This window comes from Solanum stenotomum, chromosome 5 (assembly GCF_019186545.1).
Source record: "Solanum stenotomum isolate F172 chromosome 5, ASM1918654v1, whole genome shotgun sequence".
NCBI lineage: Eukaryota > Viridiplantae > Streptophyta > Magnoliopsida > Solanales > Solanaceae > Solanum > Solanum stenotomum.
In genome coordinates, this window is record NC_064286.1 from 52,375,467 (window position 1) to 52,426,000 (window position 50,534).

At 29.7% G+C, this 50,534-nt stretch overlaps 3 protein-coding genes across 3 annotated transcripts; all 3 read right to left on the bottom strand.

Annotated features, from left to right (window-relative positions):
- Positions 1-345: 345 nt before the first annotated feature.
- LOC125865210 (transcription factor MYB1-like) lies at positions 346-1,887 on the bottom strand. The gene is made up of 3 exons (XM_049545416.1): positions 1,668-1,887; positions 1,342-1,471; positions 346-1,177 (listed from the first exon to the last, which is right to left on the bottom strand). The coding sequence occupies exons 1-3, from the start codon at positions 1,795-1,797 to the stop codon at positions 613-615; spliced, it is 825 nt and encodes a 274-aa protein (XP_049401373.1). The 5' UTR covers positions 1,798-1,887; the 3' UTR covers positions 346-612.
- An 8,109-nt stretch (positions 1,888-9,996) lies between these two features.
- Positions 9,997-11,287, bottom strand: LOC125865211 (transcription factor MYB1-like). The gene is made up of 3 exons (XM_049545417.1): positions 11,173-11,287; positions 10,951-11,080; positions 9,997-10,863 (listed from the first exon to the last, which is right to left on the bottom strand). The coding sequence occupies exons 1-3, from the start codon at positions 11,285-11,287 to the stop codon at positions 10,317-10,319; spliced, it is 792 nt and encodes a 263-aa protein (XP_049401374.1). The 3' UTR covers positions 9,997-10,316.
- Positions 11,288-36,325: 25,038 nt separating this feature from the next.
- LOC125865214 (transcription factor MYB1-like) lies at positions 36,326-37,434 on the bottom strand. The gene is made up of 3 exons (XM_049545421.1): positions 37,305-37,434; positions 37,084-37,213; positions 36,326-36,997 (listed from the first exon to the last, which is right to left on the bottom strand). The coding sequence occupies exons 1-3, from the start codon at positions 37,432-37,434 to the stop codon at positions 36,484-36,486; spliced, it is 774 nt and encodes a 257-aa protein (XP_049401378.1). The 3' UTR covers positions 36,326-36,483.
- Between the last annotated feature and the right edge of the window lie 13,100 nt (positions 37,435-50,534).

The window sequence follows — 50,534 nt, forward strand, 5'->3', positions numbered from 1 at the left end:
TTATAAAAATCACAAAATCAAATCTCTCACTACTAATAAAAGCATATGCACTTAGATAACATAATTAAAGACGATACACCTAAAAGATTGATGTTTTGATTTTATTTAATTTTTTTTTTTATTGATGTTTTGATTCGATTCTCGGTTATAGAGTTTTGATTAACTAAAATTTTGATTAAATACACAAAAAATTAAAAAACAAATTTCAGGCTTACCAAGATATTGCAATATAAAATTTGAACCGAATCAACTCGATTTATTTAATATTTTAATTTTTCAATATTTATGCTCATCCTAAAATTCACATAAAATATAAAAATAAAGTGCATGCACTTACAATAATTCTTAAAATTACATTCCTAACAACTTGTAATTAGGATATAAAGTATAAAGGACGATTGTATCCCTATTACAAGTTTACAATAATATTAATTGCCATTACATATTTCTTTAATACCAACCAGGGATATGTCGGAGTAATAAGCACTCTTTCATTCTTAATCAGAGATATTGGGTTTGAGTCCCCATAGATACTGAGTTGCGCGAATCTGAATTCAGTCAGACTCTAATATAAGTACCGGACATCACGAAAAATAAAAAAGAAATAACTATTTAATTAAGTAGATTCCATAAGTCAATATCCGTTGAAAAGTCATCCCAATCATGACTTTGTCCTTGTTGCATGGAATTGCCTTCACCATTAATTAACGGTGGTGATATTTCCTCATGTAACAACATGGTTGGTGTTTTTTCAAAATTTGTAACAGCTACTTCTTCTTCAATTTCATTGCAATTTTCCAGTAAATTTGTCCACCATTGAACTCCATCGTCTATCGACGATGTATTTTCTCCTGTTGGCTTCTCAGAAATATTTACTACGATTTCCTTGCAACGTTTGTCGTCTTTGTCTAATGTGTTTGTGATCATACTTTTGTTGTTGCACCAATGAGAATTATTCTTCTTAACGTTTGAGAAGTTCCGAGGTTGAGGTCTTGTTATTTCATTCTTATTAACCGTGATGCTCTTATGCTTAATCTGTAGATGATGATTAGGACGAGGGCGAGGAGGAGGAGGAGGAGGAGCAATAATATTTAACTTCTTTTGAAAGTGAGTGTTCCAATAGTTCTTCACATCATTTGCTGTCCTTCCTGGAAGTCTACCAGCAATAAGTGACCACCTACACAAAATAACGTAACTTTTAAATGAAATAATTACACATATTAAGACATGGTGATATTTATAAATATATATAATACATTAAAAAGAAAATTATATCATAAATCCCTAACATCATAAACTTTTGAATAAAATGATCGCAGTCTAATAAACACATAGACTTGCCTATTGCCTAAGAGTTTATGAAGTCTCAAGATGAGATCCACTTCATCTGGAGCAAAGTCACCTCTCTTGATATGTGGCCTTAGATAATTTAGCCACCTTAGTCTGCAACTCTTTCGACATCGATTTAAACCTACACATATTCACATGAAATTTAAGAAAAAAATAAAAAAAATTAAAATATTGCAAAATTTATAGTTTAAAACAAATCATAACTATAAATCATGTTATTAGAAGTAAAATCAAAATTTAAAATTTAGTAAATCATTTATAAATGTAAAAATATATTATTTTTTTAAATGAACTAAAAAAGAAAAAAAAAGTAATACCAGCCCTAGCAGGAACAAGATGCCACTTTCCTTCACCATATATTTGAATGCATTTTCTTAAAAGAAAATCTTCTTGTTCAGTCCATGAACCTTTCCTGACTCCCAACGATGCACACATAGGAGTATTCATTTTTTTTAATAATATATAGTTCTAAGACATATATTTTAATTATAATACTACCATTTCTGTCTGCCTATATATACAAAAAAAAAAAGAGAAGTTAAAACCCTTTGACATACGTGGAAGAACTTTTTACCACTAAGGGAGCTCTCCACAAAATGACACTATTTATAAATTGCACTCTCATTTTCATCAAAAAAATCCAAATTAGCCCATGTCCCCCCTACTAGCTATTCTGCTAGCCTTGGGACACTCTTTTTATTTCCTACTGGAACATTAATTAAATTCGGATCCCACGTAGGTTCATTTAAAGATATCGCTTTTAACAAGATTTTTCTTTTATATTCAATGTTTTTTAATTTGATACCGCTAATTAAGGGTGAAGCAGTCCTTTCACTGCATCACAATACATATTTGGTCTCTCTTTCATTTCCATCATTTTTAGTAAGTTTTAATTATTTTTAAAAAAAAAAATATTTTCTTATCATTTCTTTTATTTGACGTGACTATATTTAATTGGGGTTTCATTTCATCAATTGAGAATCATGTTTATTAATTATCAGCCACAGAAACATATATCTTAAGATAAGATAAACTAGGTGATTTTGTGAGACAACTACTATTTAGTGTCTCATTCTTAATATTATTATTAGACTGAAAATTGGTAGATTCATGATTACAAGACGATGGGGCCATTATTGAAAACAAATACACGTTAGTAGAAGCGATGTCACGTCACATTTATTTATTCAATTTTTTTATAAAAACACATGTAAAATATTCGGCATACTAACCATTAGACACATAGGTTTGTCTTACAGTGAAATAATTTCTAAATTCCTCACTAATGAATGTATAAACATAAATTAAATGACCCTACTTAATAATTATTTTTTGGTTTTTCATTTGGTGTCTGATACTCACAGTGAAATCTGACTAAATTCGGATCTACACCCGAAAGTCTCACATTGAAGGGTAAAATGCTCTCTAACAAAGACGACTCCGTATCGTGTGGACTGATGGTTGTGGGAACCACTTTACACTCACGAGGTCTCCTGTTTGAAACTTGTCCCCACCGTGTTTTATGCAGTTTTAACATTGTCATATCAAAACCAAAAATATCAAAGAAATGGGAACTCTAGAAGAGGTGCTAAGTAGTAATTTCAATCATTTTTCCAAACTAGATTTTGGGTTTTGAAATGCTTAATAAAATATATGATCAGTTTTCAAGATATACGTATAAAATTTTATTTTTTTTTGAAATTAATAGGATTTTATGACCCCTTTCTCACTGTATGAGTCTGCCTCTGGACAAATATAATGGAGGAAATTAAGTGAATTAACGAAGTCAAAAAAAGGTTTGACATAATATGGCTCAACCAAAGAAACATTAATTTAAAAGTGGTCAAATCGTAACAATAGATCAAGAAGAAAGTGTCACGACTTGGATATTATTTTCTTTAAACCTTACTTATTAATACGACATATATACGAATTTTATCTTTTATGATTTTTGTGAAATCTATTTTCATAATAGGATAATCGATCCACTAATGATGATCCTGAGTTGCATTCTAGCTAATTAAGGGCCCGTTTGGCCATGCGATATGGTATCATGATATGGTATTATGATATGGAATCATGAGATGAAATTGAAGGTTTGTTTGGACATGCGATATGAAATTTTTGTGTTGTATATTTTCTCATAAACATAAAAATTCCATAAGTTGTAAAACTATTAAAATAGCCCCAATTGTTTATTCAATCTTATCAAATACACAAAAAAATATAAAATCTCATAATAAATTATTACAAAGTTATTTGTTCTCCACTTAAGTAATTGTTTCATCTAACTTTAATTTAATAAAAATACTTGAACATAAATTGTAGTGTTGCACCGCTTTAGGAACCTCCTTTGCGATTATGATATGCTTGTTGCACCGCTTTAGGAACCTCCCCTTCTATATATGTTCCATCAATCGCACCAGCACAGTCCTACCAAATAAAAAAATACATCAATATTAGTTTAGTGAACATAAAATAAATTGGAAGCATTATAGAATGCACTTCATAAAAATAATGTTTGTAAGAGTAATAAAAGTAATGCTTCCAAGACAATGCAAAGTCATAAAATAAATATTATCTCTTTAAACAAAGTTGATAGGAAATATGTAACTAAATACTAATAACTTACACATAAAATATAAATGTGCACTTATTAAGACCATAAAATAGATTTATTAATGTGATTGAAATTTTACCTTAAACCAAGGCCAAAATCGAGTATTATGTCGATTTTTGGAATGTACACCAGTCATATTTTTTGGTTGTATAAATGTTGGTGCCATCTTGCTAATTACCTCGGCAACTATTTTAACATGCCGGTTAATTGTTTCAAGTGAATGTTGAAAAATTTCACAATCGTGAGGTGTGAGTTAAAGTGACTATATGTTGGTGAGAATAATAAATTTTATGTCGGTGAGAATAATAAATTTTAAAAAGTAATGATGTGTTTATAAATTTTATTTACATATGAAACAAATGGTTAATAGATATAAATGTGGGGTTGTTTTAACAAAATATAAACTCATGGATCAATTATTGTATTAAAAGATCCCAAATCATGATATGGAATCACCATATAATTCCATATCATGGTTTTTGGAGAATATGGTATCACCTCTCATGATATGGAATCATGAGATGGAATCAGCGTAAAATCTCATGTCCAAATGCTGATTCCATCTCACGATACCATATCGTGACATGGTATCACATGGCCAAACGCCTACTAAGTCTAGAAATTACTTCTTTTTTTACTATGGTTTGTTCTTTTTATAAAAAGAGAAAAACCGCCTCTGGTGATAATTGATATGAAAGAGTTACATTTAGTTTGATACCAAACTTAAAACAAGATCGATCTTGGGATAGAAATAAAGTTAAATAAACTCTAGAAAGTAAACCAAACAAAGGAGGAAGTCTAACCTAGCTATTATTCTTAAGCAAAGAATGATAAAAAATCAATGAGCTTATCCAATCTCTGTTTTCCATTTTCTTTTTATGTATTTAACCAAGACTAAGGAGTTTCTGTTGGTTTTGAAAGTGATTAGAGCGTCGCGCGAAAGCTTATAATTACAAATTATAAGGCGATAAATTAGACGACACATAAAATTATACTAAAAGACATAATATTATTATATGATAAGACCAATTAACCTACATAGTTAAAAATTAATTAAAAGCATAGAAAATGTAGAGAGAAAGTCTCCCCATAAACAAAAGTCTCTAAACGACTACATTGTAGATGCTAATATATTATGGTATGAAAATATGAATCTTCAATTTATAGATCTCCAAATTTTTTCTCTAAGGAAAGAATAAAGTAAATATGAAAGAGAATTATATTTTCCTTTCATTAAAAGTAAAAGCAATTATGATAATGCTTTAATTTTTCTTCAAAGGAAAATTAAAACTCAAATATGATAAGAAAATCATGGCAAAATTAACCCTAACAATCCCACTCCACCCCCACCCCACCCCACACACCCAACTGCAGTTTTCCATTTTCTGTTTATGTATTTAACCAAGAGTAAGGAGTCATCCCCTTCCCCCCGCCACCACTCCAAACCTTCTAGTAACCTTTACTAACACACCAGTTGAGTTCATTAACGTTGCTAGTGCCCTGGCCTTGCAATAAAATAAGTGATGTTAATTTTGATTCTGAAAAAAGAAGGCTTTACAGCCTCATTGCTACATCTAGCTAGGTACAAGTCCCAACAAATGTGGCCCAAACAGGAAACAGTAAGCATTTAAAAGTGAGTGTTCAAACTTTTTGATAAGACACAATAAGTATTTGTTCACACTATTCTTTGTTGTTTATAAATAGAGGGATTTTCTCTCATTTTAAAATAACAAATTTTTTAAAGTTCTTCTTATTCTTCTGCACAATTAAATATTCGTGTATTTTGCTCTTGTTAAGTGGCTCACTGACACTATTATTTTTGTATCAATACATTTGTAATAAAATCGTTCCATCTTGAGAAGATTCATTTCTTTAAACCTTGGATACTAGAGGGGAATAATTTCCTTAAGGGGATACTGTGTATTCGGTGGACTCAATTTTTCCTTTTAGCTTCATTCTATTGTTACAAATTCTAGTAATTTTTTTACAATCATCAATTTATGCTTATGATATTAATTATTGTTTTTGAGTGCATGTTTTAAACTTTGTTGTTTATGTTTCAAGAACAAACTTTTGACATGGGTTCAAGGATGTGCCGGATGACTTGTAGAGGAATATGACTAAGAACAATGCCTCTTTTAATCCCAAAGACTTAGATAACTATACAATAAATTAAGGGGTCGTTTGGTTACTGTATAAGAGACATCTTATTCATGTATAAAAAGTTGCATTAGCTTTACTGTGTTTGGTAGAAGTTTTGTATTAGGTATAAAAGTCAGCATAACTTATACCACGTTTGGTTGGTAAGAATTTAAATGTTGTATAATAGTTATTCACGTATTAATTTATACGGTGTTTGGTTGCATTTTTGTAGTCCTACATAATTAATACCAACATAACTTATGAGGGAATCTATGTATAAAGTTATGCAGGGTAGAAGGTGGAATAAGTTATGTGGGTATTAGTTATACATGTATTAAAATGATAGATTACATATTTACCCTATTAATTTATTTTTTATTTTTTAATTGGAAACTTTACTGTTTCCTATATACGTTTGTTGTTTTTATTTCTTTTTATATATAGATCATTTTCATTTCTTTTAATTTATTTTATTTTATTTAATTGGAAACTTTACTGTTTTCCTATCTACGTTTGTTATTTTTATTTCTTTTTATATATAGACTATTTTCATTTTTTTTTATATTTACCGTTTTTATTTATTTATGCAAATATAAATATTTTTTTAATATTAGAGATTTGATTGTATATTTTTTGACGGTACATATGCTAATCAAATATTAGCATTATGCTGGAGTTGTTCTATCAGTTTAGGATTTTTTTGTTTCCAAATTAGATTATTTCTAGTTGTTTTTGTTTTGTCTATTTTGTTGACCGACTTGGTCACTCTTGGACCTTGTTTGGACACATTTTTATTTGATGAATAAATAGACATGGTCCAATGTTGATTAAAAAAAATAAAAATATTAGTATTGTATATTATTCAATATATTCCACATTTTATTAACATGTATTATTATTTTGTAAATAATATATATTAATAATTTACTACAAGTTTAATATAATAGTTAATAATTCATGTATTGTAATCTCTACATAACTAAATAATACCTACATAACTAATATCCACATAGCTAATACCCGCATAATTAAACCCTGCATAACTAATACCTGCATAACTAAACCCTGCATAACTAAACCCTGCATAATTAATACCTGCATAACTAAACCCTGCATAACTAATACCTGCATAACTAAACCATGTATAACTAATACCTGCATAACTCTAACCAGTAACCAAACGGCCCCTAATTGTTCATATTCAAAATGAAGTATGGATAGATTCTCAAGTTTATTGCAAGTTGTAAATACGATTGGAATAGAAGTGTAGTTTCAAATTGAACTTCATCACTCTGGTGTGCTGATTTTAAGAAAACACCCAAACAATCTGAATAGTTTTGTGTAATATTTTTCCTTTTTAAGTATATATAATAAATTGAATTGTTGTCCAATATGATACATTATTCCTTTAATTTTCCATTTTAATAATTATTTATGATACATTTAAATGGGAAACTTTAAAATGTTGTAGGTAAAGCAAAAGGTAGGGCTGAACTTTCTACAGGTTAGAATTAGAATAATTGTTCACTTTTTTCAGCCTTTTAAATTTATTTATCCCTTCACCAACGACTATTTATTAATTAGAAAATTTTATATCTCATGTTGATGTTCATTTGATTTTCCAAAAATATCAAATAGTAACACTTTCGGAAAGCAAAAGGATAAATCATAAAATCAAATTAAAGATGATTGATTGAATGACAAATGATAAGACATTTTCCTTTACATTATTAAGAGAAAATAGCCAAAATCCTCCCGAACATATAGCCGTATTTTCAACTACACACTCATACTTCATAGGGGTCCTATTACCCCCCTGAATTATTTTAAAATGAAATAAGTAGCCCCTTAAAACGTCATACCCAGATATGTGTCTTGTGGTGAAACACACGCGCTTGACACGTGTTTTCACATGTAGATCTTTTTTTAAAAGACATTTTTTTTCTCTTTCTTCTTCATTCATTTTTTAGTCCTAATTATTTTTTGAGAACTTTGATTTGGAGAAAATATTGGGGGTTAAATTGGGGGGTCACTTTTGTCTTCTCCGGAGGGATATGTCGCCGCTGTCGGCATAGTCTAAGAATTTCGTTGCCACCACTATCTCCATCTATATATGCCTTTGTTATTTATCCGCCTTCACCATTAGCTCCTCCACCTACTTAAAGAGCTCCCGTCATTTCTTTCAAAGAATAAAGCTCGAAAAAGAGAACATTCACACCACCACCAAGACCACTATGAGTCTAATTAATGTTTGTGGGTATTTTCATAATTTTATAAGTCTATGTGATGGAGTTTTTATAATCAAGAGAAGGTAATTGCTTGTCGAGAATCTAGAAAACAAACTAAAAAACACATGATGGATTTAGATCTACATGTAAAAAATAATTTTTCTTTTTAGGGTACAATTACATTTGAACCCAGATTGATTTTTCAAATTTGATTCAAATTATTTTTTGGTGATTGGAGATGGTGGATTTGATTGTTTTTTTCAAATTTTTTACATGAGAGTTGTTAGAAATTTACAATAATGAATCCGGTGAAGATGACGGTAATGGCGCGGCGATTTTGGGATGATAAGGGTGGAGAGATTTGACATATGCTACCATGGAGAAGAAAGAAATTAAATTAAAAATAAAATTAAATTAAAAATACAAATATTTATGAAATAACATATTTAAAACAAAATTTTAATATTGTTTTGGTTGCTCATTCTCTCAAAGAGAGTGAAATACACTCACTTTGCCATGTAAGCATTTAGGGAGGTAATAATTTCAATTTTATAAAATTCAGGGAGGTAATAGGACCTCCGTATAGTATGAGTGTGTAGTTGGGAATCCGACAATAGATTGAGGGGGCTTTTGATCATTTTCTCCATTATTAATGTTACTACATTATTAATGTTCGTTATTAATTAATATATTTTCAAAAGACAATATATATATATATATATATATATATATATATAATATTCAATTTAATATTATTATAAAGACCCTTATTTTTATAATATAATTTTTTTATTTTAGATAATTAATTTTACTTTTAAAACTCAATATAACATTATGATCACATTTGTGAAACCAAACAATGCACTTGTAATTACTCTATGACAAATATATATGTCATCGTAAATTCGTAATTACTAAATTGTGTAATTAGTAAGATAATAAGTACCACCTTAATAATTACACCAATTACAATTACCTGGCCTTTCCAAACAGACCCTCGTTATCATTTCATCATTGGTGGGAAAGGTCGTAAGGGAGTATACTTAGGGCCCGTTTGGCCATGGATTTCCCAAATAAAATTTGGGAAAAAATTTGGCAAATAGTGTTTGTCCATACTATTTGCCCTTATTTGGTAAATATTTTTGGCAAATAACCCAAATTCTCAAATACTAGAAAAAACTAGTATTTGGGCCAAGTCTCATTATTTGAGAGCTTTTAATAATTCAAATTCTACACCAAACTGTTATCTTTTACAAGAACACCCTCTATAGTAGTTGTTTGCATTGTTTTACATATATAATTTTTACGTGAACATCAAAGCAGTGATGAAATATTCAGTGAATATGAAAGTGATGATATGGTTGTTGATGAAAATGATAACAATCGGCTTAGGATAACAAAGTTATGTGCTATATAATACAAACCTATGGTTAGTTTTGATAGTTTTTAAAACTTATGTGTATAAATCATATTTCTTAAAAAGGTGAAATATATTTCCCAAATATTATGGCCAAACACATGGTGAAATTTCATTGTTATTCTTTTGATTATTTTCAAAATATTTTCCTAGAAAATATAAAATAATGAAGAATTTCACTAAATAATGATGTAAATATGATGAAAAAAATTCTTACATTTCATTTAATATATATAAGACTAAAGGAAGTAGCATAAATACGTTGCACATATATAATCACATAAATAACCTAAAAATCACATGAATAATATCATAGTGCATATGCACTTATTAATTCCAGATATATGAAACTTGGGTCTAACTCAACTCCATAAGTTAGCTCGTGAAGAAAAAGTTTGTCCAAATCCATACAAATAAATTACCACCAGTCCATTCCCTTATGAATGTATGTGGATGGTAACCCACTCTAACAACATTACTTCCCTAACAACTTGTAGTTGGGATACAAAGTATAAAGAAAAAATGTATCCCTATTACAAGCTTACAATAACAACTTCTTTTAATCAAGTAGATTCCATAAGTCAATTTCAGCAGAAAAATCATTATTTTCTCCTAGTTGCATGGGTGGTAAATTAAGAGAAATGTCACCCCAACTTTCATGACTTATTTGTCCTTGTTGCATGGAGTTACCTTCACCATTTAACAAACTTGTTAGTGTTTTTTCATAATTAGTTACAGCTTCTTCTTCTTCTTCTTCTTCTTCAACATCGTCATTGCAATAATTTTCCAGTAAATTTGTCCACCATTGATCTACGTTTTCCATCAATCCATATGAAGTTTGCTTCTCACTTATTATTTCCTTGCAATGTTCCTCCTTGTCCACAATTACAATATTGTTTGTAATATTCTTCTTTGTGCTTGAGAAATACTTTCGCGGTTGAGGTTTTATTATTTCATTCTTAGTAATTTCTCCACACTTATTGTTAATCTTTTCATGAGGAACAAATTTAGTAGTAATATTTACCTTCCTTAGAAGGTTTGTGTTCCAATAGTTTTTCACATCGTTTGCAGTCCTTCCTGGAAGTCTACCAGCAATAAGTGACCATCTACATACAATAACGTAACGTTTAGATGAAATAGTCACACATATATATTATATTAATCAAATTTATTAAAAACATAAACTAGCATGCCTGTTGCCTAGAAGCTTATGAAGCCTCAAAATGAGATCCACTTCATCCGGAGCAAAGTCACCTCTCTTGATATGTGGCCTTAGATAATTCAGCCACCTCAGTCTACAACTTTTTCGACATCTATTCAGACCTGGACGTACATACATTTTCACATGATTTTACAAAGAATGTCACATAAAATGAGACAGACAGATAAAATAGCACGGTAGTTAGTTTAATTACCAGCTCTAGCAGGAACAAGATGCCATTTTCCTTCACCATACTTATGAATACATTTTCTTAAAAGAAAATCTTCTTCATCAGTCCATGTACCTTTTCTCACTTCCAATGAAGACATGTGTACTATTCATGATATATTATACAACCTTTTTATTGTCTATATATACTTATATACACATGTCTAAACAAAAGGCGTATTCAGAATTTCGGCTAGATGGGTGCACGATTACGAAAAAATGTATCGTAAATAAAAATTTGATCGATTTGACTTTTAGTTCGTAATATGAATCATTAAAGTTTAAAAATTATAGGTCCAAAATATATAATACTACTAGTTTTAAATTTTAATATTCACATTTGATTTAATTATATAAAAAATTTACAATGCTAAATTTTTTAGGAATTCTCAATTTAACACACTTGAAAATTTTGAAAGAATAAAGGAAAAAAACAAAAGAAAAACTAGTTGAAACGACAAAAGTGTAACTGATAACCACTTGGAAAAGTGTTACTCAAAGAGACAAGATAGATATAAGTTTTAAATTTCTATCTCTCACTTAGAGAAGTGCACCCAATCATCATCGCATTATTAAATGATAATTTGAACATAGATTCACACATCTATATTTAAATATTTTTTTAAAAATATAATACTATTATATATGATCTAGAGAGGGGAGCATGGGTTCACTTGAACCCACGGCACCCCCTCTAGATAAGCCTGTGTGTCTAAAAGGTGCATTAAATTGTAACTACCAAGTTGTAGGGAGCCTTTTACAAATTATAAACGACAACTGTTATAAAAGCCAAATTGAACACTCATTTTCAACACACAAATCCAAATTTCCCAATGTAGCTATCCTGCCAGCCTCGATTGGGAAGCCCATCTTTCATGTCAACTATTTTTTCGATTTTTTCAGTACTTTTAATATTTTTTCCATATTATTATTTTCTTCTGTTTGATGTGGCGATATTTAACTGAGCATGTATTTACAGGCCAAGTATTTTCAAAGAACCAAAAATATCATTTAGCTGCTAAATGGCCATAATCATGTGACCTAAATATGGCTACAATATATATAAAAAATCATATGAACCTTTTTGCTTTGAAAAAAAAAAAGTTAACTTGTACTATTTTCTAAATTTTAGATGTTAAGTACAACTAAAATTTGGATGTTAGTTATAACTATCATTAATTGTGAGAGGGGACCAATATTTAAAAGGATTTTTTCGAATATTCCCATAGTTTCGGCTTAATAAGAGATTTAGAGATATATTATGCTTAATTACGATTCATAGATACATGTTAGAAAAAGGAAAGAGGCAACTGAAATTGAAATAGAGAGGAGAGAGGCGAATTGAATTGGTTTGTATCAAGGAATACAGTGTATATGTTCCTTGTGGATTCACTTTGTATTAAGTGTATGAGTGAATTATACAATTGTATCAACGATTACAATTGTTCAAGTATATATGTTCCTTATATATTTACCCCGTATCAACTGACTATAGATCAATTCAATTTTCCTAAAAAAGTTTAACAATATTTCTCTTTCATTGCAGTGATTTTGAACCACGAATTCAACATAATATCATAACTGAATTTGCAAAACTAAAATTATTTTTCATTCCAGTGATTTTTAACAATTTATACATGTGTAAAGTAAGGATTAAAATATTTCCTAACTAAAAAAAAAAAAGACTAATCATTTACACTTATGCCACTACTCAACACTAACGTAACCAACTAACTAACTAATTTATCTAATCTAATCAACATTAACTTTATAATCTCATCAAATCAGAATTGTGGTTGAGTGATAATTAAGTACTTCTTCATTCTTAATTAGAGGACTAGGATTTGAGTCTCCTTGGTACGGAATCGACTTTGTTACCGTTGATCATGGCAATAGAGTGTAATATTTTTTTTCTTTGGTTGAAAGATACTAGTCTTCAAACAACACATGGCAATTATGAATCATGCTTGATATATAGTTGTCAAGGACGAAACATCTATTCAAGGAAATATACAAGTTGAATCTTGTCGTGTTTTATCCTCAATACTTACTCTTGTTTTAAAATAAGTGATGTTTTTAATTTAAACAAATTTATTAAGAAACTACTTAATTCCTAAAAAATAGGAAGTGTTTTACGAACTTAACCTAATTAAAAGTTTTAAAAAAGAAGTGAGTCCTTTAATGGTGTAATATTTCATGTATTAAAATAAGGATAATTTTAAAAGAATAAGATTAATTCCTTTTTAAACATCACTTATTTCGAAATAAATAAAAAGGCAAAAGCATAATTATTATTTTAAAAAAAAAAAACGAAGAGAGCATTGTTAAAAAAAAAAAAAGGTCAGAAGGTTTGAAGTGGCTCAATCAGATCAAATCAAAGCAATTGATCGCGAATATATACTTGTGAGTTTTACCCTTTGTGAGTTTTGTGTAACTTATTTTTATATTAAGGTAAATGATCCATTTTGATGACAATATTTTGACACTATTAAAAACAGTGCGAAAAAATCGAAGAAAAGAAAATCGACCACAGACATGATCAATTCAAAAAATTGAGGGAAAATCAATTTATTTAGTCGGTTATTATTTTTCTAAAATAATAATAATAATAATAGAAAACCAACGAACTTTAGGAAAATCAATGGACGTCCATCGACAATTTTATGTCAAAATACACGAAAATTATATTAAAAAAAGACTAAAAATTAAAAAGAAAATCAATGCAATCCCTCGATTTATTTTTTCTACAAAAATCGATAGATTCGTTTTTGAAGTAAAAAAATTGCGATTGAATAGTATAAATAAAAACAATAAAAATATCATCGTTGAGCATGTATGATTGAGTGGTAAAATTGTTCAAAAAGTCATAAAAAAAAAAAAAATACCAATGGACAGGATAGGCTGAAACAAATAAATGCAAAATCGACGAGGTACAGTCCATCCATTTGTCACGACCCAAAAATGGATGTGATGACACTCGTCGTATCCCACTAAGACAAGTCAGCCTAAAACCCAATCATTTCTATAAAGTGCGGAAATAAAGCAAAGTTCAATAACAATTACTATTACGAAAACAAGTCAACTTAATTCAATCCCCAAAACCTGGTTGTCACGTGCATAAGCCTCTAATGTAAATACTAGAATTGAAATGAAATACGCAAGTCTCAAATGACGTTGTCTTTCAAGTAAAAACAAAATCATAAACAGGAGTAAGAAGGTTTGCTGAGATGACAAACAGCTACCTCTCAGATCTCCACAGAAAACCTCGAAAACGAAGAGAATGGAAGGTATCACGAAGATCCGGGCTCGTAACCTACAAAAGATTGTAGAAGCAAGGGGTGAGTACCAAACCACACGGTACTCAACAAGCAAACCTCTAAACTCAAGCTAAGGGTACAGAATGCGGGTACTCCTTACACCCCATCCTAACCTCCATAGCTACAACCTGCATAAAACCAACCCAACCTAACAATTCACAGTTTACAAATCATACAGCTCAACAACAACACTCTAACAGATTATATATTCTCAATAACAACTCAATATTCATTGATAACAAGTTTCACAAAAAGGCACTCACAAGATCAGCAACACACAAGATCAAGTTCATCAATAATAAAAATAATGCAATGCAATGAAATGCAATGTCAAGTATAGTGATGCATGTCTGACCTAATGATACACACCCGCTGTCTCTCAGTCCGGGACCCATGGGGGACATATCTGTCCATGCATCCATCGCGGCGCGCGATACGTCCCTCGAAATATAATATCCGTCGCGGCGCGCGACACGTCCCTCGAAATATAGTATCCATCGCGGCGCGCGATACGTCCCTCGAAATGGTACATCCTCTTTAATTTCTTATTCTTTCTCAATGCACATAACACTTGTCACAACCATGTCTCAGAACAATGCAAATGACATGTTCACACAAATAATGAGGAGATGACCATTTTCATAACATTGCACAAATCACAACAACACAATCATGATACAACTTCAACAATGATTCAACAAGTCTTTCAATCAATTCTCAACACATCACACAAACAATTGATCACATTACTCCCAAACATATACCACAAGGAAATACACGAATTCCATACGCTTAACAAGGGTTTAGAAATCCACTTGCCTCAAATAACCGAACAATCACTCCTAGACTTGAGCCTTCCCTTTTCGTTGAGCTTCCAAATCAATACAATCTATTCAAATAAATAACCACAATAATATTTCGAAATTAACAATATTCATATTACTCTATGTCCAACTAGACCCAAGAGCTCACCCAAACCTAAAATCAAGTTCTTATATCTTGGTGCCAATTAACATGTCAACTCTCATATTTCCAAATTTCAAGTCTACGGTTAAGTCATAATTTCTCCAAACACTACAACCCTAATAGCTTTCATATAATATACTACACCCAATATTTAATAACATATCTCAATATATCAAACTTGAGTCTTATTATGATAACCTCAAAAATAATTCTTAAACCAAAATTTAATATATAACCAGTGTCCTTTAACAACGAACTAGTATTATTCAAGTCTACGAAGAAATATGCAGCCATTAACTAACTTCGTAAAAAAAAAACATACTCCTTTCCAATGATCACGTCATCATCAACCCTTTATATATATATATATATATATCACTAACTTGTCCCAACTTAATTTGACAGAAAACTAAAACTATCATGTGAGATGGATTATTTAATGTCTAATGCAATAAACATTATAATATTAAAAGGATCATGAACACAGTAACTCATTAATGAGTCAATACGCAGTAACTTGCTTATATTAACCAAAAACTTATAAAAAAAAGTTTAAATTGGATCATTAAATACTTATTAAATATAATATAATTGCCATTATCTTTGGCCACAATCTTTCCAAACAACAATCACTAAACGACATTCCAACCAGGAGGATATTATTATACTAATGTATACCCCTATCTTAGAAAACTACTTACAATAAGAATTAGACTTGAGGTTTACCTGAAGCACGAACTATTTTTCTTGTGACGCCAACTGCGCCTCTGCGCCTCTCTCGTACAATTCTTTTCTTTTCCTCTCTCAAATTGTGGACTAAAATGTTAAACCCTACTAACATATTTTAATATTTCATATTTGACCCATTATTATTAAAAATAATTAAATTACCTGTAAATTAATTAACTATAGTTAAATGACTATTCAAAATTATCAAAAAAAATGATTTTCCAGGTCCGGGTCATTACACCATTGGCGTCAGTTTTTCTTTCTAAAAATAACTCTGATAGTTGATTTTAACCCAATTCTTAGTAGAGTGAATTAATATTTACTCGAACGTTTTAATTTATGCAATACTTTTCGAATTTCGAGATTCAAACAAGTCTATCTTTGATTGTAAATTTTTCATACATTCTTTTAAATATTTTGAATTGTCAATTATTGTGACTTATAGTACTTTTTACGTAGTTTATAGATATATAAATTTCATTTCAAAATATTTGAAGATTTCATGTGTAAATCGTTGGTCAAACTTAAAATATTTGACTCACAAAAAATGTCACATAAATTGAAACAAAGGAAGTACTATTTTAGCCCTCACTATGACCCAATTTGTAGTAGAGTGAATTGTGCTCCACTTTAGTCTAGATATACTTAACATATTTGATATGCTTATTATAATTTTTTATTTCATGCTAAAAAATACTCATGGCATAACTATATTACATAAAGATGGTGCATTTTACTTTCGACTTATAAGATCATATATATAAATTACTTTATATAAATAGATAACATTTAGATAAAATAAAATTGTTCAGATGGTAAATATTTTTCACTAGGGGTGTACATGACCGGGTTGGTTCGGGTTTTTCAAATATCAAACCAAACCATTTGTGTAAAATTTTTAAATTTATAAACAAAACCAAACTAATAAAATTTGGATTTTTTTGGATTTTTTCAACCTCGGGTTGGTTCGAATTTTTCAAATACCAAACCAAACCATTGTGTCGAATTTTTAAATTATAAATCAAACCAAACTAATAAACCTCGGATTTTTCCAGATTTTTGGATTTTTTCGGTAAAGTTTGAATACAAACATATAATTAACTTGTGCTCCAAATATTTCTTTAGTCCAACCAAAATATAATTATCTACGGTGTTTCTTAAAAAAATAACACAAAATATGAGATGAGTACTGATGACACAAAAATATTCAATAAAAAATAATAATGAAATCATCATATAAAATAAATAGGGAAAATGCATAAGTACCCCCCCAGCCTATGCCCAAAATCCCTGAGACACACCTAACTTTTACTAAGGTCCTATTACCCCCCTGAACTTATTTTTTAGTTAATTGTTTACCACTTTTCGGCCTACGTGGCTGAGTCCGTGATTTCACCTCTGTTAAGCGCGTGGGTGCAGCTTTTAGACGGCACTGACCAATAAAAATTGGTCATGTGTTAAAATAAACTTGGAAAAAATAAATATTAACTCAATTGTCTTCTTCTTTATTATACGGTATTAAATAGTCTAGGGAGGTAATAGGTCCTCATGAAAGTTTAGTATCGCAACAACAAATCCGACCAAAGTTGAGATATTTTTCAGACTCTTATCTCTTTTTTTTAATAAACATGAAAATTCATAAATTGTGAATCAAAATTTCCCCAATTATTATACAATGAATAAGCAGCAGCACAAATTACATTTCACCATGTTTCTTTTATAAATAAATCTTTGTGATTATAAACTTTCAAATACACATAAATTTTATAAATATTAACTAGTCAATAATAGTAGTAACCAGTTATTCTTTAGTACAATTTTTTTACATAGTACACATACAATATCTTCACCTCGAACATTATTTATCTTTTTTTTTTTACAAAATTTAACATGATAAATCCTCTTTTCTTTTTTGACAACATATAAATTTATAAGTCATGTTTTCTTAATCCATATACAATTTTATCGAATCATATTTTTTTTAAAAAAAATTAAAATTTAAAATCATGATCACAGATTACATGCATGTATTGATTTGAAATCATGATTTTATATCGAACTACACAAGCTAAATGAATGAAAACTGATAAAAGTTATTGTACATCTGAATTCGATAATAACTTACAAAATTATTGGCGACAATAAGTAGTTTTTTTCGTAGAAAAGGATATATATTATATATATAGTTAAACATTCATCATTATATTTTTCCGATTACTATCAATGATTACAGATAAATTATCACAACAGATTAATTTATTATATAGACTAGAATGTTTGCTTGCAAGTGTTACGAATGGACAATAATTTATTTCCATTTTGGTTAGCCCACAAATGATAGGATAGGGACTTCACATTCAGAATAGTCAAATGTCAATATTCAATAATAGTAATTATTTCGTCCTTTTGGGAACACTCGATAAAATAATATTAATTGTTACCAAGTTTGGTTAGGCCATAAATTATTTTTATGTATAACTTACATAAATCTCATAGTGTAAGACCTCAATTACATCTTATTCCTATTCTTTTTTATTTTATAAAAATCCCTTAAAATATCAGTCATCTCGATACATAAGTTTCATCCGAATACATTAACTGTGATACATTATAAAACTTGATTGTTGCGCTTAATATGGAATATTAGCGTAAAATTGATTTTCTCCCCCAAATCACGCATAAGTCATAATTGATTTTCTTTCCCACAAATCACATAAAACTGATTGATTTCAATCCATTCCAATCTGTAACAGCTTCACAAAGTTCGAAAAATCAAATTTTCATCTTCTCTGTCAATTCGAAATCTTGAATCTCAAATCAACCATTGTAGATGATTGGACAAACGATTCAGGATTTCGAATCATCAATTCGAAATCTGTTGTGGACATTGTGATCTTTATTGTGTTTTGATGTGAATACATAGAAGGTAACTAATCTACATATGTTTGTTTGTTTGGCACTGAGTTCCAAAAGAATATTTGCTGGGAATTTCTTGTGGCTGGCCCTAAGGCATTGCAGCAAGACAAGTTGGGCTTAGATTAATTACTAAAATTGACATGCAAATTACTGTAAATGAATGGAGTATAAGCGCCACTAGTATAGCAGATGGAAGGTTCGCAAGCTTTGGGTTGTCATGTGAATTAATGTGTAAAGATGGTTGTTGATTACTTAGGAGTTAGGACTTCTGACTTCTGTCTTGTATTTTGTTATGATAAAAAAGGTAAGAGATTAGTTGTTCTGTATTGTAAATTATTATTTCTCAAATTTTGATAAATAAAGTCGTCATACATTGCTATTTCTAGAGGTATTTCGTGAGTTGGTTATTGATAAATTGGTATATATATCACGATCCAAAAATGGACATGATGGCACTCGTCTTATCCCACCGAGACAAGTCAGCCTAAAACTCAACCATTATAATAAAATGCAGAAATTTTTATAATCAACTCAAAAATACCTCTAAAATCTGGTTGTCACGTGTACAAGCCTCTAATGTGTTATAACAAAATTGAAAGAAAATACAAGTTTCAAATGACATTGTTTCTAGAATAGAACAAGATCATAATTAAGGAGAAAGAAGGTCCGCTGAAATGATAAAGCAGCTACCTCACAAACCTCCACAAGAAGCCTCAGATAAGGAGAAGAGAAAATATCACAAAGGTCCGGGATCGTAACCTACAAAAAAAATGTAGTAGCAAGGGGTGAGTATCAAACCACACAGTACTCAGCAAGTAAACCTCTAAACACAAGCTAAGGGGATAGAATACGGGTACTCCTTACACCCCAACCGAACCTCCACAACTACAACCTGCATAAAACCAACCCAACCTAACAGTTCACAATTTACTAACACATATCTCAACAACAACATTCTAACAATCACCTGTTCTCAACAACAAGCTAAATGTTCATCAATTACAACCTCCACAACTACCAGCTCAACCTAACCGTTCATAATTCACATAGCACACAACTCAACAACAACACTCTAACAATCACATATCCTCAACAACAAGCTCAATATTCATCAATCAAAGTTCCACAGAAAGACACTCACAAGATCAGCAAAACACAATATCAAGTTCACTAATGATAAGTATGTGCAATGCAATGTCAAGAATAGTGATGCATGTCTGACCTAGTGATACACACCCATTGTCTCTTTGTCCGGGACCCATGAGGGACATATCTGTCCATGCATCCATCGAGGCGCGCGATACGACCCTCGATAATAGTAACCATTATGGCGCGCGATACGTCCCTCGAAATATAATATCCATCGCGGCGCACGATACGTCCTTCGAAATGGTACATCCTCTTTAATTTCTTATTCCTTCTCAATTGCCATAACACTTGTCACAACCATGTCTCAGAACAATGCAAATGACATATTCACACAAATAATGAGGAGATGACCATTTCATAACATTGCACAATTCACAACAACACAATCATGATACAATATCAACAATGATTCAACAAGCCTTTCAAACCATTCTCAACACATCACACACAAACAATTAATCACATTGCATTTTATTACCCTTTTTCCATCATTAGAATTAAGCAATATGGACAAGTCAACCCAACACCAACTCTCATTACCCCCAAACACATATTACAAGGAAATGCACGAATTCCATACACTTAACAAGGGTTTAGAAATCCACTTGCCTCAAATAGTCGAACAATCACCCTGGGACTTGAGTCTTCCCCTTTCGTTAAAATTCCAACTCAAAACAATCTATTCAAATAATTTATCATAATAAGATTCAAAATTAACAACACATATTACTATGGGTCTAATCTAAACCCGAAAACTCATTCAAATTTCTGATTAAGTTCCTAATCTTGATGCTAATTAATATATCAACTCTCATATTTTCCAAGATGGATACAACCCACCAAAATAGTAACAATTATGCAGAAATTACACCCACACGCCTTTTTATCACTTTAATTTTCCCAATGATTAATTACAATAATTGTCCAATTATTATCCCAAAATGACCATTGACGGCATATCAATATTCCACTGAAAATCTTGGCATACTGCCAAAGGGAACACCAGCAATAACTTCTAAAAAAAAACCAATGACGTATCTATAATGGTCAACTAATTATGGCATTATCACTTATAACCCTACATTTTTTCCTTTAACCACACAGGTGATGTCAATTCAATATTAACATTTTGATGATACTTTTCTCCAACCAATAATTATAATAATATGATATTAACAATATGGCTATCCATTAATTTAACCATAAATTCATCTACCAAGATTGTAGTTACAACATCAATTAAGAATTTTTACACGTATTCCGATTTCTTTCCACAATTGCCAATGCCATTATAATAATAATAGGGCTAATCCATCGGTGACCCCTTAAAGTTGGCACCAAATTTCACTTAGACATCTTAACTGAGTTTTGTTCATTTTAGACACCTTATGTAGGGTTTCGTTGTGTCATTTGGACATTTTTTTAACAATCACCCAAAAATATAAAGTGTGTGTTAAACACTCGCCGATGACGTGTCAAAGTGACAAATTAAACAAAGACACATGTCATATATATAAAACATAATTCTAAACTAATGACTTTTAAGTAAACAGAAAAATAACCACTGATTTGATGACATGTGGCATTTCAAACTCAAATAATAAATATTTTTTAAAAAGAAATTCATCACTTCTAATTTTCATCAAGAAACTCACCCTTGTCTTCTTCACCCAACCAACCCAGGTGTCTTCTCCACTCCACCCATCCCAACTCCAACCGCTCCTCCACCCCCACTAGATCGTCCATCCTCTTTACCCCCACCCACCCCAACCTCAATCCCTTTTTCACTCTATCGTCATTTCAAGAAACATTTTTAAAAGAATTTAATAACATTGAAAAAATTATGCAAAAATTAATGTATAAAAGCATAATTTTTTTCTCTTCTTTACTTCTAAAAAGAATCAGTTATAACTAACAATGGAAGATTTTTTTTTTTTTTTTGCATTTCTCGTATGTGCAAAGGATTCAAATAAGTGAACAAGAAATAGAGTAATTATTTCACGGCACTGAAATTTAATTGTTGGATCTAAAGAAAAAGAATGAGAAGAAGATGATCGTTGTAGTGATTTTCAGATCTGTTAAATTAAAAATTGCTTCGATTTTAATAAGATTAATGGTGATAATACCGGCGGTGGGTTTATGGTGTGTGGTGGATGAGATAATCACAAAGAAAGAGGGAAGAAGATGAGCAGTGTTTTAAAAATATTTTTTTGGTATAAAAAAACCTTTCACGCACTGACTTTGAGTGTATTACACTCACCATGCCATGTCAGCGAAAAGTGTCAAAATGACACAACGAGATCCAACATAAGGGGTTTAAAATGAACATCGCCTAGTTGAGATGTCTAAGTGAAACTTTGTGCCAACTTTAGGGGGCTAACGATGGGTTAGGCCATAATAATAATAGGGAAATATACATGTAGTCATACATACAAATCTATAGATTGGGGTACTATTTACCTGAAGCAGTACTCGGTTCTCTTCAGCCGATCAACGTAGGTAAGTTTTCTGCCTCTTTTTCTTTTGTTAAGTAACTAAATATTAAAAGTAGAGTTGTCAATATGGGCTAGCCCATCCCATTCGGGTTAACCCATATAGGCTTTGACGTTTTACGGGCCAGGTCAGGCTAGCCCATTTTTGGTGTGGGCCAGAAAATGGTCGGCCCAACCCACAAGTACGTGGGCTACAGGCTTGCCGAGCCAGCCCACTTTATTAAAAGTTATATATTTTTTTATAATTATTGAATTATATTATAAATTATAATTTAAAAATATTATCATAAATATCGACAAAACAATATTACATGGTGTTAATGTTACTACTTGTTAATCAAATCCACAAATAAAATTATCTTTATAATATTTATTATGTTTTTTTTCAAGTAAAAGTATAAATATCTAAATAAAAATATTAACCTAACTGTTTTGCAATGATCACAATAAAACACAAAAAATATGACAATATTCCAACCATAAAAATGTAAAAAATAAACTCCTTAAAATATCATGAAACTTATGGCGTATCTAACACTTCATGAAACCTATAGCGTATCTAACACTTCATGATCATCTTCATCAGGCATATCTGAATCAACTTGTGGGAAGGTTGTCTTAACATCTTCATTTTCATATGCAATTTATATGTGGTTTCAATTAGTTAAATATTAAAAAATAACTAAATTGAAAACTATAATATTTAAATGTACACAAAAATATATTACCAGTTTGAGAAAAACCATGTAACCAGTTTCGAGTAGCAACAAGTGTTTGGACATTTTCATGGTGGATGCAACTTCTATACTTAGTGATTTCCTAAAAAGCTTTAAATAGATTTTGAGTTTGGATCTCTTTAATTTTAAATTTTAATATTATATTATATTTTTTAATTAATTTGTATTAGCCCACGGGCCGGCCCTACCTATATTTCTCAAGCCCCACAAATCAGCAGGCTTATTCAGGCCGGGCTAAAAAGCCCTTTTTTTAAATGGGCTGCAAAATTTTTAGCCCAACCCTATTAAATCCCGGGTTAGGCCAGGCCGGCCCAACAGGCCTAGCCCATATTGACAGCTCTAATTAAAAGTGATAAACCCCTAATTTAGCTTAATAAATATGGGACAATTAATATATGATATTAAACAAATTATGGAATTAGCCCATTAGCCACCAACTAAAATTAATTATTTAAAATCACCCGTTAACAAAACAATTGTAATTAACAAATAACTCAAAAATTTTCAAAAATGACCTTCCGGGTCATTACAATATATTATTGTATTGTATCATGGTTATAGTTTTGTTTTGTCGTTTTGATGTGAATAGTAAGTCATGATACATTAGTATTAAACGACTCTCGTGTATTGTAATTTGTATCTATGGATTATGACGTGGTCATTATTGTGTATCTGAGTGTGATTTGCATAAAAGTGTATCATCATAGTAGATTGTATATGATACATGTAACAAAATAAATTAACAATTGAGATGGATCAGCTACGTTTTGAATATCGAGTGTATGCATCACGAATTTGTATAAATGTATATCAATCTTCTTGGATTAATTGTTTTGATCAATAAAAATGTGGATGATACATACATATATATATATATATATATATATATATATATATATATATATATATAAATCAATCTTGAATTTTTATGAATGATTGTATCATTAGTTATTGTAATGTACCATGTTATAAGATGGTTACAAAATTGTGTCGTTATGTGTTAGTTTGTTGTTACATAGTTCATATTGTGTATCACAGAATTTTTTAATGCTTGCAGGTTGTTCCATTTCGTCTGAGTTTAATTTTTCAGTTTATGATGCTGGGAGATGATATAGGAAGGAACTGTTTGGATTTTCTTTAGTAATTCTCCATCGAATGTTGCTTTATGTGTGTATACCTCTCTCTTCTTGTTCATCCATTGGGTGTGCTGAATGCTGTTAGTGGGATGGAATCTTTGGCTAATTTTATTTGCCAGAACCCAGTTCTGCAATCAAATTTTGAAAAATAGATTTTTCCTTTTGCAAGGTTTATAAGATTGTTTTTATTAGGGATAAAATACCCATCAAAAATACAATATTTGTTTAGCTCTTTATAGTTTACGACCATTAGAGCTTTTCCTCTTTTTATTTCCACATGATTTCTTACCATAAATGTTGGGCTACTATGAGGGCTTCTACTCATTATGGAGAAAATCCCTTAGAAAAGTGGGAAAAGAATCAGGAAAGAGCAATTTTAACCATTGAAGATCCCAATATCATCATTAGGGTAAAACTAATGCTTTACAATGAAGACAATAAAATTGAGTTCAAGATTCAACTCAAAGAATTAATTAATATTGGGTAATCAGAGTGAGTAGAATCCCTCATAGTAGCCCAACATTTATGGTAAGAAACCATGCTGAAATAAAAAGAGGAAAAGCTCGAATGGTCATAAACTATAAAGAGCTAAACAAAAATTGTATTTTTGATGGGTATTTTATCCCTAATAAAAATAATCTTATAAACCTTGCAAAAGGAAAAATCTATTTTTCAAAATTTGATTGCAAAAGTAGGTTTTGGCAAATATAATTAGCCGAAGATTCCATCCCATTAACAACATTCAGCACACCTAATGGACGAACAAGAAGAGAGAGGTATACACACATAAAGCAACATTCGATGGAAAATTACTAAAGAAAATTCAAGGATTACAACTTAATCTCAAAATCGAAATAATATATTCAATAGAATGCAAAGAATGTTTGCAAGAAATAAAATTTCCTATCACGAATACCAAGAGGTAGAAAGGTAATAGAAATCACCAAAACCACAGGAAGACATAAGTTAAATCTTTTAACCAAATCAATGTTCGAACAGATCGTAAGAAGAATTCCGGAGAGAAAAAGAAAAAAAATGGATTATGTTCATTTAGGAGGAATCCAAATTTTAGTTAAATCAACTTTTAAAGACGGGATCAATTGCCCTATTGTCATCAACCTGTCAGATGAAAGATTCATTTACGTCAAAGAAAGAAATCTTGGTATAGTTGAAGATGAATTAGCCTATACCAAGCTTCTATTTACATACTATCCCAAGTACTGTATTTCACTTAAAGATGCAGACTTTAATGATGCTTTAAACTTACATTTTCAGGTCAAAGAAATGACTTATTTAAACCAGGTAACCATATCATGATCATTTATTACCAAGCTCTATATACAGTTACAAACTCTAATTATGACAATGTCTATAAAAATAAAGGAATGATAGAAATAAACCAAGAATGCGCAGGAATAACGAAAATTGTTGAAGCAGAAATTCAGCAAACATAAATTTCAGAAGAATATTAAATTCGTTTTGAAAAAACACAAGAAATAGGAAGTTCCAGCAACAATCCTAGACTTTCATTAGAATATGGGGAAAATTCCATAAGAAAAAGCTTGTCGTATAGATATTCCAAAAGAATTCTTGAAACATCCAATATTACTAAGATTGCAGAAAGAATCTTTAATGGAACAAAATGGATAAAGTAAGAAATCCTTATACAAACTGGTGCCACAACCAACCATGTCAAAAGCATTATCTTAGAAGGATTGCCAATATACGAATGAACTCCCTATGAGTATAAAACCTTTGAAGGAAATAACTATAGTTGTATAAAAATGGTAGAATTACCAGTACAATTAGATACAATCAGGATAACCGTCCTTTGCTACATCTCAAATCACGAAAGTAATCACAACCTAATCCTAGGAAATCTCTTCCTTAACAGTCTAAATGACTATAGTATAGGAAAAGAAGGAATAGAACTAAGTTACAAAAACGAAACTTGTTTCATTCCAAGGGTATAAAAATGCCTAAAGAAACAACTTTAAGAGTATCAGGCTTCATAGAAATAATCACTATGATACTAAATTAACAACTTGTTGTCAAATAGATAACGGATCAGAAGCTAGCCTAGCAAAATCCTTTTTAATTAAGGATTGGGATATCAACAAAAACAATACATCGATGATTGGTATTACAGGTGTTAAAGAACGACTGTCACAGTCAAAAGAGAATGTAGAAATAATTCTAGGATCAAAAATTGTTCCTATAAACAAAATATTTGCATATGATAAACTAGAAACAAATTTATTATTAGGAAATGATTTTCTACAACAATTTCAAGATTATCATCAAACAATCTACATGATAAGTCTAAAAACCCCTTGTGGACACTTTATTAAAGTTCCAAGAAAATAATATCCTTATATTCTAGAAAAGGATAACGAAAATTTCAAGAAAAAATATTTAGAAAATCTAAAAAAATATCATGTTGTTGTCATTTTATTCTTTTAAAATTGAGCATATTAAAGGAATAAATAAATCTCTTGCAAATTTTCTCTCAAGAAATGTCCAATATGGAAAATAGAACAAAAATTCTTGTTGACAGAATATTCGAAAGAATGCAACAAATGGAACAATCCATTGACGACAAAAGCCACAAATTGTTCAACATCCGAGATGAATTAGCCAGCTTGTTCGAACAAGCAAGAAAAATGCAATACGAGATAAATCAGCTCAACATAGAGCAAGCTGAAAACATGAATGAATTCTTGTTATTATGTGAACACTTGGATACAAGTCCAAGAAAGAATTCCAATCCTAAAGGAAATTTTAATCCCAACAAAATGGCAGGAGATGTCCCATTAGCACCTAGTGCCAACAACATCTCATTAGTAAGCACGAATATGCCAAAACTTGAGTCTAAGGACAAAGGTGAAAGCCGAGCAGAATCATCAAAAGATGGTAGTTCTTCGAAAGAAGAAAAAGCACAATCCTATCAAAAGATAAAAAAATTATCTCTGGAAAACCAGATAGTAATACTAACAAAGCAGTTCCATCAGGAACAAAAGTTTTTTCCTCTTTTCAGGTAGGAAAACAACATCCAAATGAAGAAGAATATTTGTCCTTCAGAAGACAGATATACAATCTCCCAGGAGAAAGTGGAGAAACCTTTGGAGTTCTAGGAACCACTAGTTTGTTTTCAAGAATTTTGATATTTTCGAATGAATCACCGAGCTTCACAGTTCAATTATTTGAATTTGGATACCTAGACCGGGTTTACATTAAACCAAATTTACAAGAAATATCTAAATTACCATCACAACTGGTAGAATCAGTAAGACGATATGCTGAAGGTGGCGGAGTTGATTGCCTTTTCTTTAGTATAGATATGGAAAGTAAAGATTTACAATTATATTTCCCAACTAGTAATTATATTACAGTAGAAAAATTAAAGGACTTCAATGTCAAAGCAACAGGCGTAGACAAGAAACTACCGCATCTAAATAAAAAATGGATACAAACCAGAAAAGCATTGGGAATAAAAGCCTTATATTTTATTCTCAAACAATTCTATAATGAAGATTATCAAGTCATAGACAAAAATTCAAATTGAATTTTAATGACAAAAGGGAAATTCAAATCCAAAATACTAAAGGAAAAGATCCTTGATTTCGAGCTTCATAAATTCGAAGCAACTGAAGAAACATGGAAACTTGCCTGCAAGTTTCTAGATCACAAACACTCAGACAATGATGAATCAAAATAAAGAAGACAAGACAACAACAAAGATAGCAGAGATGTAGACAGTCAGAATAGATAAAGAGAAAACGTAGGCACATACGTCATGAAGAAAGAGACATAAAATAGAATCTCATCTCTTTAAAAAAGCAAGACCCAGCTGGTAAAAAAACATCAACATCTTGTCGGAACATTATTGAAGGACGAGAAAGAAAAAAGAAAATTGTAATGAAGTTCCTCCTTATATCTATAAAAGGAGAAGACTCAACGAAGAAAGGTAGAAAAACATTTCCTTTGAAAACAACCATTAGAGAAAAAATGTTAGGTACCTTAGAGAAAAGAGAGTAACTCCTCCCGTCTCGGAAAAGTACTTTTATTATAGAGTGAATGTAAAATAGTGCATAAGGTCACTCTTTATGTAATAATATTATGGAATAAAGAGTTTTTGTTTGAATATATATCTTGGAAAATTCATCAAAAAGTCATAAGTGGAGATTGCGATCTTCTGCCCAACAGTGAACAACAATAATAGCCATTGAAAGACGTAAGGTCGTAAAAGGTGAAAGTTGTGTGGCACTTAGGGAGAACTGTTGAGGCGATGATACAACTATTTGACGAACAAGAAGAGAGAGGTATACACACATAAACTCTATATTCTTTAACATTATTATCATAGGGATTAACCATATACTTATTGTACGTTTTACTCTGAAATATAAAGTACTGAGTACCTACAAGGAATCAAAATATCATCATAATTGTACAAATCAAGCACAACACATCATTCATACTAATAGCATAAAATGAGACATATTTAATATCATTTACACTTAGTAAGAAGAAGCGCATAGAAACATCGCATAACTCTATACAACCGGGACAAATCTATACATAATTTAGAAAAGGCTTTTTTATCGGTAAGCCTAAAATCTATAAAATTAATTGTAGCAATCCATGAGATAAAAATGATAGAGTATCTGCTTCTATGTTTTCTTTTTCATATTCTTCTCTAAAGTATTTAAGCCCAAAAGCTTGGTAATTTTTGAAAATATTTTTCAAGGTATGGTAGCATTTCTTTACTGCTATCAAATATTTTATAGTAATATTCTTCGAATTCACATGTGTATTTTTGAATATAACTCATTTTTGCAGATTTGCAAGCTTTCTAGTTGTTGCTTTGCTATTATTCTTAATTTTTTCTCTATTTTGAGATGCGCTTTCTTCGCCACCTAGGAATTCATTTCCTACGAACTGTACAAGGTTTCTTATTTCTCTTGAATGGATTTTTTGAATCCTTCTATGGTTTGATTTTTTATGATTCCTTTCGCATCATCTGATAATCCAGGATGTCAATTGCTTACTTTACCAGTGAAAGTGTTTATCGCAATGATATATTTTTCTTCATATATATATATATATATATATATATAAATCAATTTTGAATTTTTGTGAATGATTGTATCATTAGTTATTGTAATGCATCTGGTACATGTTATAAGATGGTTACAAAATTGTGTCGTTATGTGTTAGTTTGTTGTTACATAGGTATTGCTTTGAAAATTTAAAAAAACGTATTTCATATAATGTATCACTGAATTTTTTAATGTTTGCAGGTTGTTCCATGTCGTCTGAGTTTAATTTTTCAGTTTATGATGCTGGGAGAAGATACATTGTTTGCCTTAAGTGAAAAATATGTAATTGTGGTAGATTTTAACTAGACGAGATACCTTGTGGACGTTGTGGACAAGAAGGACAATCGAAGAACTTGCATTTTCTTCCTCAAAGAGAAGTGAAACAGATTTTCAGAGCAACTACAAAATGTTTTACTGTTGTATCATGACCAAACTATATTGTATATGATACAAAATTATGAATATAACAGTCCATTCAACAATATGAACTTTATACTTGATACATCCACAAGATCTATTAAAAAAAAATTAGAACCGAGCTGTAACCATCAAATTTACGTTATGATACATAATTTGCACTACAAAGTATCTTAATTGTTAATAATAATGTATCTGATACAATAAAGTTATGAAAAAAGGGTCTATGTGAGCTGAAATAAAGTGTAACTATAAATGTATCAGAATAACTAAGAATTAAGTTATCAATTAGATACATGAATGAATCGACAACTAACTGCAACTAAGTGTCTAATGTATCAGCATGAATGAATCAGCAACTAACTACAACTAAGCTATCAAGAATATACATGAATGAAAAAACAAAAAAATTGAAAAAAACAATAATGGAGAATATGAAAAGTATCCATTTAGTGGTTTGAATTTGATTGATTGGAGAGAAAATCCTTTTTAAATTGAAATTGAGATGAAAATTGTAACTGATAAGATTGTGGAGTGAAATTAGGGAGAGATTCAAGGAGTGAAAAAAGGATAGGGATAAGTGGGTTAAGGCTGGGATACTTATGTATCCGGTTGACTTGAGAATTGAGAAAAAATAAGGAATTTTGAAAATATTTTGAAATGGTAGGAAATAGTGGAAATTATGGAAAATAAAGGCGTGTATATAGATAACGTTTTCTTAATTGTATAGGGATATCACTTTCACAAAAACTCCAAAATAGGAAAGCACATAAGGAAGTTTACATTTTCAAATGTCCATTTATGGATCGGACATCCTCCTCATTTAGGTAAAGTAATATACTTATTTAGGGGTGTTCACGATTTGGATAAATTAAATTTAAATAAAAATAATTTTTATTTGAGTTTTGTATTTTTAAAACTTGATATTATTTAATTTATTTTGATTTTGTCGAAACGAACAATAAATTATATACATAATATATTATTGTTTATGAATATTCTATGCAAAAAAAATACAACACTCTAATAAAAAGAGAAAAACATATAATGTGTCTTTTATTTGTATAGTAATATCGATAGTTTATGCATTAAATTTACTAACAATATAAATAGGAAATTTAAATATAATTAGAGTTTTGATATAAGAATTATAAGAACCAAAAAGGCACGAAGACAATTAATTTCCTTTTGAATGAGTTGTTCTTTTCTCTCTTTTGAATGAATCATTTATTTTATTTTCGTATATGATAATAACTGAGAAATCAAATTAAAACTAATAACAGCCAAATTGATAAAATATATTATATTTAATTTGATTTTAATTATTTAAAATATAATTAAATTGATCTGATTTAAATTTAAATTTTAATTTCACTAATATCCGACTTAAGTCGACTCATAAACGTTCTTACTTGAAACCTACTGTTTATCCCTCCCTTTATGAGATATTCATATATAATAATAAATTTAATTTTTCTCTATACAAAATGTAGCTTTTGTCATAGACTAGTCGATCATTAGGAGACTAATCCATGGGGGAGGTAGAGACGAAGTTTGGATTTTAACTAATGAGTTTTGAATTGTAGAATAATAATTTTATATGATATTTTTTTTTTAGTCAGATTCACAATGAATGACATTATTTTATAATTAATAATGATTCAACTGTGAACTAAACTTGTCATTTTATTTTTAAAGAGAATATGATTTATATATAACTATACAAATATATGACTTATTTTGGACTATATAAATTACAAAATTACATCTTTCATTGTTAAACTTCTTCTCAGTCAAACATCTTTACAAAAATTGGTACGATTGAGTATAAATTAAAGTTTCCTCTTTAAATTTGGTAGAACGACAACATTTCTATGCCTTATAACATTACTAGAAACAAATGTTTTTTTCATCACGAGTCAGCAAGAAATTCATGTTATGAAACTTGATTTACCCATTTATTTTTCACGAAAGGAGTTCACTGGAAAAATGGATTAGTGGAAAATAGATTCTTCCTGATATAGTGGGAAACTTCTCTTAATTTTTTTTGTATGAAAACATTACTATTTTTTTTCATCGATTCAATCAATATATATATATATATATATATATATATATATATATATAAATAGCGAAAAATTATTTAGTAAAAAATAATATATTTTAGTAGTATAATCTTGTACTCTTAATTATTTTCCAATTTCTTGTAAAATATTTTCATATATTTAATGTTTCAATTGGTCTTCACTCTTCACTTTTCTAGACTAATTAATTAACTTGAACACGAAATAAATAAATAAATCAAGAGAGACATCTAAGAAGCATGTGAAAAATTATATACAAATTTGTTCTTAACAAGAATTATAGTGGAATGGTAACTAGTTCTTCATCCTTAATTAGAGATATCAAATTTGAATTGTTCTAGACACAAACTTATTTTTAATACGAAACGTTTTATCTCTCAATATGATACTTCTGAGCATGAATACGGCAAATGTAAAAGAGCTGTTTGTTTCTATTATCAAATAAGGACAAAACGTTTATGATTGCTACAACTCTGCGTATTGGTACCCTTTCTCTTCCTCCTTCACAGAAAATTCCGACATGTTTGGCCCATAAAAGATTGTTAAAAATGTCAATCTTATATTTTGGAGTTTTCTCTTTTTTTTCTTCTTATATTTTGGAGTTTTCTCTTTTTCTTAATTTAGATTTTCACATGGGAGTTTCACTTTGAAGATAAAGTAACAAGGGGCCAAGACATATTTGGAGTAGAAATCAATTTAAAGTAAGAATCTATAGTTTATAGGTTTTGAATTCTAATCATTTGAACTACTGAGTTTTAAACTAATATTTTTTACATATTTAATAAATTTTTAAGACAAATACATAGTTTGAACCATGGTTGCTCAGTAATGTCCAAGACAAGATTACTCCTACTAAGATTATTTCATAAAAGATATATGAAGATACACTTATTAACCGCATGAATACAATTAGACAAAGATATTGTTCGAATATAATTAGAAAGATATATTGTATATGTTTAAATACATATATTAGAAGGTGTTTGGATTGACTTTAAAGTTGGTCAACCCTATTTTTAAGTTAGCTTTTTACTTCTGGAAGTGTTTGCAATTGACAAATATAAAAATAACTTAAAATAAGTTAGAAAGTGTTTGACAAGGTTAAAAATAACGTAAAATAAGTTTAAAATGACTTAAAATAAGTTAAAAACCAAAAGTAGGTCTTCCCCTACTTTTTATTTTTTGACTTAAAAGTCATTTAAGTTTGATTTTTTTATTTTTGAATTAAAAGCATGTGGAGATATTATTCAAGTACAATTAGGAAGAAATATTAATGTATATGCGCATATATACTTATTAAATTATGCACACACGTACATTTGAGTTAATTATAAATAAAATAACAATGCTCTCTGTTTAACTTTTTGGTCCAAAATATATGTGTAAGGGTCGTTTGATTGGGAACAAGTTATCGAAGAATTAATTGTCATGGCATAAATTATTCTGGGATAAGTTATCCAACCACCATGTATATAGGATAACTTTTCCCATCACTAAGGTATAAATGATGTTATGATGGGATGAATAATCTCATGACTGCCTGTTACCTCCAACCAAACGCAGAATAAAATAATCCTGCATTTTATCCCTAAAACTATTATACCTTATACGTCACACCAAACGATATCATTCTTAGCAAATTGCCCTACTATGTCCTGGTTCCGTAAACAAACCTCTACAATGATGTTTCCCTTTTTAAAAATTTATTTCTTTTGATGAGGACTTTACCTTTTAAAAAAAAGGATACCCACTTGTGAGTGTGTGTGTTAAACTTGAAAAGAAATTTTGGATAGAAAATATAATAAATTTTATATTATTTAATATGAGGATTGTAGTAATAATATCTCAACTTTGGTCGAATTTGTTGTTGCGATACTAAACTTTCATGAGGACCTATTACCTCCTTAGACTATTTAATAGTGTATTTTTTACTCTATGAATTATTTAATAGTGTATTTTAAAGGTATATATATGCCCACGTGGACATTTTACTATTTATAATTTTGCATTACTTTTTATGTCCACGTGGGCAAATATATATATTTAAAATACGGTATTAAATACTCTAGAGAGGTAATAGGTCCTCATGAAAGTTTAGTATCGCAACATCAAATTCGACCAAAGCTGGGATATTTTTTAGACCCTTATTCCTAATAATTATGGAATGAAATAGTGTTTAGGTAATTATAGTAATATTAATTTTTATGTGGCTACATATTTTGCTGCATCATTTGTATGACGATATATGAGCTCATATCATTATTTCTATAATTATCTTTTTTATTCCTCTTTTACTATTTTATTCTCTTATTATTAAATATATTGAAGTCTCTCGAATGGTCAAATATTCTCACAAAATATATTGCTATAAAAAGATTAAATTTGCCTTTTGATATCTTCTTCAAATTTCAAGCACTCCAATAAGTTAATACTATTTCAATATTATTAAATCAACTTATTGAATTTAGCGTAATAATATATTGAACAACTATTTTTAAGAAGTATTGTGACTGGACAATAAGTATTGACTGGTAAAAAAAAAAAAATGTGCTTGGAGTTGAAAGTTTAGGTAGATATTATTGTAGCTCAAAATTTTGAATTTTGAAAATTAGATTTTTATGACGTTTTGAATGAGTATAACTACAAAAAAAAAAAAAAATCGGAAAAGTATTAAGGAAATTAAAATCTGAAATCTAGGTTGACTTGTGTATATTTTGAGGTATTGTGAATAAATCTGATACTTGAATTTAACGAAGAAAACAAAGTTAATTTTTGTATAGTAGTATACATGAGTGTGTAAATAATTTTTTTAATTTTGTATATCTGTTTTTTTTTCTTGGCCAAAAAAGGGAACAGTTAATGTTATCCTTTTTTTCATTAACTTGGACACCATAAAACACAAAAGCATATGTACTCTCTTCGGTCCATATTAAGTGAATGTTCGTGATATAATATAACTGTTAAAAGAAAAATATTGAAGTATATAAATTAAAGGTATTGTCTGTTTTTATTTTTTATATTATTTTCAATCTATTTTCTTAGAAAATGTAAAATTCTTTTTTGGTTTATGTTTATTTGGTTTAGGTTTCTTTGTTACATTTGTTTATTTGTTACATTTAAAAAATAATAATTAACATGGCTAGTTAGGACACATCACTCCTATTAATTGATGTTATGTATTGAAAAATGATTTGAGGATAAGTAATTAACGCAAATGATAAAACATAGAGAATTTTTTTTCTTGATTTATTAAAAGTGACAAGTAAAAATGCAAAATCTATTTTTGAAATAATTGACAAATAAAAGTGAACATGTGGAATAATTAAGAATCTCATTAAATATAACAACATGTTAGGTAGGGGTGTGCAAAAATCGAATCGACCGATAAACCGAACCGAAAAAGTGTTATTAAGCGGTTATAAACGGGTTTTATAAAAAAGGTTACTAAGTTATCAGTTTGGTATTGATTTATAATATTGTGTTATTGGATAATCGATAATCCAATTCGGTATTGATTTACTACTTTTACTTGTACATAAATATTATATATTAATTTCATTACATTACTAGTTGTGTCTTTGTCCTTTAGCCTTCAATTCACACTTTACAATAACTTTGAATTCACAACTTCACATTATACAAAACGTCAAAAATCTAAAGTAAGAACCCTATTCCGTTTAATTTCTTTGTGTTATACTTGTATAGTTCTTTTCATGATTGTTATAATTGTTTTTATTTTATGAGCATTTGTAAAGTTACATTATTATCGCGTCAAATTTATTAAAGAAGTCGTATGTTTGTTTTGTAAGTATTTTCTTATTGGTTAAACTAAAATCGAAATGTTAAGGGTCAAAACCGATAAAAAAATATCTTATTGGTTTGATGTTGATTTAACGTATTTAAAAACTGGAAACCGATAGACAAACCGATAATATATAAAATCGAACCAAACGGATCGATGCACACCCCTACCATTAGGTAATTGGAGGAAAAAAGTCTTAATACTTTTCTTGAACTTTGAATAGTTCACTTATTTTGAACTATCAAAATATCTCAATAATTAGGACCAGAGAATAACATAGATGTAGCAAATATATAGTCAATATGGGTAGTGAATCACAATACATGCCCTTATTAATAGAAAATATAGAACATTACTTTCCTAACAACTTCTTGTAGAGATACAAATTACTCCAAAGAACAAATGTATCCCTATTACAAGTTTACAATAATATTGCCATTACATATCTCTTTAATTAAGTAGATCCCATATATCAATATCAACAAAAAAATCATCCCAACCATCACTTTGTCCTTGTTGCATGAAGTTACCTCCACCATTTAATGGTGGTGTTATTTCCTCATGTAACAAACTTGTTAGTGTTTTTTCATAATTAGTTACACCTCCTCCTCCTCCTTCTTCTTCTTCAACGTTGTTGCAATTTTCCAGTAAATTTGCCCACCATTGATCTCCTTTGTCTATCGATGCATCTGGAGTTTGCTTCTCACTTATTATTTCCTTACATTGTTCCTCTTTGTCTACAATTACAATATTGTTTGTAATATTCCTCTTTGTGTTCAATATGAACTTCCGAGGTTGAGGTTTTGTTATTTCAATCTTAGTACTAATTTCTCCGCGCTTATTCTTAATCTTTTCACGAGGAACAACTTTAGTAGTATTTACCTTCCTTAGAAGGTTTGTGTTCCAATAGTTTTTCACATCGTTCGCTGTCCTTCCTGGAAGTCTACCAGCAATAAGTGACCATCTACGTAAAATAACATAACGTTTAGATGAAATAGTCACACATATATATTATATTAATCAAATTTGTCAAAACATAAACTTGCATGCCTGTTTCCTAGAAGCTTATGAAGCCTCAAAATGAGATCCACTTCATCCGGAGCAAAGTCACCTCTCTTGATATGTGGCCTTAGATAATTCAGCCACCTCAGTCTACAACTTTTTCGACATCTATTCAGACCTGCACGTACATTAATTTCACATTATTTTACAAAGAATGTCGCATAAAATGAAACAGACAGATAAAATAGCGTGGTAGTTAGTTTAATTACCAGCTCTTATGGGAACAAGATGCCACTTTCCTTCACCATACTTGTTAATACATTTCCTCAAGAGGAAATCTTCTTCTTCAGTCCATGAACCTTTTCTTACTCCAAAAGAAGACATAGGTGTACTGTTCATGATAATTTGATGTAATATATTTTACTACTCTTTTTTTTGTCTTTATATAGTTATACACATGATTGCATTCTAAAAGGTGCATTAAAACCTTTTTATGAACGTGGAAGAAATCGAACCACAAAAGTAGGGAGTCTTCCATAAATTAAGGGACAACTCCTATAAAATCTAAATTGAAGAGTCATTTTCAAACACAAAAATCCAAATTTGCCCATGTACCTATCTTGCCAGCCTTGGGATACCCTTTTAAATTTTACTTTCATCACTTCTTCTTTTTTCGAGTCAATTTCTTCGTTTGACGTGAAGATATTTAATAGGCGTTTGGATATGTGGTATTATTTCATGATTTAAAATCATGAAATAAAATCAAAGTTTGGATATGTGAAATTTATCTCATAAGAGATGGAATCTTGAATCTTCCAAAACTTGGATTTGAAAATTTTATATTATGATTTCATATTTTTGAAAGACAAAAATTAGCTCAAAAGATTATACTTTGTAAAAATAAAAAAATCATCATTTTATATTTACATATTTTTTGAGAGAATACGACAGGAGTGGTGTAATATTTATGGAATTTGAACATGATAATATAGTAAAAAATAATATTATTGACCAATAAACGACTCAAAGTAACGATGTTAGTTCATATGCCTAGTCATTTGACCGAAAAATGCATGTTACACTATAACTCATATTCAACATAACTTTTTTGTTGAACTAAAGTTCAATTAATAATTGTTGTGTTTTTTTTTTTGAATAACTTTGTGAGTGTAATATACTAAAATTTATGACTATGGTGTCTGGGTCTGCGTTTGCGCACCTTGACTGATTCCGTTAGATACTTGTCACCTCCCATCACCAATACTAGAACAGGTGGAACAATCACCTAGTATTTTTGTTGTCTCCGCTAGGATTCAAACGTGAGACCTCATGACTCTCAACAAATTCATTTACCACAAGGCCACACCCTTGCGTGTGATACTGTATTATACTTTTGTTATAAATTTTTTCTTATTTTGTCATATTGTATAAAGAATTAGATAATTTCGATAGTTTTCACAACTCATGAAGTTTTTATTTTTATGGGCCAAAAAAATAATTTAATAATTCAAATTATATGTCCAAATAAAACTTTAATTTTATCTCAAATAATATCATATCATGATTTTATCTCATGCGATCAAACATGCCCTAAGAGTTGCAACAAGCCATGTGAGACAAGCAAGTTCAAGTTTCTTGTAGAGTTAAGTTGTGATATTTGGAGGTCTAAAGTTGAACATATATTATTTGTTTGTGAAAGAGTATAATTACATATATAGAAAAGTCATCCCCTAAATTCTATAAATATAAAAATTATCTTGAAGTAGCTTAAGAAAAATCTTCATAATTTTAAATTCCGAAATGAATTGCTTGTAATACCTCAAAAGATATTGTATTGGAAATGAAAAAGTTACTCGTCAACCTCAAAATATGGAAGTAAATGAACATTATCTTTTCTCACTTGTACCAAGTTTGTTGATTCTAAATACATAATTTCTTTCTTTCTTATTTGATCTTGATATTAACAGACAATTTCACTTCTAGTCATTGTCATTGCTTTGTTTGTTTTTATCATTAGCTTCAAACCATAAAATAAAAAAGAAAACGTGATTGGACCTAATGCACATGTTTTTACCCCCATTTTACATATTTTAACTTAGTTTACACGCACACAATTTTTCAGATAAACAAATATATAAGAAATAAGGATAATAATATCACGTAAAACCTTTCTTCAATTTGTTTTTTTTTTCTAACTATTTTAAAGAGATATTGTACTAAGACAATTTACTTCAATATAGAATTCAAATTGCAAATCATTGTGTATCCTATCTGTTATGCAGTCTGTATTTAAAACCAATAATAATGACAACAAAACTTTGTAGAAACATAAAACTCCAAAGTTTAATTAAATCATGTTGTGAATAATAGAAATTAATAACATTAACAGAAATTAATAACAGTAAAACATACCAAAATCATTGTGTATTTTATCTGTCATGCAATCTGTATTTAAAACAAATACTAATGACAACTAAACTTTGCAGAAACAATATAACTCCAAAGTTTATAAATCATGTACTGAAGAACAAAAATTAATAACATTAAAAGAAATTAATAACATTAACAAAAATTAATAACCGTAAAACATACCAAAATCTGTAACAATTGTATGAAATAGAATGGAAAGAAAATCGAGCCCACTGAAAGCAAAGTGTCCTCTTAAGGAAATTATTCTCCTATAGTATCTGAGGTTTACAATGGAATAGATCATCCCAAGATAGAACAATTTTATTCACTAGTGTATTGATACCCAAAACAATGGTGTCAGCGAGTTACTCAACGACAGTAAAGTACATGAATAAATAGAGAAACACTTCTACTAGTTGTTAAAAGGGTTGGAAAGAGGGACTCCACTCGCGTCGACTTCGCTCGGCTTCGACTTTGGCTTTGGAAAATGATCAATGGAGAGGTTATTTTTTTAACAAAGTTTTTTTTTAATTATTTAGTTAATTATATATTTAATTAATTAAATTAAATGACCAAAACATTTTAATTATTTAAATAATTAACCGAAATGACCCGACCTAACTCAGATCCACGCTACCCATGTTTAAGACATCTTTTTCGTTTTATTTGAATTTCCCATCTTTGGAGATGACTTGTAACGACCTGATTCCGTCGTTAGGGAAAAGCCAATGGAGAAAGAGTTGGGGTCAGAAAATTTTTCGTAGTAACTTGAAATTTCCCAACCTAGTCTAGATTTGGACGAAATCGGAGTCAGTAAAGTATAGAAAAATCTGGTAACAATTGGGTGATTAATTTAATTATGATTTTGATTACATGAATAGATATCAAAGACGTTACGAAACCCATATGACTTTACGAAATTGAATTCGGGCGTGTAGAACTTCCGAAAATGATCTTAGCGTGAATGAGTGGTTTTTGAATGTCAAGGGTTGAAGGTGCGTTGTGAAATGGGGGCTTGGAATTTGAATTCCAGCATTTTGTCTCTGTGCATGCTGTCGTAGAGGGATGGCTGCCGTTGTAGCGGGATGGGTTCCGCTACGGCGGGACAGACGCGACTTAAAGTCGGAAATAAACCCCAAAATCGTATTATTCTGCAATTTTTGAACTTAAGAGCTAAGGAACGAATTCAGGGCTTTTCTTGACTGTTTTTCACCATTCTTGAAGATAAATGTAAGGTTTTCACTCCCCGAATCCATTTTTTGATCCGTAGAACTTGGTCTCTTAGGTGATTATTGTTGGGAAAGGGTTTTTGGAACTGTTTGGATGGTGGGAAAAGCCCTAATTTGGGTAATGGGATCTTGGATTGGCCTAGGATTGATAATGTTGATTATAATCCGAGTAATTAGGCCTCGTTTATTGATCTTTGCGTTAATGGTATGTTTTTAGACCACGAACAAGCGGGAAGAATCCCGAAAGGGAAGATTCAAGTGCTTTAAAGGATTCAAGCTTGGATTCGAGGTAAGTGATGGTTGTGATTTCATGTTAGTGTGATATATATTTGTAATTGCTCATTATAATGCATGTATGTATGCGAATGTTGCATTATTGATCACCCTAATCATAAATGAGGATAATTGAATAATTGTATGTCATGAATCACCTCTTGTTGTATGATTGTGAGAATATACATTGTGATTGCGATTGTAGTTTATTGAATGGATCGGGTGTTACGTTCCGATACACTAACTTGGATCGATTGCCACGTTTCGGTATAAATATGAGATCGGTTGCCACGTTCTGACATAATTATGGGATCGGTTGCCATGTTTCGGTATAAACATTGGATCGGGTACCACGAACAGTTTGGGTGTGGGTTCCATGAGAGGACTATTGAATTGGGTTCCGTGAGAGGACTATTGAATTGTGTTGTGTATCTACTTGTGATGATTTCATTCATATCTAATGATGATTGATATTGGAAGATAGGATGTTGCTCTAAATTGATATAACTGTGATATGTAAGAATCGTGAAATTGTTCGTTGTTCGTAATATTTGACTAATATTATATATGTTCGGTGTATGCCTATTTTATAATGATTGTGGTTACTTGCATGTGTTTCACTTATTGGGATAGCCGTGTGATCCTACCAGTACACTGCGGTTGTGTACTGATACTGCACTTGCTTGTTCTTTGTTTAGTACAGGACATCTTCAGGCGGCTATTGTTAGACCTCAGCTAGGTGACTATTGAGTGTGACCGGATTCAAGGGTGAGCCAGTTCTTTTAGACTGCCATGGATCTTTATTGTTTAAGTCCACTCTTTTCGGACTCAGACTATTTGTTAAAGGTGTTTGTTTAGGTTTAGTTTCGGGGTTGTACCCCTTGTTCTTAGACTTGTCGTTCATAGAGTTTTGTTACAATGACTTTCAGGTTCTAGGGGTTGAATTTCCGCATTAGTTTGGTTAGTTAATTGTTTAAACCTTAGGCATTTGTGGGGACTCCATTTTTATCGTCATTTAAGCCTGCTTCCGTATCTTTAAATGTCTTAGTTTTTAGTTAAGTTGTTAGTTGGGTTGTAGTAATGGTTCTCCCACCGGAGAGTTAGTGTGGGTGCCAATCACGATGGTTCGGGTCGTGACATGACTGTTCTGAAATGCGGTAACTTCCAGAAACAGACATAACCGTTTGAAAGGTTGCAAACTTTCATGAATGGTCGTGTGGTTTCTGAAAGGTTGCAACCTTTCGGATAGTGCTTCTTGGCTATAAGTACATGTGAATCTTTAAATTTTTCACTTACGAATTTTTTGAACTTTTTCTTCTTCTTCTGCACAAATTCATTATTCGTGTACTTTACTACCACTGAGTGGCTCGTTGACACCATTGTTTTAGGTATCAATACACTGGTGAAAAGAATCGTTCTATCTTGAGAGGATATATTCCAATTCAAACCTCGAATACTAGAGAGGAATAATTTCCTTAAGAGGACATTGTGCATTCAATGGGCTCGATTTTCTTTCCTTTCTGTTTCATACGATTGTTACAAATTTTGATTACAATTATTAATTTTTATTAATTGGGTTATGTTCTACACTACTTGATTTCAACTTTAGAATTTACTGTTTCTGTAAAGTTTTGTTATTAATTGATTTAAAATACAGATCCCATGACAATTCATAAATGCTTACTTATTACTTTGGTTTTTTTACATTAATAGGTGAAAAGCTATATATTGACTTCAAAGTTTAATTTTTGTATTATTTTGTTTTAAAAAAACAGCGTACTATAAAAAGTTCTAGAATAGTTAATATGATAAAAAGGATAGTAAAAAAAAAAAAAAAATGATAGAAAAGATAGTGGAAAATGTTTTGAGCTGCAACTATATCTTTAACCATACGAATGTATTCATTCATATCTTTTGCGTTACTAATATCATAAATTTTATATATTAGTTATATATCGATTAAAAGTATATATTAAATAAAATATTAATAATATACAAATCTAATATATATATATATATATATATTAGTTCTTTTTAACTACTTTATTTGTCCCAATTTATGTGACACATTTTGTTTCTCGAGAGTCAAATAATTTAAGTTTGACCGAGAATTTGCTCATTAAATCTTCAATTTTTTAAAATGGAGTTTGTAGATTTATAAACTATGTAAAAAGTACTAGAAGTAACAATAATTGATAATTCAAAATATCTAAAAGATATATAAAAAATTTACAAATAAAGATAGACTTATTTGAATCTCAAAATTAAAAATAAAATTCAAAATGGAGACGGATGAGAAATAATCTCAAGAAGTTCACATAGACGATAAACAAAATTTGAACATTCTGTGTTTATAATAAAGACATTCTGTGTTTATAATAAATCTTTGTTATAAAGTTCACTTTAATAAACAACAATAATATTAGTTTTAAGTTTTTTTTATATATATATAAGATTATAATATATAGTTTCACCGACGGGAAGTGTTATGACTTTGACAACAATAATTTCCAATTTTGTAGCCCCAAAAATGATAGGGACATTACATTCACAATAGTTATTGTTCCAAATTGGTTAATTAGCCCACAAATTATTTGTAAAATCATATTCACAAAAAGTCCAAAAAAAAGGAAAACACTGGAAGATTTATTTCATTTTCAAATGCCCATTTTTGGATCGGGTCTCCCTATTTATTTTAGGGAAAAGTACGTGACATAGTAATATATATGACCTGTATTTACTCTAAAAAACGAGAATTTTAAAGAATTATAATATATAAAAAGAGTTTGGACTTTATCTGTTTTGTTTTGTATTTGTTAATTTGGAGTTGAATTATTTCGCTTTGTATCAATGTATCTTTCCGCTTTGATACTGAAGGAATCGATAGAGAGTGATTATATACCGTAAGAACTGATATAAATATATACTGAGTAAATCAAGACACTGTATCACGAGTTTTTTCTAAGTAAACTATTATATCGAATTTTTTCTAAGTAAACTATTATATTGTTATGTTTGGTAATTAGTTAAACTATCACTCTATAATTGATAATTAGAGCTTAAAGTACAACTATTAGCTGACAGTCGTCGGGACACCCTCTTTCACTTCCGTTTACTTTATCTTTTTTCTTGAAATGATTACGTTTAGGTTTGAGAGTTGTTATAAAGGCAGGACAGGAAGACTAGGAAGCTATTACTATCGAGCGAGATGTTAGTGAAAAAGAATAGGATTTAGAGGAGAATTCACAAGTTATTACTATTATACAATATGTATTTTCTATTGCCCACTTGAAATCGATTATTTTTAATGAACCTCTTTCTCATTCTCTTTCCACTACTCGTTAGAAATAGATCGACTAGATCATTCCTTGGAACAGGCTTAAAATGCGCAACTTATCCTTCTCTTCTCTGTTTCGTGGCTATTGAACCCACTCATGAACATAATGCTTTTTTAATAATTAAAGCAGGCAAATCAAATACTCCCAAAGAACCAAAAGTAGAATTAATTATAAATCATAATATTCTCAAACATTGATCTGTGATTTATGTAGAAAGATTTTAATTTGAAGAATCAAAGCTGCTTAGTTAGGAATTTTGAGAGTTCAATTTATAAGTCTAACTACACATGTAGAATTGACAAAAAATGTGAGAGTCCAATGAACGGTGGCATACACAAGATCTTCCATAAGCAATATCAATATTTTAAAAGGGAATAAATAAATAAATAAATAAATGTAACAATAACATAATTTTATATTAAAAAAAAGAAGCAATTCAATTACAATATTACAACTCTCCTCGATGAGTTCTCCTTTTTTAATTTTTTAATATAAAATCCATGCATAATAAACTCATTAAAAATTAGTAGGAGAATTATTAAATACTTTATTTTCTATATAAGACGCCAAATAATCACTCAAAAATTTATCATCCATTTAATTCCGCAAGTGGCCTTAATCAACTTCATCGCCAAGAAAAAACTTTTCCCTATTCAGTAATAGGCAAAGAAAAAAATTAAATACTAAAGCCAACATTAGGTTATAGGTAAAGAACAAAATCATTAAAGAGCATATTTTAACGAACTGCAAACTTCGTTAAAATCTCATCTGTTCTTTTCGTTTGTTAATTGAATTTTAAAAAATATGTGTTTCATCAGGATTTTTACAAACTCTATTTCAATTTATTTTTGAGTTAAAATTTAAATTTAAATGACGATTTTCTAAGAAAATGATGTAAAGTTGAATGACTATATAAAATATTATCTCTCATGAAGTGAGATTCTTATGCTTCTTTTAGAGAGGTTAAGATGGAATTTCTTTATATAGGTTGAAGTTGCTCACTTTCTTTAGTTGTAAATGCAGTTTATACAAATTTTTTATTTTATGAAGTTCGCCTTTATGGACAAAGGAAAGTGTTTTCCTAGAAAGTAGCGACGGAAAAAATATTTATCCTTATTTATTTTTTAGGAAAATAATTTTCATAGATTGAAATTGATATCTGATATGAAAATCAATCTCGATTTTCAACTCAAAATTTGACTCTGGCATCCAACTCTAAACCCCACCCCAATACTTAATACGGAACCCGACTCCAACACCTAATCCAAAATTCGACCTCTAATCCTAAGTAGAAATTCAATCCTAACATAATTTGAAACTCAAGAGTTGGGTGTCGAATCGAAGTCAAGAGTCGGATCTGAATTGAGAATCAGGAGGTGGAGCAGGATTAGTATCGAAAATTGATACCTGAGACTTAAATTAGGATGATAAGTTGAGGTGTGAGGTTCAAAATGATTTAAGAAAATTTTTTTATTACTTTTTTAAGGGAAGACATTTTCCTTAAATATGAAGAAAGTAAATTGATTTAGAAAAAAAATTCCAAAACATTTATAAGCCAACCAAACATAAAAAAATTGGAAATCATTTTCTCGAAAACATTTTCCTTTCCTACCAAACACACCCTTAGTTTAACTTAAATGATATGTACTCGTGCTTGAACCTTTTAAATGCCGGTATATTCTTGTCATTACTTTTAGATGCCTCTTGAGAATAAATAATTTACAACTGTCTGCTTTTTTGTAGGACAAATTAAAAAGATACTATATGGTGTTATGAGCCTCTATGAATTTATTATAATATCTAGGTTCTAGAGGTGTACATGACCGGATTGGTTCGGGTTTTTCAAATATCAAATCAAATCATTTGTGTTGAATTTTTAAATTTATAAACTAAACCAAACCAATAAAACTCGAGTTTTTCAACCTCGGGGTTTTTTGGGTTGTTCGTTTTTTCGGGTTTTTTTCTGTAAAGTATTCATACAAACATATAATTTACTTGTACTTCAAATATTTCTTTAGTCCTACCAAAATACAACTATCTAAGATGTTTCTTAAAAATATAACACAATATAATATGATAATGACACTAAAATATCCAACAAAAATAATAATAATGAAATTGCATAAAACAAATATTGCAAATTAACAAGTCATAATGAAAATGATCATAATTTAAAAGTACTAAATCATGCTAAAATTAAGTTTAATAAGTATTAGTTACATGACTAAATATTAAAGAAAATTAAAATTAGATTATGTATTTTAATTGTCTAAACCAATGTAAAACTAAAGAACAAATATTCAATATTATTGTCATTCTTAGTGTTGAATTAATTTTCTTTTTGCATTAGTATTAATTTGATTTTGATTTAAGCTTTATTATAATTACCAACATCTATGGACTATAATCTTTATTGGCTCATTCATAATTCTAAGTTTCAAACTTGAAATAATATATTAAAAGATAAAAACTATGGAAAAGTATAAGAAATATTTAAAAATTATATCAAAGTAAATATTTTTATGTATAAAATAAAATAAAATTTTAAAATTATATATATAAATTCGGGTTGGTTTGGTCTCGGGTTGGCTTTTTCTAGTTAAAACCAAACCAACCCAAATATAGTCGGGTTTTTTTTTTTCAAAACCAAACCACTAATCGGGTTTTTTTTTCGGGTTGACTCGGTTTAATTTGCGGTTTGGTTCGGTTTTCGGTTCGATTTTGTACACCCCTACTAGGTTCTGTGTAATAACTTAGAATCCAAGGTCCCAAACCTATTATGAAAATTCTAAATTTGAACGTTTTTGGCTTGATGTCCCCCTTAAAATTTGTGTTTCTCTTTTGATTAATGCATATGGTAGGGGTCATGTCAATGAAAACACTTTTAAGTTCGGTATGAATTATTAGTTTCATCCTTAAACTATTGATAATCTTTAAAACACATATTTACATGACTAACTGAACTTAAATACACACTCAATCTTGCACCATGAGTAAAATACATCCCTAAATTCAAGTTTAGGGGTGTTTTCAACACTTCTCTCGACCTTTTACTAAGTAGGCATTTGGCCATGCGATACCATATCACGATATGGTATCGTGAGATGGAATCAGCATTTGGATATGCGATTTTACGCTGATTCCATCTCATGATTCCATATCATGAGATGTGATTCCATATTTTCCAAAAACCATGATATGGAATTATATGAGAATTTCATATCATGATTTGAGATATTTTAATACAAAAATTGATCCACAAGTTTATATTTTGTTAAAACAACCCCACATTTATATCTACTAACAATTTATTTCATATGTAAATAAAATTTATAATCACATCATTACTTTTTAAAATTTATTATTCTCACCGACATAAAATTTATTATTCTCACCAACATATAGTCACTTTAACTCACACCAACCGATTGTTAAAGTGATGAAATATTTATGGTCTATGAGCATGAAAATATAGGTGCGGATGATATTGACCAACAAATGGCTCAAAGTAACAATGTTGGTTCGTCTTCTCTGTCACATGATCGAGAAATGCAAATTCAACGTGAAGAAATTGTCCGTACTATGTGGGAGGATTATATTAAAGACTAGTACACTACAATTTATGTTCAATATTTTTCTATTAAATTAAAGTTACATGAAACAATTACTTAAGTGGAGAACAAATAGCTTTGTAATAATTTATTATGCGATTTTATAAATTTTTGTTTATTTGATAAGATTGAATAAACAATTGGGGCTATTTTAATAGTTTTACAACTTATGAGATTTTTATGTTTATGAGAAAATATACAACACAAAAATTTCATATCCCATGTCCAAACAAAGCTTTAATTTCATTTCATGATTCCATATCATAATACCATATCATGATACCATATCACATGGCCAAACGGGTCCTAATAGTCTCATACTCCTACGAAAGTTTAAGACTATTTGCTATGTTATATGGCAGATCGGGGGTGTCAGGGGGTGTATCTAAATTTTATTAGTAAAATAGAGAGGTGTTTTAAGGCTATCAATAGTTTAGAGACAAAATAATAATTTAAGTCAAATTCAAGAGTGCTTTCAATACTTTTCTAAAAAAAAAAAAGGAAAATAATATCTGTTCCAGAAAGAGTATCTCTTTTTATATAATATATCAAATAGGTTTTTCAATGTAAATATTCTACTTAAAAGTCATAAGATTTAAAGGACCATCTTTAATTTAAGACCTTTCAAATGTTTCCTTTAATACTTTAATAGTCATGATTAAATATTATATAAAACACCTCTCTAGTTTATATATAATACGTTCAATTAAATTATTCAAAATACAAATAATTAGAAAATCACACAAATATATATATATATATATATATATATATATATAATACATTCATTTAAGATCTAAACGTCATGTAGTGATATGTTTGCCTTTTTAATTAGTAAATGTTAAACAACTCATGTTTCAAATTTGTATTGGATTTATTTAGTAACAAACAACTCTCTCGAAATAATTTTGTAAGCTAATGTATTTAAATAAATTTACTAGTACAAATATAAAACACAAAATAAACAAAATAATTAAAATAATTTGAGGGATATTTTTGTCTTTACATAGACTTATCCCATGATATTATATCTCATGTATTTGTTAGGGGTGTGCATGGCCGGGTTGGTTCGGGCTTTTCAAATATCAAACCAAACCATTTGTGTCGGATTTTTAAATTTATAAACCAAACCATACCAATAAAACTCGGGTTTTTCAACCTCGGATTTTTTCTGATTTTTTCGGGTTGTTTTGGGTTTTTCCGGTAAAGTATTCATACAAACATATAATTTACTTGTACTTCAAATATTTCTTTAGTCCTACCAAAATACAACTATCTAAGATGTTTCTTAAAAATATAACACAATATGATATGAATAATGACACTAAAATATCCAACAAAAATAATAATAATGAAATCGCGTAAAAAAAATATTGCAAATTAACAAGTCATAATGAAAATGATCATAATTTAAAAGTACTAAATCATGCTAAAATTAAGTTTAATAAGTATTAGTTACATGACTAAATATTAAAGGAAATTAAAATTAGATTATGTATTTTAATTGTCTAAATCAATGTAAAACTAAAGAACAAATATTCAATATTATTGTCATTCTTAGTGTTGAATTGATTTCCTTTTTGCATTAGTATTAATTTGATTTTGATTTAAGCTTTATTATAATTACCAACATTTGTGGACTATTATCTTTATTGGCTCATTCATAATTCTAAGTTTCAAACTTGAAATAATATATTAAAAGATAAAAACTTGAAAAAGTATAAGAAATATTTAAAAATTATATCAAAGTAAATATTTTTATGTATAAAATAAAATTTTAAAATTATATATATAATGTCGGGTTGGCTTTTTTTAGTTAAAACCAAACCAACCCAAATATAGTCGGGTTTTTGTGTTTTCAAAACCAAACCAAGTCAAACCTAACCACTAGTCAGGTTTTTTTTTCGGGTTGACTCGGTTTGCGGTTTGGTTCGGTTTTGTACACCCCTAGTATTTGTATTACTAATACCTCCAAATGGAAGATTGTAATGACCCGAAAGGTCATTTTGGTAATTTTTCGTGGAAATGACTATTTTGCCCTTTCGGTAGTTGCCTCGAGTCCCATGTTTTGTGGTTGTAAAGTTAGTTTGAGGAAAAGTTGGTAAAAAGTTGAGTTTTTGAGAAGTTGAGTTTTTATGAGTTAAAGTTGGTTAAAAAGTGTTTTTTCGAGTTATTTGGAGTTTCGGGACTCGGATCGAATTTCCGTCGATTCCGGCAATTTTAGAATGTCGAAATGGGTCTGTGTGAAGTTACGGAGTTGAATTTGGAGTTGAAACGAAGAATTGAGGTCCTAAGTTGCTAAAGTTGTGAAATTGTGATAAAGAGTTGACTTTGGTCAACATATGAGGTTCCGAGGCTCAGATTGAAATTCCGAGAGTACCGTTGGTTTCGGGAGGCGATTCTAAGTCTAGAATGAGTCTTGGTTGAATTTTTAGACGCTCCGTTTGAGTTTCGAATTTTTTTGGCGTTAAACTAGTTTCTTGGCATCTTATTGAATTTCGGGTCAAGGAGTCCTCGAATTCAAATTCCGACGGTTCCATTGAGTCCGGAACGTCGAATTTAGTGGGGGTACATATTTAGTTTGTGTGCACGAGATTCCGAACGAATCCCGAGGGTCCAACGGGGACTTAAACTTTGGT

Excerpts from the sequence above, each read along its gene's own strand:
- LOC125865210 (XM_049545416.1), bottom strand. The coding sequence starts at position 1,797 with ATGAATACTCCTATGTGTGCATCGTTGGGAGTCAGGAAAGGTTCATGG. Across the intron at positions 1,472-1,667 it reads TCTTGTTCCTGCTAGGGCTG|GTTTAAATCGATGTCGAAAG; the intron begins GTATTACTTTTT and ends GAATATGTGTAG. Across the intron at positions 1,178-1,341 it reads CATAAACTCTTAGGCAATAG|GTGGTCACTTATTGCTGGTA; the intron begins GCAAGTCTATGT and ends TATTTTGTGTAG.
- LOC125865211 (XM_049545417.1), bottom strand. The coding sequence starts at position 11,287 with ATGTCTTCATTGGAAGTGAGAAAAGGTACATGGACTGATGAAGAAGAT. Across the intron at positions 11,081-11,172 it reads TCTTGTTCCTGCTAGAGCTG|GTCTGAATAGATGTCGAAAA; the intron begins GTAATTAAACTA and ends ATGTACGTCCAG. Across the intron at positions 10,864-10,950 it reads CATAAGCTTCTAGGCAACAG|ATGGTCACTTATTGCTGGTA; the intron begins GCATGCTAGTTT and ends TATTGTATGTAG.
- LOC125865214 (XM_049545421.1), bottom strand. The coding sequence starts at position 37,434 with ATGAACAGTACACCTATGTCTTCTTTTGGAGTAAGAAAAGGTTCATGG. Across the intron at positions 37,214-37,304 it reads TCTTGTTCCCATAAGAGCTG|GTCTGAATAGATGTCGAAAA; the intron begins GTAATTAAACTA and ends ATGTACGTGCAG. Across the intron at positions 36,998-37,083 it reads CATAAGCTTCTAGGAAACAG|ATGGTCACTTATTGCTGGTA; the intron begins GCATGCAAGTTT and ends TATTTTACGTAG.